At 48.0% G+C, this 71,833-nt stretch overlaps 1 protein-coding gene across 2 annotated transcripts; it reads left to right on the top strand.

Annotated features, from left to right (window-relative positions):
- The first annotated feature begins 20,539 nt into the window (after positions 1-20,539).
- On the top strand, positions 20,540-51,136 carry ING4 (inhibitor of growth family member 4). 2 transcript variants are annotated; one of them, XM_085619826.1, is made up of 9 exons: positions 20,638-20,675; positions 24,167-24,270; positions 35,709-35,780; positions 36,166-36,332; positions 36,463-36,577; positions 43,645-43,753; positions 48,478-48,622; positions 48,887-48,948; positions 49,633-51,136. In XM_085619826.1, exons 3-9 carry the CDS (start codon positions 35,753-35,755, stop codon positions 49,670-49,672), a joined length of 666 nt encoding a protein of 221 aa, XP_085475952.1. In that variant the 5' UTR covers positions 20,638-20,675; positions 24,167-24,270; positions 35,709-35,752; the 3' UTR covers positions 49,673-51,136. The 2 variants fall into 2 exon arrangements, with proteins under 2 accessions (XP_085475951.1, XP_085475952.1); XM_085619825.1 differs by lacking the exon at positions 24,167-24,270 and having other exon boundaries at positions 20,540-20,675.
- The last annotated feature ends 20,697 nt before the right edge of the window (positions 51,137-71,833 follow it).

Here is a 71,833-nt window from a genome sequence, read left to right as displayed (position 1 = left end):
TCACTGGCTAGTAACTGTGAACACTGTCCCCTCTGCTTACAGGTCTTCTACAACTCCGATCCACTCTGGGATCCACCGCATCTCTTCCGGACCGACCGCCTGCAGCATCTTTGTCCACAGGCTCCATTGAACAGATAGAAGAAACCCGACGCACTTCGACACCTACGCACCCGCTTCCTGTGGGTGAGGTAAAGCTGGCACTCCGGTGCCCAAGTGTAGAGTATCATCTCTAGTGTCTGTGTTTCCAATCTTGAGTTCATAGTCCATCCGGAAGATCCTTTTTGCAGTAACTTTGTACTTTTTACGCACCCATTGAAAACCTATGGGAGCACGCGTGTGACTATTTGCTCTGCACACGCAACCTCTGGACCTCCTGGTCACTAACTGAAGTTAGCTCCTTGTAGGCCCAGCGATTCTAGAGGCCCTAGGCCTTTTCCCTTTTCTGTTCGTGGTACTTATACCACTATTTTAGTATATGGTTTGAGCGGCCACCAGGGCCTATCCATATAAAGTGCAACTTCTGTGTATTCTACTGTAATCTTGTTTGACCATTTGTGCTCCTGTGCTCATAAAGAGACTAGGGGTTACTTTGAGAAATAAATACATATATATTTTGAATATATATCTGTGTGGTGTCCTTTCATTGGTATAAAAGGGGGTTGCATTTGGTAAAACAGCTTGCTTAACACGTTTCACGAGTTTAGCCTCAAAGACTGCTTAGCCTACGCTACCACTAGGGCAGCTAGTCCGAAAAGGTTGACTTACAACCACACCATAAGGGTTGCTTGGCATGGTACAAGGTGGTCACTTTAACTAGTGAACATCATATACCAGGCCAACTTCTCACAACAGCCAACTCGCCACATTCATCGAAGAGCACAACATCCTCGACTCCTCCCAATCCGGCTTCAGAAAAAACCACAGTACGGAAACCGCCCTCCTCGCTGCAGCAGATGACATCTGCACCTTACTGGACAAAGGAGAAACAGCAGCCCTCATCCTCCTCGACCTCTCAGCCGCGTTCGACACAGTCTCTCACCGCACCCTAATACGCAGACTCCACGACGCAGGGATCCAAGACAAGGCCTTCGACTGGATCCGCTCCTTCCTCTCCGGCAGAACGCAGCGGGTCAGACTCCCCCCTTTCCTCTCGGACACTACACTTACCACCTGCAGAGTCCCCCAGGGGTCCTCCCTCAGCCTTACGTTCTTCAGCGTCTACATGACTCCCCTCGCCCCCATCGTCAGAACCTACGTACTCAACATTGTGTCATACACAGACGACACCCAACTCATCCTCTCCCTATCCTACGAACTCAACACCGCCAGACACATCTTTCGAGTAATCAAATAAAATCAAAGGAGGGAGTGAAGAGGGAAAAAGGTAGAATCATCCTCCTCTTGATACTGCTATACAACAAATTGAGAGAAGGAGCTCTCAAGCCAGAAAGGACCCACACCTGCTGCAAGGCCGCCTGAGGCGCACCCACGGCCCCTTCAGCTGCCGGAACTGCAGCTTCTCCTGCCACGAAAGCACCAAAGCACCCACCACAATGAAAGCCAAGCTTAGATGCATCCTGATAAACACCTGCTCCGCACACAAACACGCCGTCGAACTCTGGGACCTACTCGACACCACATCACCGGACGTCGCCTTCCTGACCGAGACATGGATGAACGAAGCCTCCTCGCCAGACATCGCCTTAGCTATCCCAGACGGGTACAAGATCACCCGCAGAGACTGCACCAACAGGGCCGGAGGACGAATCGCCATCGTCCAGAAAAACACCATCAGGATCTCAACAAACCCCAACAACACCCTCAGCACCGCCGAACACATGCACTTCCAGATCCACACGGACCCAAAGACCACCCTAAGAGGCACCCTCGTCTACAGACCGCCAGGACCCCGGCCTCAATTCTGCGACTCCATCGCCGACCTCATCAGCACGCACGCACGCACTGACCTCCAACGACTACATCCTCCTCGGAGACCTGAACAATCACCTGGAGAACAACAACGACAGCAACTCCTTCACCCTGGTCGACAATCTCGCCAACTTCGGACTAAAACAGCTCGCCACGACGCCGACCCACATCGCCGGCCACACGCTAGATGCCATCTTCTCCTCCAGCCCCCACGTCACCTTCAGCCACGCCTCCGAACTCACTTGGACAGACCACCACCGCAACCTACAGACCCCCCACCGCTGCTGGGCCAAAGTCACTGAAGAACAACTACAGACAAGCCTCGCACTGAACCCTCCAACGAACCCCACCAACCCAGATGAAGGTGCACTCGCCCTCGAACGCTGGGTGAACGACTGCGCCAACACCGTCACCCCGCTGAAAAGCCCCACCAGCAGAGACACCAGCAGAAGAGTACGCTGGTTCACCCCGGAACTCCTCGACTCCAAACGCACCAGCCGGAAACAGGAAAATATATGGCACAGCGACAAGACGCCAGAAAGCCGCACTGCCCAAAAAGACGCCATCCGCAACCACCACCACCTCATCAGGACCGGCAAAAGAACCTCCTTCACAGACCGCCTTGACAACAATGCACACAACAGCAAGGAGCTCTTCACCATCGTGAAGGAACTCTCCAACCCCAGCTCCAACGCCAACGACATCCCACCATCGCAAACCCTGTGCGACTCCCTCGCCACCTTCTTCCACCGGAAAATAACCGACATCCATGACAGCTTCAGACCCCGGACGACCCCTGCCGACCACACCGCACCGAACCCACCGCACCCCACTGCCCACGACACCCTGTCAACTTGGGCCAACGTGAGCATCGAGGACACAATCAAGATCATGGGAACAATCCTCTCCGGTTCCCCAACCGGATAAAATCTGCAGGTTAGACCAGATAACAGGGAGACGCGGGGGGCTGGCTGTTATCTTCACAGAGAGGTGGGAACTGTCTAAGTGTTCTCGTAGCACGTGGGGCGGCTGTGAAGCTCTTGATTTCACTATTCGCTGCTCCGCCCACTTCTCTCTGGGCGGCTCTTTGATTTATCGCCCTCCGGGTGCGGCTCACACCTTCCTCCAGGCCTGTGTGGAGGCGGTCTCTTCGAGAGCCTTGCAGTTTTCTCATTATCTGCTTTTAGGTGACCTCAATATCCATCTTGACCTAAAAAACTCAAGGGACACATGTGAGTTCCTGGATATCTGCCAGTCCGCATTTCTCTCACAATGGGTCGATCAGCCGACCCACCTTGGTGGTCACACTCTCGATCCTATCTTTTCAAACTTCCCTCTCTCCATCAAAGCCCCGGTCCCAGTCCCTTGGTCGGATCACTACTTAATTGGTTTTTCTTGGGTTGTATCTTCTCCCAGCACTAGACCTGTCATCGGTCACAAACCGGCGTTTAAGAAGGTCGACCCTATCCTCTATGCGAGGACGCTGGAGGCTAATAGGCCAATCTTGCCACAAGACCTGGATCGGTGTCTAGCTGCCTTTTCCAACTGGCTCCATGACTCCCTGGCGTTAATCGCTACCCCGACCTCGGCTAGACAAACTAGGGACTCACCTTCCAAACCTTGGTTTACGGAAGACCTCTATCATCTCAAGCAGGGATGCAAGAAATTGGAGCGCTCTTAGCGTCCCAGCAACTACTGCCCGGTAGCTAAGGCTAAGCTCAGGCAGGGCCAGAAAAATTACTACAAAGCTATCTCCTCAGCAAAAAAGGCCTTCTTTTCCATCCGCATTGCCCAGGCCCAGAACAACTCTAAGGAGATTTTCTCAATCGTCCAGAGCTTTATGTCCCCTACTACCGGTGACAGTTGATTGGTGCGAGACGCTTTCCACATTTTTCCGGGATAAGATTTTAAAGATACAGGACAGCTTCTCTCGCCCGGCTGTGCCTGATGGGTCCATAGTCCTTCTGGACTCATCGACCACCGCTCCCGGTGCCCTGCCTTCTGTGCACTCCCTGTCTAAATTCTCTCCGGTAGACTTGTCCTGCACTGTAAGAATTCTGCAGGGCCTTAAGTCCGGTTCTCCAGACGATCCGTGCGTGGCAAGACTCTTGGCCACTGTGGCTGAGACGGTGAATGGGGAAGTCAACCACATCATTAACCTGTCTTTACAGATGGCCAGGGTCCCTTGTTGCTGGAAGCAGGCCAAAGTCCTCCCTTTGCTGAAGAAGTCTACTCTTGACCCCTCGACTCCGGGGAACTACAGGCCTATCTCTCTTCTTCCTAGCCTGTCGAAGATCTGTGAAAAAATTGGGAACAGACAGTTGTCGGAGTTTGTCGAGGGGGCGGGTCTTCTTCACCCAGCTCAATCTGGCTTCCGCCCTTCCTTTAGCATGGAAGGTGCTCTTGTGGAAGTCTCGGAGGCTATTCGGGAGTGTCTCGACGCCGGCGGGAAGGCAGCCCTTGTGCTGCTCGACCTGTCGGCGGCCTTTGACACTGTCCCCCACGCACTGCTGTTGCGTAGACTGTCGGAGATCGGGGTGTCCAACCTCGCTTGGGGTTGGATTAAATCTTTTTTGGATGGCCGGTTCCAGCAAGTCTGGATACCTCCGCTGTTTTCGTCACCTCTTCAAATGAGCACGGGGGTTCCTCAGGGTTGCTCCCTCAGCCCCCTTTTATTCAATATCTACCTCACTCCCTTGGTGGCTCTAGCGGAGGGGTCGGGGGCTAAGGTCATTGCCTACGCAGATGACACCCAACTTTTGTTTACTTGGGAGAAGCATGGGGCCTCGGTGGACCTTGTGCAGAGGTGTCTTTCCTCGGTCTTTAAATGGTTGGCAGCTGCCCATTTAAAGTGTAATGAGGATAAATCCGAGGTTCTAATGTTTGGCGACTTTCCCCTTGGATTTAGAGAGTCCATCTGGCCTCGGGATTTTCCTCCGCCTGCCTCCACGAGTCAGACCGTGAAGAACCTGGGGGTCTATTTTGACTGTAATCTATCTTTTGCTAGTCAGGTAAAGTGCCTTACTGGCTGTTGTTTCGGTCTCCTCAGAATTCTGAGAAGATTCTTTCCGCTTCTCCCTCAAGCGGCTAGGGAATCGGTTGTCCGGGCATTGATTCTATCTCGACTTGACTATGCCAATGCTCTTTATGCGGGGATCCCAGCTTACGCTCTTAACAAGCTTCAGGTGACCCAGAATGTGGTGGTCCGCTTGCTGGGTGGCCTATCTCCCAGGCAGAGCGTGCACGATTTTCGCCGCTCCCTCCATTGCTTACTGGTCAAGGCACGTGTGACATTTAAAGTTCTCACTATAGCCCATCGCGCTTTACATGGGCAAGGCCCTGGCTACTTACAGAAGTGCTTTTCGTTTTATGTGCCGGGGAGATCCTTACGCTCCTCATTTCTCAGGTTGATGAAGATTCCTGGATTTCAGCGTCACAGGCTAGGGGGCGCCTCCTTGACTGTGTCTGCTGGACGCGCTTGGAATGCGCTACCCCTGTCGCTTCGCACTGTGGATGACCTTGGCACTTTCAAGAAACTGCTAAAGACACATCTCTTTTCTTAGGTCTGGTTATAGTCTGTCTTCCCCTGGGCCGCGCCGGGACACTCCTCGGAGTAGCTGCGCGCGTAAGAAATGTAGATAACATAACATAACATAACAACCGACCCTCTCCCGCACCACATCTTCAACAAAGCCAGCAATTCCATCGCACCCCACCTGCACAAAATCATCAACCTCTCCTTCGAGACCGCCACCTTCCCTGAGAACTGGAAGCACGCAGAGATCAACGCCCTGCTGAAGAAACCCAAAGCGGACCCGAGCGACCTTTAGAACTTCCGCCCCATCTCCCTGCTTCCGTTCCCAGCAAAGGTCATCGAAAAGATAGTAAACACCCAGCTCACCCGGCACCTCGAAGACAACAACATCCTGGACCCGTCCCAGTCAGGATTCCACAGCAACCATAGCACCGAGACCACCCTCATCGCCGCCACAGACGACATCAGGATCCTGCTGGACAACGGCGAGATGGCGGCCCTCATCCTCCTGGACCTCTCCGCCACCTTCGACACCGTCTGCCACCGCACACTACGCACGTGCCTCCACGACGCAGGGTTCCGAGACAAGACCCTGGACTGGACCACCTCCTTCCTCTCCGGCAGAACTCAGAGAGTCCGCCTCCCCCCGTTCCGATCCGAGGCCTCCGAGATCATCTGCGGCGTCCCTCAAGGATCCTCCCTCAGCCCAACGCTGTTCAACGTCTACATGGCACCACTAGCACGCATCGCCCGACAACATGACCTCAACATAATCTCCTACGCCGACGACACTCAGCTGATCCTCTCCCTCACCAAGGACACCCTCACCGCCAAATCCAACCTCCACCAGGGAATGAAGGCCGTCGCCGACTGGATTGAGGACAGCCGCCTCAAACTGAACACAGACAAGACGGAAATCCTCATCCTCAGGTCCAACCCCTCCGCATGGGACGACTCTTGGTGGCCCTCGTCACTGGGGTCCCCCCCGGCCCCCACCGACCACGCACGCAACCTGGGAGTCATCCTCGACTCAAAACTCTCCATGACCAAACAAGTCAACGCAGTCTCCTCCACCTGTTTTAACACACTCCTCATGCTCCGCAAGATCTACAGATGGATCCCGACAAACACGAGGAAAACAGTCACCCAGGCCCTAGTCAGTAGCAGACTCGACTACGGAAACGCCCTCTACGCCGGAGCCTCGTCCAAGCTCATCAGCAGACTACAGAGGATCCAGAATGCCTCTGCATGCCTGATCCTCGACGTCCCGCGCCGCGACCACATCACCCCCCACCTAAGGAACCTGCACTAGCTCTCCGTCGACAAAAGAATCAAATTCAAGCTCCTGACCCACGCACACAAAGCTCTCCACAACACAGGCCCAGCCTATCTCAACAGTCGACTCTCCGTCTACGTACCCAACAGGAAACTCAGCTCCGCCGACCACGCCCTGGCCACGATCCCTCGCATCCGGAGAACTACTTCCGGAGGCAGATCCTTCTCTCATCGCGCGGCCAAGACCTGGAACACCCTCCCCCTCTACCTGCGACAGACCGAAGAGCTGCTGACCTTCAGGAGACAACTCAAGACCTGGCTCTTCGACCAATCGCAGCAGCACCCCTCCCCCCCCCCCAAAGCCTTGAAACACTCTCGGGTATGTAGTGCGCTTTACAAATTTTGTGATTGATTGATCCTTTTGCACCATTTTTCACGTATGACTAAATGCTTCAAATAAAAATAAAAATTGCAGCACACACATGGGTGCATATATATTCACATAATACATGGTAGAATCCCTATGTTGGATAACAACTTTCGAGTATGCATGGAAGCCGTCGCCAAATGGATGAAAAACAGCTGACTACAACTAAACACCAACAAAACGGAAGTACTCATCATGGGCCCAAACCCCGATGCCTGGAATGACACCTGGTGGCCCCCCGCCCTCGGAAGCCCACCCACCCCCAGGGACCACGCACGCAACCTGGGAATCATCCTGGACTCAGAGCTCAAAATGGAGCGCCAGATCAACTCCGCCTCGTCCTCCTGCTTCCACACCCTCCGCCTCCTATGTAAGACCTTCAAATGGATCCCCCTTGAACACAGAAAGACCGTCACTCATGCCCTGATCACCAGCAGGCTCAACTATGGCAACGTACTCTATGCCGAAATAAACAAAAACCTCACCCGCAAGCTACAGAACATCCAAAATGCTGCCGCAAGACTGGTCTTCAACCTGGCAAGACACTGCCACTTCTCCCAGCACCTGCTCACATTCCACTGGCTCCCCATCGAAGCTAGAGTCACCTTCAAGATGCTAACCCACGCTCACAACGCCCTCCACGACACCGGACCAGCATACCTGAACAGCCGACTCAAATTCCATGCACCCCAAAGGAACCTACGATCAGCCCAGCTCTCCTACATCGTGGTCCCCCGCACCAGAAAGACCAGATCGGGAGGCCACTCCTTCTCCTTCTGCGCGGCCAGAGCCTGGAACGAGCTTCTGCTCCACCTCAGACAGATATCGCTCCCCATCTTCGCAAGATACCTCAAAACCTGGCTCTTCGACAGACCCCCTCCTTGATAGACTGGAACCTGTGACACCCCCCAGCGCCTTGAGACCCTTACGGGTGAGTAGTCGTGCTTAACAAACACCTGATTGACCCAAGAGGGTATCCAGGTGCTGTGCTGTGGTGTCAGTCGAAGAGCCAGGTCTTGAGTCCCTTCCTGAAATAGGTCAACGAGGGTGAAGTATGGAGGTGGGGGGAAAGGGTGTTCCAGGACTTGGCGGCAAAGGGGGAGGAGCGTCATTCGGTGCTGCAGTGGCGGATGCATGGTACCAGGATGAGGTAAGCGGAGGTTCCTGGGAGGTAGGCAGAAGTTCAGGCGGTGGTTCATGTAGACGGGTCCTTGGTCATGGAGGGCTTAGTAGACATGGGTCACAAGCTTAAATTGGCATCTTTTCTGGTTAGGGAGCCAGTGGAGGCCTTTCAGGTGCTGGGTGATGTAGGTCCTCTTTAGTAGGTTCAGGACCAGTCTGGCTGTTGCGTTCTAGATCGTCTGGAGTCTCCTCATGAGTTCGCTGGTAGTGCCTGCATAGTGTGTGTTGCCGTAGTCTAGCCGGCTGGCGATGAGGGCTTGTGTCACAGTTTTCCTGGTTCTGATGGGGAACCACTTAAAGACTCTGCGGAGCATACGGAGAGTGTGGAAGCAGGCTAAAGAGGCGACGTTGACCTGATGTTTCATGGAGAGTTTGCTGTCCAGGATGATCCTACTCCTATTCCTTAGCATACACTCACACAGTGCACATTACCCCATGCTTCCTATTAACCACACACAGATTTGTAGATTTTGGGGATACCACATGTTGCAAAGCAGTCATCAAGACATCTTGACGGTGTTACCTTAGACCTGCCCGGCTGCGGTCCCAAGTACTCCATTGAGTTGACGACCTTCCGTCCGTCATATTTAGATGTGGCATCAACAAACTAGGTAACTGCAGAGTCGGCAGTCTTTTCTGCTGGCTACCAGTACTCCATCGCTATTATGCTGGGTTTTCTCAAGCGTATTTAGATATTACTGTGCTGGCAGTGTCCTGGTGGCGGAGTGAGGTCATGGTGTTGTGGAGACAGGTAAGTACTACTTTTCATTACCTCACTACACATATGTGTTGTGAAACTGTCAATATGTATATGGAGGTAATGTGTAATGCCCTTTTTTGACATACAGCATTACACACCAACAACATACACACAATGTTGAATGTACATCCACAGGCACCACAAGCACAACACCCACAACCACAACCGCCAAATAAATAAAACAAATGTAAGTGTCAATACAGTTGTGTACATTTTACCATAATAAGTTGTAAGATGAACACTCATGCATTACACTTTAAAATATTGCATGCAAAAGCAATGTAAACATACATGAGGCTAAAGCAAATATGACCATATGATCCATACTAAGACAAGTGACACAAAAGTCTCCCATAGATTCCGGCGACAACGGATTGGCTTAGCATTGTAGCCATGTAGTAGCAGCACAGGAAAGACGTGGATGACGGGGTTCAAGATGGAAACGGAAGTGAGAACACAGAAAAAGGCATGTTTTCACCTCTTTATCTTAGTTACCGCCAACTTGAAGTAGAAGGCTTACCTGCCAAGTTTTTCTAACAGAACGGCACCTGGTGATTCTGTCGGCAGGAATCCTGGCTGAACTCCCTCCCACAGCTATTTCTGCCTCTGCCACCGCGAGGCGGGAGGGATATGCTTGCAGAGTCAGCGGGACTCAGTCAGCCTTTCATTCATGGACCCGCCAACATCTAAATCAAGCGGGCAGACCACCAAGTAGGTGGGCGGGGAAACCGTCGAAAAAGCGAAAGTGGGACCAGGTCCGCCAACATCCAAATCAGGCCCAAAGTCATGAATTGTCAAAGATAAGTCTTCGATCAAAGGAAAATGAAAATATTTGTCAATGACTTCTATAACACTGCATGGATACTACAAACCATTTAGGGTTTCAGACAGGAGTTTTATCAGACGCCCCGACAAATGGGGCCCCCTCAGCAGTTACACTTTCCCTACGATAGTCAAATTTTATAGATGCGGAACAGGAAGATTTGGTGCAGAAGCGAGTGGTGGCCAATTACGACCCTCATCCCACAGGTTTCTCAAGCAACATCTTTTTAGTACAAAGAGAGGTGGTGGACACAATTTGGTTCTCAATCTGAGGGAGTTCATCAAACGAGCCTGGACCCCCTCCACCAGGAAGAGGTATTCTTCAGCATGGAGATACTGGATGGTTTGGTGCCTGGAATGGCAAGTGGATCCTGTGGTGGCAGACTTACCTCTCATAGAGGATTATATTAATAGGTGATTGCAATGCTGAGTTCCACAGGCAGAGGGGCTGGTGTGCTGGATCTCACGATAAAGTTGAGACACGCTTCAGCTGTCTTGGATGTCGAACTGTGACGATGTAGTGGCACTCGTGAAAAGTAAGCTGCTGGGTTTTGATCCTTCCCAGGTTTATGCACACTCTTATAGTCATACTCTTGCAGTCTTATCCCCACTTCTCGATGCGAAGTGGCATCTTAGACTTCGGGTTTCCAAAAATTGTGAGCCATGCCTGATGATCCGTGAGGACAGTGAACCGCTTTCTGTAGAGGAATACATAAAAATGTTTGCAGGCCCACATCACAGCCAGACTCTCCTTCTCTGCATGAGAGTAGGAATGTTCAGTTTCAGGCAGGTGTTGACTGGCATGGGCCACAATGTATCTCTGAGCATTTGGATGGCCATTGTGTTAGGTAAGGATTGCCCCTAGCCCTACCAGGCTTGCATCAACCGTTATTTTGGTATGTAATGTGGGGTTGAAGTAGGCCATTTAAGCTGCATCCAGAGACTGCTGAAATGGTACATTTCGCTTTGCCAAGTCTTTCAACGGGGCACTCACTGTGGCAAAGCTGCGAATGTATCTTTAGCAATAACTGGCCATGTCTGAAAAGGATCGCAACATGGTAACATCCTGGGTGGGGGGGAGGTAGGGGGAGTGGATGACAGTGTTTGCACCTTGTCTGGGTCTGGATTCATTCCTTCATCAGAGAATATGTGCCCAAAAAACTTGAGTTTGGTTTTGTGAAACTCACACTTTGCAGCACTCAGAGCGAGGCCTGCATCAGCAAATAACTGCCACACTTGGGTAAGGGCTTTGTTGTGTTCTTCCTGTGCCCTGCCAAAAACCAGTATGTCATCACTGTAATTGAAAGCATGTGTAACAGGTTGGATTACTCAGTGAATAACATCCTGAAATATCTCAGCAGCCGAAGATACTCCAAAACTCGGACTCTTATATCTAAACAAACCAACACGAGTCGAAAAGTTAGTAATGTACCTGCAGTTCTCCTTCAGTTTGAGTTGATGTTATCCTTTATTCAGGTCAGAAAGGGAAAACACTTTGGCTCCGTTCAATTGCATAATCATGCCCGCTATATGCGGACCAGGGTGTCTCACCCTCTCAATGGCTTTGTTTGCATGGTGCATAGCAACACAAATACGCACCGCTCTGATACTGTCCTTACTTGGTACTACTACTATTGATGAAACTCATGGAGTGGGGCCTGTGGAGCATTCAATGATGTCATGTTTTTTTTTTTAACTCTTTTTATTGTTAAACTTGCACACACTTGATTGTTACAGCAATTGACATTACCACATCACATCATCTCTTCTAGCACATCAACAATGCCCACTGACGAGTAGTACTTACATTGGAAGATTACAATGTATTATTCCCTCATGCTTGACCTCTGCCTAGGGGTTTTTCCATTCTCGAGTACTATTGGGGCACACATCTGTTTTTTTTGTGTGTTCCACTTGCTCCAGATGTTATATTTCTTGGGACACCCTCTTTTTTCATAGACTGTCCTTTCTGCAACCATTGCCCAGTCCATATCCCTCTCCCATCCAGCCATGGTGGGCGGGGCATCCACCTCCCATTTTCGCGCAATGTTTCGTTTGGCTATAACAAAGCCTAGCGTGATGAGAATATGTTCCTTACTATCGAGGTCTGTTGGTCCCCATATATTGAGCAGACATAGTTGTGGTGTTTGTTGGATTTGCTTGCCTGTCAATTTATGTAGTTGTGCCACTATTGCCCTCCAGTACATCTGGATGAGGGGACATTCCCACAGAATGTGGAAGAATGTACCATCTGCCTTACATTGTCGTCTACATGTAGAGTCATCTTTTTGTTTCATTTTTGTCATTGTGTTATAGGAGTATTAGGCTGTATGTAGGGCTCTGAGTTGTATTAGCTTTAGCCTGGAGTTTATGGGTACTTCTCTAGGTGAAGCGAGCGCTTCCTGACAGTCTTCATCTTCTAGTTCTCTTAAATTAACCTGCCATTACTCTCGTAATTTTGTAAGGGGGTCAGGCATGGTGTTTAGTAATTTTTGGTATGTCTTCGATATAGCTTTACCGTCAATTTGGTCGCATAGTAGTCTGTCCTCTAGCGGGGACGATTCTGGAAGGTCTGATCCAGAAGGGAGGGCAGACATTAGCGCATGTCTGATTTGCAGATACCAGTAAGTCTCAGATGCTACCATATCAAATTCTTCCCGTAACTCATTTAAGAGCTTGATCTTTCCTTTTGCCCATAAGTCACCTACTTTTGAGATGCTTATCATGTCCCATTTGTCGAACCCCGGCTGTTTAATCAGTTCTCTGAGTACTTCTGTGTCCCACAAAGGTGTAGACTGGGTTATTTTATTTTCCCATCCCAACTGTTTTGTTACCCTGTGCCAGAGATGGACTGTTTGTTGAGTTGGCCCAGTTAGTACCTGGTGTTTGGGGTTCATATATAGTGCCTGCCTGTAACTTCTGGGACCCATCAGGAATGTGTCTATTTGGTAAGATGGATCCAAGTGTGGGCCGTATATCCATTGATTAATTACCGCTAGTTGAGTGCTCAATAATATAGTCGTATGTCCGGGAGCTCTATACCGCTCCTGTACCACCCCTTCACCAATTTACGTGTGCCCATCCTCTGGGTATTTCCTTCCCATAGCAGTGCATTTGTTTCATTCTCAATCTGGGAGAAGTGTGTGTTTGGTATAGGGAATGGTGTATTTTGTAGGGCATACAGAAACCTTGGCAGAGCCATCATTCTAAAAAGGGCAGCGCGACCCATAACTGGTAATGTTCTCCAGTGTTTATTGGGCCGAGGAGGTTGTGTGTGTGGAATAGTGAAGGATCTCTTGTGACATAGATCACCAAATAGTGGAATCCTTCCTCAGTCACCGTCACTGCGCAACCTGTTGGGTTATTTTGGGATGGGACGTTGAAGCATGAATAATACTGATTTGGACAAGTCAATGGTGTAACCAGAGTACTTTCGGAAATTTGTAAAGAATTGTATGATCATGCTTATGGATGAGTGAGGAGATGCCATGTATAGGAGGATATCATCTGCCTATAGGGAGAGTCCGTCCTCCCATCCCACTGTCCACTGCAGACCTCGGATTATTGGATCTCCTCTAATCCAAGTTGCAAGGGGCTCTAGCATTAGGGCAAAAATCAAGGGCGAGAGTGGGCACCCTTGTTGTGTACCTCTTTTGAGGGGGAAGGGGCGTGAGGCGCGTCCATTCACCACCACGTGTGCCAAGGGTTGTGCGTATAATAGCTTAACCCAGGTTATATATTTGGGGTCAAAGCCTAGTCGCTCTAGTACTGTGAATAAATATGGCCATTTGAAGGTTTTGAATGCCATTTGGGCATCAAGTGATAGTATTGCTGCTGCTACTTTAATGGTATCATTTCTACCCAGCACTCCGTGTAGACGTCGTAAGTTTAATGTTGTGTTTCTTCCTAGCATGAAGCCGGATTGATCCAGGTGCACAAAGCTCGTGATAAGCGGCATTAGTCTGTTAGCCAACAATTTGGCCACTATTTTTACTTCTGCCTTGAGGAGTGATATGGGGTGGTATGAGCTACAAAGTTACGCTGGCTTACCCTGTTTGTGGATAACTACAATAGAAGCAAGTCTCTAGTCTTGGGGTAGGTAACGCCGTTGTATGCCCTCTTTATATATTTCTCTTAGGTACTGTGCGATTTTTGTAGCCACAAGTTTACATAATTCAATCGGGAGACCGTTAGTCCCCATTGCTTTCCCGGATTGTATTCTATTGATTGCCCTAGTGATTTCCTCGTCCAGGATGTCACTGTCCAGTAAAGTAGTGTCGTCCGCTGTCAGAGAGGGGAGACGCATTTCTGCGAGTAGTTCCCTCGAATCGTCCGGTGTGGCTGTGGTGGTGGGCTTGTATAGATGCCTAAAGTGTGCTGCGAATGTCTCTACTATTCCCTGGGGATCCCTTATTATTGCACCGTTCTCGGATTTCAGATATGCCACCCACCTATTAGCTTGTTTACACCTGTCTAACCATGCCAGTAATTTCCTGGCTTTATCTCTGGTTTCATATATTTTGTGGAGCACTGTCAGACGCTAACTTTTTGCTTCTTCGGTTACTTTATTTTCATATTCTTGTCTTTTGATAGCCAGAGCATGAATGGCCTCTACGCTTTCTGATTTGACAATTTGTGATTCTCTCTCTAGAATCTCGGTTTCTAAGTCCGTAAGTTCCTTCTTTCTGTCTTTTTTATACCCAACCATCAGGGAGAGGGCCTGTCCCTTAATTACTGTTTTGAATGCTTCCCAGAGTATCTGTGGGGAGGAGAAGGAGTCTTTATTTTATTTAAAGTCATTTTCTGTGGCTTGAATTTATTCATCTCGTATTTGTGGGAGTCTTAAGTACCCAGGGTTTAGGGTGATTGTGTTCTGAGCTAGCTTTGCTCGCTGAGTATAGGTGAGCCAAACTGGTAAATAATCTGATATTCCCCTTGCCAGATATCGGATTGCTCTAAAATAGGGCAGTTGGTGTGCCAACGTTAGTATATAGTCGATACAACACTGGCTGTTATGTGCCCCTGAGTGGAAGGCGAATTGTTAGGTCTGTGGGTTGTTCGCTCTCCAGACGTCTACAAGACCCAATGCTTCTAAATAGTTTGATAGTGTAGAGTTCTTACTGGGTGTCAGTTTAGGGTGTTTTCGGTCTTTTGTCCACAGAGCATCATGTTTAGATCTCCTCCAAGTATCAAATCTCCCTCTAGTAGTTTGGTGAGTAATGCACTCAGGTCAGGTAGGGTTACCCTCTGCAACGCCTGTGGTATGTAGACTGATAGTATATTTAGGGGTTTGCCCTCCCACATCCCTGTGGTGGTTGCGAATCTCCCCAGCCAGTCTGGTCATGTACGATCTACCATATATGGACATCGGTTGTGCAGGAGTATTTCTGCCCCTCTGGAGCCTGTTGTGAAGTCTGAATTAGCAACCAATTTGTATCCCCCTCTGTTCAGTGCTTTACATGTGTTACCCACCAGATGGGTTTCTTGTAGTAATACCATGCCTGATACGTGTCTTATGTATTGAAAGGCTATTCCTCTTTTCAGCCCGTCCCCCAGCCAGTTAATGTTTCCGACGAGAAGCCTGAGACAGGATTCCATCTTACCCGGGGTGATGGTTGTCACAATAGTGGGTATATCTAATCTCATATCTTCCAGTATCATGAGGTGTGTCGCGGAGTTTGTGGTATTGCAGCATGTGTGCCGTCCCCGGTGGTAACCGGTTCTCTTGGGTGTCTTTACATTGAAGCTGTGTGGTGTGTGCTACTCTTATTACACTATACATTACATTACAGCTACCCCAACTTGCTGTGTTAAAACAATGTTCCCAACTGCTGTCCATATGAAATGTTCCATCCCCCCTCCCCGCCTCCCTGCATAACGGCCCTAGAACTGCCTGCCTCCCCAACATTGCAGAGTGCCTGTCATCCCTCCCCATTAAACTAAGGGAACCGGAAACCAGTGACCTCCCCCCCTTGATTCTCCTGGTTATCAGTTGCGTGTTGCCAGCATTACAGTTCCCATATATAGTTTCATTACCTACTTTTCTTCTTAGTTTCAGGAGAGGAGCCAGCATATGTGCATTTGTCCCTGCGGTATCAATGTAGGCCCTCTTACAGACTAATCAGTCCCTATATGAACCCGGACGTTTCACTGCAAGATCCACAGCGTGTTATTTTGGTTATGAGTGACATTGAAGTAAGCCATGGGATAATAGATCACTCATCTTTGTCTGATCCCTCATTTGTTTTCTTGGTTTTTTCCCGCGTTGCATCTGCTTTTCCCATCCGTGTATCGCCTCTTACTGTCTTGTCTTCAGAGGAACTCGCTTTGCCTACTGTGCATCATCCATCTAGCCAATCCCAAGTCTCTTCAGGAGTGGAGAAGAACCAGATTTTACCGTGTGCTTTCACCTTCAGTTTAGCGGGGAACTGCATTGCATACTTTATTTCTTTATGTCTGAGCGCCTTCTTTAGTTCGAGGAAGCTGCGCCTTTGCCGTAGAACATTAATTGTGAGATCTGGGAAGAATGAGATGGTATGGGCCGTTTGTAGTATGACTTTGCGGTCTTGGAAATTAAAGACTCTGGCTAAAATCGGTCTTGGCGGGGCCCCTGGTCTGGGCCTCCCCCCTAGGACTCTATGTGCCCTCTCAATGGAGAAGTAAGTCGACAATCCTCTGGGTTGTAAATGTTGTTGGATTAATTCCTCCACAAAGAGATCCATTGCTGGCCCCTCTGCCCATTCTGGAATCCCAAAAATTCTTATATTGTTCCTCCTGGAGTGGCCTTCGTAATCATCCAGTTTAGCTTCAAGTGTATTAGTTGTGTTTTGCAAGCATTGGACTTGTTGTTGAAGGATCTTGGTGTCTACTTTTAGCAAGTTTGTTGTGTCTTCGACTTCCTGAACTCGGTCCCCCAATTTGCACAAATCTGCTCTTATTAATAAAACTTCTGTAGATACCATATCTATTTGTGCTTCTAGTGAGGTCTGTACTTTGCTGATCGCCGCGATGACATAATTTAGTGTTGGCTCCTCTTTTTCTACTCTGCGTTTGGGTTCATTACTCACGTCCTCTGGTCCTTTTTGTATGGCGTATTTATGTAGTTTTATTTGGTGTGTTCCGCGCCCTCCTTTGTTGCCCGACATGGTTGGTTTGAATGATGGTTGCTTACAGAGTATATCCGCTGTCTTCAACCACCTGGGTACTCCCGGACACTTGCTTGGCGAGAGTTCACCACAGCCTGTCGATTTTGCCTGAGGATAATTGAAGACTAAATTATCTATGCGCTGCCACTCTTGTCACTGTTTTGTGTGGGCGGGACTCTGTGTTTACGGGTCTGTGTATTCGTATCTTTCTGGGCTGGGATTTGTAGAGTGGCGCAGTTTTGTTGTCTTCCATGGGCTTAGTTTCAACAGCGATAAACTCCAGCCTCTCCACACGGAGATGAGGGAGCGACACTTATTGTTGGCAGTATATTTCACCTTTCTTCGTCCTCTTGATTTACCACGTTTGTTCCCTCTTTTATGCCATATTTTGCAGACACTGTGTCATAAGGTTTTTCTTTGGGATGTTCTGTCTTTACAGTGTCTCTCGTCCTTATTTCAGCCACCCAGCGCTCAGGGTATTTTCTGCTCACCACCGGTCCCGCCCTGCAAGCTGCCGCACTTGCTGGCTTCTCTACTTCCGTTCTCCTGGGCATTCAGTTCCTGCTATGAGTTATTCTCACCAAGGCGGGCCTCTCACTCGGCCCCGACAGAGTCTCTCAGGGCCCGGCTACTGCCTCCTGTGCTCCCGCAGCAAGGTTCCACCCCCTCGGTGTCACGGATCTCCTCCGCACACCATGCAGGTGTTTCTGTCTCTGCACAGGCAGAGTGGCGCTGCAGCTTTCAGCGATGTCGCGCCCCACCCCCTTTACTCGCGGTCTATTCGGGGCTGCTCACCACTGCGGCTCCCGTTTTTGATTATTAAGCGGTGGGTACTTTTGAATGCTTATCTTTACGTTTGATTGCATCGCACGGTTTGGTGCTAAGATGTTTATCCCGACATACAAATTTGATATAACTTTCATTGGCATCCCCCTAGTTGTTAAATTCGTAGGCATCTGGTCTTGGATTACTCTTGTTCACATAATTATTTTTTTAATAATTTTTTGAGTTCTCTTTTTTGTTATTATCATTCTCTTTTTTTCCTTTTTCCTTGGGTACCTAAGTTATTAGCTTATATATACCAATCCAAATTATTTATGAGGATCTGTTGGCTTTGATCACACTCTCTTAATCTCAATGTTAAAAATATTAAAAATTAATAAAAAGAACACTCTGTGAGAATTTTGTATATAGGTTTGGAAGATCATTAAGTGCACTAATGTCGGTCTGTCTTTGATGTTTAGTAATTATGGCTTGTCATTGTATAAATGTTTTTTTAAATGAAGAAACTTAGCTGGAATGAATAGCATCTTTTTATATATAATTGTATCTAAATGTCTGCGTAGTATGTAATATGTTATATATATATGTTTAGGTGTATGTATTTATTTGTATATTTATGTGTTTGCATTTAACACCCCTGAAGAAGTCCGCTTCAAGGACGAAACGCGTCGGCTGTGCTGTTGAAAACAATAATGTTTATGATCTTGTTTTTTTTTAAAAAGAATTACTGATCTTTGGAATAAAAAAGGAATTTTTGGAAGAACACTGATGTCGGAAATAGATTTTATAATTGTTCTTCCTTATATTTTTTGATATGTGGTGCATCTGTGCTTCCGTTTAAAATGTCTTTTTGTGTTGCATTGATGCTGTGAACGACCCTGGACTTTTCAAAGGCTCAGAAGCGGCTCAGGTACCTGACTGTGTGAGGCGAGGCACAGGAGAAAGGCTGTTAAACTTTTCCACTGGCATGATATTCATCGAAGCACCACTGTCTATGATGAAAGTTATTATGTGATCGTTCACTTTCAAGGTGATTTTGGGACAATGTCCAAATAAAGTTTGTTGCTTTGTTTGGTGAGCTTTCTTTGAACTGTGACTTTCTTTACAAGCAGCTATCCCCACATGGGGAGAGGATGTGGCCTAACGGCTAGGGCAGTCATTCTCAAATCTGAGGAACCGGGTTCGAGTCTCGGCCATGACGCTCAACATCCTGTGATTCTGGGCAAATTACTTAGGGCAAGATGTACGACCGTTTTTTGCGGTCGCAAACAGGAAATCGTCACGTTTGCGACTGTAAAATAGGTCTGCCCTATTTCCACACCCTATTTTGCGAGTCAGTAACCTATTACCAGCTCGCAAAATAGGGTTTGCAACTCGCTATTAGTAAGGGGCGTGGTAAGGTCCCGTCCTAATGGCGACTTGCCCTTAAATGTAAGATTGTTTTGCGGCCGCAAAACACTTACAGTTTACCTCCCATTTCAAAAGGGTGGTAAGCCACTCGCAAATGGGAAGGGGTGCCCAGGGGACCCTTACCCCTTTGTGACTGGCAGTGAAAATATATTTTAAGAGCAGGCATTGGTCACATGGACCAGTAACGTTTCATTTTTCTTTTTTTAAATGCATCCCATTTTCCTTAAAGGAAAACGGGCTGCATGTAAAAAAAATGGCTTATTTTAAAATGCAAAAGACACACAGATGATGGATGGCATACAGAGGAAATCAAACATTCACCCCGGTCAATAGATCTGGGTAAAATCCATTGTTCTATTGCTCACCATGCCACCCCTGTTTAGACCCAGCCGTATACAAATCAGTCCTGACCCTGTGCCTCATGATGCCTCAATTATTTCCCTCACCAACAAGATGTTGGTGAGGGAAATAATTGTCGCGACAGTGCAGGTTGTGGAGACGTGCCAATTGGTGTGGATGTAAGAGCTGAGGTAGTTGTTCCTTCTAATGTGGGTGATGGTATCATGCCTACCCGCAGTAGCAGGGTTTTATCTGCTCATGTAAGATTCAAAGATTATGTAAATTATTGATGTTTTAGTTTTCTGTTTAGTTTTTTTTTGTTGGTGCTTGTTTTGGGAAATGGGGGATGGTGTAGTGTGTTAGTGTTATTATTTTTTATTTTATGTAATTTTCATGTAATGGACTTTGAAATAAGGAACATCGCAATGTGGGAAGCAGATTGTAAGCTTAGGCATGCCGCCTTTGATGCCAAGCAGGGAAGCTGATTTAGCTCTTTTATTGGATTAAAAGTATTTTTTAAGGAAGCTTAATCAGCATTCGTGTACTTATTTAAATTGCTGCTGCCTTTACCCGCAACAAGGGGGTTTCCCTCACCTTACTTGGCTTCCGATAATGAAATTGTGGCAGATACAGTGCACTGATATATAAAATCCCAAAGAGGATGATCATTCGAGCCGCCAATGCCTATGATTTGTTCCGCCGTTAATTAAGCATGTATTTAAACCAGCATTCGTATTTCATCGAACATGAATAGTAATCTAGATCAATACTTAAACAATAAATAGGAAAACGGGTGTACACATTTGACTTGATTAGCCCCTACACACACAGCTCCAAAATGACGCTACCTGGCCACGCCCATCCTGAAAGGATGCTCATTATTCATATGCAGGAACGAAGAAAAAATCTTTGCCCTAAAAAAAGATGGCGGCAAGCTTGCGCTCTGAGGTGCGGAAGTAACGTCACCTGCGGAGAAGATAGCGAACGGAAGAGGGGCGGGAGCCGGAAAGGGCTGTTTGTTTTCTATCAAGATGGCGGCTGGGATGTATCTGGAGCATTATCTGGACAGTAAGAGGATCAAACAAATTATAAGAAGTACCGATTTCAACGAGGGGGAATGGTGGGGGGTGGACAGTGACGAGAAAGGATGCACGAGAGAGGCGGGACGGTGTACATTGGAAGGGGAGGGGCCAATTGATGCAGAAGTGGGCGGGGGGAGTAAAATGCGAGCATTTGGTGGTAAATATGGTGATGTGCGTGGATGGAGCGGACAGTGAAAAGGAGTAATTCGACGAGAGCGTATGGACAGCGAAGGGTGCCTTGCACTTTCCCTATGTTATTAGAGCTTTTTTCAAGTCGTTCGCTTTAACACTATTGTATTCCAATTAATTTAAAGCGAGCCAAGACTACAACTCCTGCAATGCAGTAAGCCAGTGAAAGCTTATGTCTCAAACATATGACTTGGCTCTAGTGGTATCGCTAGGCACAGACGGAGGGCAGAGCAAGCGTCCACTATCAACGATGCTGTCAGGGTCACAGGTTCGGGTCCTTACTGAAAAGCCGTCGAGCATATAACTATTTGGTGTGACTGTATTCTTATCTGTACGCTACAGAATGGTGGCTAAGTAGTGGAGGGTGAGCAGATTTCCAATACCAAAAAGTGGGACATTCCTTTAACTGAGGCTGCAACTTTTACACACAGCATTATATGTAATAGAATCGCTTTCTTACAAGGACTGCTAACCAACCCTACACTGGAACCCATGAGCGCTTGGCTCTGTGTTCTGCCGACGGTCTCTGAATACGGGACACCTGCTCACCCTATGACAGGAGGGTTTCAGGCAAGAACTGAGAGAGTTTCTAAATGGTCAGAGGCTAGCTTCTTAAATAGTCCGAGGCGATACCTCTCAAAATAAATATAAGGCAAGTGAATATACAGTCAAATTGGGGGCACAGAAGAACACAACAGATTGTCCTTATTGTACCAAAACTATGTTTAATCAATAAACGACGATATAGAATTATATTCAAACTACAAGAATAAAAGAAACATTGATCAGACATGCTCTCACTCATATGTACATACATACTCATCATTCTCAAAAACAATATAATATGAAAATACAAAAGCTATATTTGATGATACAAAATTGGACACAATACAAGATTATTAATTCTGTCAATTAATATGCATATTGTAACCATAAGGCATAATTCTGGAGGACTATGATCAATCAAATCAATCAGGGGTTGGTAAAGCGCGCTACTCACCCGTGAGGGTCTCAAGGCGCTGGGGGAGAGAACGGTAGGGCTGCTCCTGTCACTCGAAAAGCCAGATCTTGAGAGCCCGTCTGAAGGTGTTCAGGGTTGGCGAGCGTCTTATTTCTACTGGGAGAGTGTTCCAAGCTGTGGCTGCGGTGTACGAGAAAGGTCTCCCTCCAGCTCTACTCCGGTGGATGCGTGGGACCTATGCTAGCGCGAGGTCGGCTGAACGGAGGTTCCGCTTGGGTGCGTGGAAGCTCATTCGGTTGTTGAGGTATTTGGGTCCGATGTTGTTGAGGGATTTGTAGGCGTGCATGAGTAGTTTGTAGGTGACCCTCTTCTCGACGGGGAGCCAGTGGAGTTCTCGCAGGTGTGGAGTCAGTTGTTCGTGGCGCGGTGTCTCTAGGATGAGCCTGGCGGCCGCGTTTTGGATCGTTTGGAGTTTGCGTAGTAGGGATTTGTTGATTCCGGCGTAGAGGGCTTTGCCGTAGTCGAGCCTGCTGGTGATGAGTGCGTGGGTAACGGTCTTTCTGCAGTCTGGGGGAATCCACTTGAAGGTCTCACGCAGGATCCGGAGGCAGTTGAAACTGGTGGAGGAGATAGCGTTGATTTGGCGGGTCATGGAGAGGGAGGAGTCAAGGATTATGCCGAGGTTCCGAGCGTGGTCCGTCGGGGTGGTTGGGGGTCCCAGGGCGGGAGGCCACCAGGAGTCGCTCCAGGCGGAGGGGTGGGGTCCGAAGATGAGAACCTCGGTCTTTTCGGAGTTGAGTATGATACTGCTGTCCTTCATCCAGGTGGCCACGTTTTTCATTCCTTCCTGGAAGCTGAGTCTAGTGTCTTCTGGGTTGCTGGTGAGGGAGAGGATGAGCTGGGTGTCAGCGTAGGACACGATGCTGAGCCAGTGCTGCCTGACGATTGCGGCGATGGGGGCTATGTAGATGTTGAAGCAAGTCGGGCTCAGAGAAGATCCTTGGGGAACTCCGCAGATGATGTCGGTGGGTTTGGAGAGGAAGGGGGGAGCCTGACCCTCTGTGTTCTATCAGAGAGGAAGGATCGGACCCAGTTGAGGGCGTCTCCCTGAATGCCAGCGTTGTGGAGCCTGGTGGTTAGTGTGCGGTGTGAGACGGTGTCGAAAGCTGCGGAGAGGTCCAGGAGGATGAGGGCTGCGGTGTGGCCCTGGTCGAGCAACATACGGATGTCGTCAGTGGCGGTGATCAGGGCTGTCTCGGTGCTGCGGAAACTGGATTGGGAGGGGTCAAGGATGTAGTTATCTCCGATGAAGGCTGTCAGCTGGGCGTTCACGAGCCTTTCTTTGACTTTGTTCTAACATCGTCGTTTATTAATTAAACATTTTTCTAATTTTGGTATAATAAGAACAATCAGTTGTGTTGTGTTCTTCTGTGCTCCCAATTTGACTTTATATTCACTTGCCTTAGATTTATTTTGAAACTTTATTATTATCCCTTATTTTTGTCAGCCATTTTGTTGCAGGGGACCCCTCTAAAAAAAACAAAACCGGAGATACCTTGCCACCTCAAGCAATTAGCCCATGTGAAACTGGCGTTGGTGGTCGAGAAACACTGTGTCGTGCTGCCAGTTTGGCAGGAAACTGAGCCCGGGAGTAGAGGGTAAGCTGAGCAGAAGCAGGTAGGGACTGATTAGGTCTTTGCAAGCTACATGAAATCTGCACGGTTATCATAAGGCTTTTAACTGCAAATTTGAGGGGTGGGTCAATAGATATTGTAATTGTATTTATATAGCCCTTACTACTCCTGATGAGTCGCTTTTAGGCAAGTAGCACGTGACCCGAGAACCCAAAAAGGATTAGTGGTGGATTAGTATAGAGAGATATGAGTTGTTAATTTGAATGGTGGACATGTGAGTCTGTTAGTTTGATTGAATATCATAATGGAGGGATATAGGATGCAAGAGTTGAGTCTAGAAAGTGTTATTTGGGAGATGGAGATCATAGTAGTAAAATGAGGTTTGGGATGATTAAGAGGAGGAAAGAGTCTAGAAAGGGATTAGGGAGATCGTAGTTGTAAAATGAGGTTTGGGATGGTCAAAAAGGGGATTCACGAGGGAATAATCTAGAAAGGGAACCCCCCCCCCTCTAATCCCAGGTGGTTTAACCATGATTATTGTGATGCCAATTGTAAATTACACAGGGCACTTACAAGCTAGTCCCAGGGAACCGGTCATAGTTGCATTATGTCGCAAGGAGTACAAAGAAGCTATTGCTAAAAGGAAGTGGGAGCTACTGCAAAATTGGTGGGACTCACTTGCTTTCTTTGCAGCCACGAAGAACAGTAAATCATTCTGGAGTGAGGTGTTCGCAACAAGGAGAGGGAGCCATATTGCAACACTTATAACGTGCCACATTGCCAGGACCACTTGGGAGGTACACTCTTCAAAATGTATGCTGCTATTGATGATCCGATCACTCCGGATCTGAAGTGTACCCCTGGGGAGTTTTCTGTCTCCTTAAAGGAGGTGAACGAAGCCATCAGTCAAAGTTTAGATGGAAAAGCACCCAGACCAGATGGCTTTCCATTTGATCTTTTTAGGCATATTCCAGAGTTTTGGACACCTCTGCTGGTGAATGTCTTTAATGGTGTGACCCACTCTCCATTCCCTGGTACATGGTCAACCTCCATTATTGTGTTGATTTTTACAATGGGATGTCGTACACAGCTTAATTGTTATAGACCAATCTCTGTAATCGACACTACAGTTAAGATCCCTGGGAGGGTTCTATAAAGTCAAATGAGTGAGAGGGCAGAGGTGGAGTCTGTTTAATATCCATGCCAATATCTTTTTAGGAGCCAAGTTGGAACCATTGAACAATGCTTAAACTTGTCTTTGATCATTGGGAACATGCAGTTGCACAACAGTCACCTATACAGCTAGCTTTTATGGACCTGACCCCAGTGTTCCATTGTGTAACCCGCTCAAAGCTTTGGTCCATTCTTTTCACACACGGGTTGGATGAAACATTGGTGCATTTCCTCGCTTACTTGCATACAGACATGAAGGCTGTGATCAGAATTACTGCAAAGGGTGAGGTCTCTTTCAATAGATGTCTCCCGGGGAATGAGACAGTGGTGCATGTTAGCACCTCTTTTTTTTATTTTATATATTAATAATTTCCACCTGTTATTAAAGAACATGACTGGATGTCCCAATAATCAATGGCTCTGCATTAGCGTAACTTTTGTAAGCTTATTTTAATGGTGCGTACACTTGGAGCCTTACAACGGTTATTCCATGGATTTGTCGACTTTATGGCTGCCTTGGATCTGCAAACGAATTCTAAAAAAAATCTTTTATTATGGCCTGTGGCCCTAAGAAATACCGTCTGTCCTCCCTCTCTGTATGTAATAATATTTTGACACATACTAGCACTTTTTCTCATTTATGTCTTACATTTGCTGCTACCGATTCGTGGGCCCTACAAATGGCACACCGCAGGCGAAAACTATCAAAATCTACTGCTACTTTATTTAGCCTACCACAACCCAGGGGTGGAGGTGCCTTCTTCCCAGTATTACAAATTTATAAAGCCCTTTTTTAGTAAAATGTTGCATTAATAACTTGAGAAATGCCCTGAACATGTTTTCTCAATTGGCGGATGAGGATGAGAGTATTCGCTTGGGCACTTTTTTAAAAACAGCTGTAAGAGCCCGTGATACCATGAATACTACATAGGCTTGCTGCAAGGATTACATTTATTCTTTGCACTTCTTGCACTTTTGTCAGGGGACAGTGATTTTAGTTCTCTGCATGTTTTTATTCATATACTGTGTTTTAAACTATTTTTATGTATTTCATTCCACTGTATTGTACTTTCATGGAAACAATTTGTATTCAAATAAAGTTTTTGAATTTTGAATCTGTTGAGGGTTATTTGAGAGATCATGGTAATACAATGAGGTTTGGAGTGAGCTGAAGACGTAAGAGTCCTTTGGATGCACGAATAGCAGTGGTCTTCAAACTTTTTAGTCTGCAGACGTGAGACCGAGAAAATAACTTGCTTGGAGCAGGAACTATCATTGGGTATTCTGCAACGGCGAGAGGCAGTGATTCATGCAGCCTTAAGACATGAAAGTGCGATCTTCAGAGACAGCAGGGCGTTTTGAGTGTTCCTGACCTAAACAGGGTAACACAAACAAAATAAGAGACCTCCAGATCATTGAGAAGGAATTATTCTCTGCTGTGAATGCATGTCTCATAGGTTTTAATGCTTTAGGTACACATATATCAGAACATTCAAATGAAAACATTGGTGTTGTAGTACATCCACATGTGCACTTATGTAGCTGTTTAACCTTCATTAGAAAACTTTCTATTTTTTAAACTCCTCAACCTGTTAATCTGATCTACTAGCCTAGTAGTCCTGATTAACAGATTTGAGAAGTAACCAAAAAACATATTTTCTATATTGTATCTATTTGAGCCTTATTTATAAACCTAATGTACAGACATAACCACACATATACAAACATACGTTTTATCCACACCAGAGCTCTCCCACCTCCTTTTTCTACCATCCCGCAGTCACCTTGTGTCAGCATGGAGTCATTGACATTAAGGCTCGTGCTACAACTGAGTATGGAGATGGGTGTGAGTAGGGCACAATGCCATGTCGAAGTTTTTGGACACATTGTTAATTATGGTAGAATATAACTATGATTGACAGTAGTTTAGTGTGATGCAAGAGATTAGCCAGATGATGAAAGTACCCTCAATTTGGAAGCATACTCTAATGGCATTGAGGGAAGTTAAGAGTTCCCTCGCTCATCCATCCTACAACCACTGTAGGAAAGTGGCTCTGTATATACTGTTCCTAAATAGGTACAGTGTGTACAGAGTCCACAGAGGTTTGGCAGAGGTTAAAGTTAGACATAACCTTACTTTCTAAAGTGGTATCTTGGTCGAGCAGTAAGACAGTATCAGAGGACAGTGTGAAGCATTTGTTGCGCACACTCAGTCAGCAAATGGTCTCACACACTCAAGAACTGAACTCTAGGCCAATGGTTTGTATATAAAAATATGTTTGTTTTATTTTTGAACCAACAATAGGTATCAAAATATACTTTCCCAGAATGAGATGCTTTAGTTAAATACTTTGCAAGAGGCAATTGACTTGAAATGCAATAGTTACAGTTTGTTGCAATAGGCAACACAATTTCAAACACAATAATACATTGAGCTCAATGGGAATTTTAATTTATATGCAACTGATTACTTTCAGGATTACTTTTCTAAATCCAGGATTGGATCCTAGATTCAGTCCTGGGACAGTTCTTGGAAACAAGTGAGTAAATACGTTTTAGTTACTGTTGTGATTTTTAAGCAATATTTTGCTATTTTAAAAGTTGACACAGAAACTTTTTCTGATCAAATTGCCAATGTTATCCTATGGAAGGAAATTCACTTAGCAGGTAAGTGGGGTTATGGTTACTTTTTCTAGGTCAGTGTTGGATCCTGGATCCAGCACTAGTGTACCCCCTGTAAGCAGTTGAGAAACTGCGCTCAAGTTATACAGGCGATTTTTAAGGAATATTTATAAGATTGCAAAATCGACACTTAGAAGAAATTTCACAAAAAAACAGTCAATGGTTTCCTATGGAAGAAAATTGGAGTTACGGATAAAGTATGTTCTCGTTACTTTTGTAATCCAGTGCTGGGCTCCTAGGCTCAGTACTAGGACATCTATCTAAAACAGGTAAGTAATTACGTTTTCACAGTTGGTTTGTAGTTAGCAAAAATCGACACTTAGAAGAAATTTCACAGAAAAACAGTCAATGGTTTCCTATGGGAGAAAATTGAGTTAGTGGTAAGTACGGTCGTAAGTACTTTTCAGGGTCAGTGCTGGGCACCAAGATCCAGCACTGGGATCTCTCCTAATAGCAGGTGAGTATTTCCGTTTTCGTTACTCGGTTGATTTTAGGTGAATATTTTAAAGTTTAGAAACTCCACACTTAGAAGAAATTTCATGAGGAACCAGTCGATGTTACCCTATGGAAGAAAAGTGAGTTATCGGCCTTTGGGTGAGTACTCGACTGGCAGAGTTAAGGTTCTGGGCATAGACTCCCAGGGTCAGGTAGGTACAGTTGTTGCACCCTCAGCTGCACAGGGGCAGCCGGGTGCAGAGTGAGTTAGGCCCAATGTTATCCTATGAGAGGCAGGGGGCCCTTGGTTGGTGGCTGCTGACTAGCTGGCCACGCGGCTGTGGGAGCTGGGCTCCTGGTCACTTGCTCAGGGCAAATGGGGAAGTAGGTAGGAGTAGAAGTTGCACTGCCAGGGCCACTCGGGCAGCTGGGTGCAGGGTGCCTTTGAGCCTTCGGGTGCTTAATGGATTGCAATGGAAAAGCTCAAGGACGAACAAAGGCTGCAAGCTCTGGTATGAAGATTCTTCAGGTGTGCCCACCACTTCGAGAGGTAAGTTGGGTAGTTGAAGGATAGGTAGGTACCCAGGAGTCGGGCACAGGGGGCTGCAGGGTGCCGGGGTGCCTTTTGGTGTTGGGAAATCTTACCCTCTGTTGATCGCGGTAGGGGGGGTCCCTGGTTCTGAGGCTGCAAGCGTCGTCAGGAGCGTTGAGGTGGGTCCTTGGGTGCCGGATTCGGGGTCACAGTCGCCGGGGGGACGTCCTCGGGGTCTTTGTCCACTCCAGCACAGCCCAGGCTTGGTGGGTGCAGAGTGTGCAGGGTTCGCGGTTCCTGGCTGGTGCCAGGGGTCGGATACTTGCTTTGAGCAGAGCCACTGCTCATGGGAGTCCCAGGTGCTCAGTCACAAGGTAGCCAGGTCCTCCGGGGTTTGTGAGGTTGCTGGCCACAGGAGGTGCCGGGATTTAGCAGGAGCAGGTTTGAGGGTCGACAGGCCGGTAGGGCTGGGGCCAAAGCAGTTAGTGTCTTCCTCTTCTTAGCAGCTGCCCGGCAGGTCTCCTTTCTTATTGATCTTCTTTGCTGTTTTAGAATCTGGAATCTAAGAAAGGAAGGTTCAGAGTACCCCTAAATACTAAATTTAGGGGCATTACAGGTAGGTAATGGGCAGGGACCACTGGGTCCCTGTCCTGGGGTGGGTACATCCCATATCCTGCCACTCTCCTGTGGGAGGGGGGCAGTGGCCTAGTCCTGATTGGGTAGGGCTCCCCATCTTCAAGATGGCGACGGCCCGGAGATGTGCTTCACCTCGCCTCCCCCACCTGAGGGGTGGGGTTGGCAGGGCTGGCACATCCCCTGTCCTTACTTGGAGTTTCCGGCCAGTCTTCCCGCCAGAGTGGGGGTTTAGTACCGGTAGGGGCCAGTTGCTGAGTACAGCAAGTGGCCTGGAGAAGCTCACAAAGGCGGCATGCCTTTGAAGCTTCCCCTGCCCATCCTGGGGGAGGAGACCTAGCACCTCGCCCAGGATGTGCATTGATGCAGGCCCAGGAGAGCGGATGGCTCTCTGCCCAGGGGTCCAGCAACATGTCTGCTGGGTGGCAGCCTAGGCAGCCCCTCAGACAAGACGTGGATTGTAGGTTAGGTTCAGGGGGCATCTCTAAGATGCCCTCTGTCGTGCATTGTACATTAAATCCCACACTGGCATCAGTGCGGGTTTAATGTGCTGAGAAGTTTGATACCAAACCTCTCAGTCTTCAGTGTTGTGACAGGATGTGTGCCATGTCGACTCTTTGTTTTGTCTTGTACCCAGACACTCAGCCTGCAGGGGCAGTGTGTTTGTGTTAGGGTACAGGGCCTCTAAGGGTGGCACAAGGAGTGCTGCAGCCCTTAGAGGCCTTCCATGGTCACAATGCCCTGGGTACCTAGGGTACTATTTACTAGGGGCTGACATGTGGCCAGGGTTTGCCAATTTGGGTTTTAGGTTTTAGGGAAGGAACATAGGCCCTGGGCACCTGATTGGCAGGAGTCCAGGGCACACTCAGTCAAAGTACGTTCAGCAATTCAGCAAAAAGTGGGGGCATGCCATGCAAAAAAGATGGCACTTTCTCACAACCACCAACAGCCACCTTGTCACCCATCTATCCAACAGTTGATCATCTTGATCATTCATCACTTTATAACCCTTTCACTCTCACATTTACCTTTTCATTCTTCTATGGGTCCTTCCTTTTACCCTTCAACCCAGCAGTATTTGAACGCTCTTCCTCCCATGCTCCACCTTACTTCCTTTCACATTTCGCTCATTGTGTCCTTAATTTACTCGCCTTTCTTTTCCCCACATTACCCATGTTTTTTCCCTTCCTTAAGTTTATTACATTTCTCTGTCTTGCTCACTCTTTCTGTCTCCTCCTATATTTTTAGATTGCGCCTAAACTGAACTCCGGTGGGCAGAATGCTAGGGCCTCTGCCTCTCGCCTCCGGCAAGCAAAACCTTGGGGGGAGTTTACATTTATTGACCTCCCGGCTATGCTGGGGAATTCTTGTCCTCCCTAGACAATTGTTTATCCAAATATCTCTTAAAATACTCTATTTTCTCTATTGTGGGTGATCTGAATCTTCATTTGGATCAATCGATGATCAACATGTGCGTCTTCGCCCCAACATGTCTTCTTTAAATTTGAAGCAGTTTGTCAGTCAACTCACTTATCTAGCTGGTTAATTTCTGGACCTGATCTTGTCTAATTGTCATGTCAAAGTATCAGATGTCAAGTGTAATACTTGGACGGACCACGCAATGGTACATTTCTGCTGAATACTTGAGCAGGGTCCTAAAGGTAGAAGACCCACCCCATCCTTACCTCATCATAGTTTGCCAATAACACTACTGAGGACATTACTTTCATTCTTAACAATGTTTTAAGACAGTGTTTGGCCTTTTAAAACGCCCCACTTCTCCTTGGCTTAATGAGGAGCTTAAGAAAAGGTGGCAACAATGTAAAATACTTGAAAGGTCTTGTAGAAAGTTCTGTCTACCGTCCGAAAACTAATTCTATAACAGTAGCTAAACATCTATCATCAAGAAATGAGGAGGGCCCAAGCTCATTTCTTTGTCAGTGAAATTGCTATATATAGGAAAAATCCCAGAGAGGTCTTTAAGATAGCTAAGAAATTCTCAAACACTAGCGCCTTAGCACACCCCTTGAGGCCTCTCCTAAATTATGTATGCAACTTTCAGATTTTTCTGGTTAACAAAATTAAGGGCATTGTGGATGCCTTAAATACCTCAGGATTTGGCCATACCTCCGATATCAATTGGCTGGGGAATCAGCATTTGATAGCCTCAATCACTCAACTCTGCTCCTTTACTGAATACGCCAGCATCTCCTTGGAGGACTCTGAGAAAGCTCTTAAATCCTGTAAATCTGGTTCTCTCAATGATGCTTGCCCCCCTCATATCATGACAGTTTATCATGTGGCTTTTAATCCTACTCTTAACTCCTTCTTAAATGACGACCTAGGCCGATCCATGGTTCCCAGCTGTTGGAAAAAAGTTAAGCTTAGTCCACTGCTGAAAAAACATTCTGTCAACAAGTCTATCTTGGCCAATTACAGGCCTATTTCATTATTGCTGTCTTTCTCTGAAATTCTGGAGAAACTGATTAATCCCCAATTTTCCAAGTAGTTTAACTCTAATCAATTGCTGTCCCATCTCAATCGGGTATTCGCCTGGGACGCAGGACAGAATCTACGCTGGTAGATGTTTCCGACACCAAGCTTGTGGTGGACAAAGGGAAGCAAGTGGCCGTCCTGCTTTTAGATCAATCAGCGGCATTCAATATAGTTTTCCACCCTATCCTCCATCAATGACTGAGTAATATTGGGATAGGTGGGACAGCCTTGTCCTGGTTTGGGTCTTTTCTATCTCGCAGAAGTCAGTCAGTATGGATGCCACCTTTAACGTCGAACCCCAAACTTTTAAGATTCGGCGTTTCTCGGGGCTCTACCCTGAGTCCAATGCTATTTAATGTCTACATGACTCCTGGCAGTCCTGGTGGAATCTTTTGGCATGCAGGTGGTGTTCTTATGCGGACGACACACAGTTTCTGCTTACATCGGACAGTAATATTCCCAATGCCCAGAACAGATTCTTAGCATGTTTGTCAGCGGTATTCCAGTGGATGTGCTGGAGCAATCTTCAATTCAACACCAGCAAAACCGAAACATTGTGTTTTTTGGACCACTCCTCCTTTTCTGGGATGTGACTTCTGGTACAGTTCTTCTCCCTCTCCTCCTACCCCTGCCACAGTCATACGCAACCTTGGGGTAAAGTTCAGCAATACGTTGCCCTTCAGCTCCCAGATGGATAGTTTGGTAGGAGTGTGCTTTGGCCTTCTTAGATCCTTAAAAAGTGTCTATTTCTGCTCCCTTCACATTTCCAGAAGATGGTAATTCATACTCTCATAACTTCACAGCTGGACTACACCAATGCTCTGTATTGTGGTCTCCCAGCGTTCCAACTTAAGAAACTCCAGTTGGTGCAGAACACTGCAGCCTGACTTCTTTTAGGGCTCTGGAAGAACAATCACATTCGAGTGCCCCTCAAGGAATTGCACTGGTTGTCAATGAGAGAGTTAATTTCAGGGTGCTTGTGATGGCCCATAAAGCCATGTATAAGTCAGGTCTCTGCTACCTGGCTATCAGACTCACCCACTACCTTCCGGTGAGATCTCTACATTCCTCTGATGCTCAGTTGACAGTTATGCCAAACACCAAAAGGAAAAAATAAGGCGGCTCCTCTTTCTCTGCTCTGGCTGCTTCTAGCTGGAATGCTCTTCTCCTTGATCTGAGGGCCACTAAAGATGAAGGTTCCTTCAAATGGAGCCTTAAAACCTGGCTGTTGAATATGGCTTTCCAAATAATTTCTTCTGACTAGTGGTTAACGAACTTTAGTGCCAGGACACTCATCTGAGTAGCATTGTGCTGTACAAACTCTTAATAATAATAGAGAGGTTACAACATGGCAGAATGATGACAGTAAATCCCTACGTGACCTCTCGACAGTCGACAGAGAATGGTTTGCAGCAAAGAGCAGTGTAGGCATAGGATGCAAGGTGGTAGGAAGCAAACAAGGAGGGGCAGGTTGTGGAAGCATAGGAAACAAGCCGTGGCTACCACAAACATGGTGGTTAGTAAGGAGCAGGCAAAATCTAAGCAAGTGATGAGGCATGTCAAGGGAAAGACAGATAAGAGACATATGGAATTTAAAGAGAATAAAAACCCTACTGCTGCCTTAAGAAGGTACCTGTGGTGTGCAGGATTAGGCAGAGGCAGCCTATGTAGTCGCAGCAGCGGTCGCGTGTAACATATGAAGAGTGGTTGGGCACAGAAGTAGTATAACCTGCAGCCTCCTATTCAAGAATGGGCAGAAACGAGTTCTTTAGAGGTACAGCGATACAGGGGGGGGGGGGAAAGCCAACATCTGACGACCCATTTTGACATTTGTGCAAGAACAATAAGCATTGACAAGGCTAATAGGTCTCCCCTTTAGGCTGTGCTAATGCAGACTTAATGGCTTTCCCAATGCTAATCCTGGGCACTAAAAAAAAGTTGATGTATATGCATGCATGCAACATCACACTAATATGACCCCAGCGTGATGACATACACATGCTTATTCATCATGACATGTACGTCAATTATTGGAAGCGGTAAATTAAAAACAAAATTGTATGGAAGAGCACATTTCCAAAAGGAGTGTCTGGTAGCAAATTGCAGCTGCCTGGTGGCCATGCTAAAAAGTTAAAACAAAAAAAAAAACAGGAGGCAGGGAGAACAAGGGTCAAGGAAAGAAGCAGGTTTTGTAGTTCCAGCAGGGAGGATAGAGGTGGTGAGGTTATGAAAAAAACAAGCAGGATAAACGGGTGTGGGAAACAACATGGCGAGAGTGGGGATTAGGATGTGAAGGAGGATGCAGGACACACAGGAGAGAGCAAAAAAAAATGCACTCCCATTGATTGCTAAAAGGCAAAAGAAATAGTAATTCCCTCAGTTTAAGAAGAGGAAAATTACAAGTCACCTGTTCAAAAAAATGGTAAAAGAATGTATGCTTCAGGGTCGGGCAACCACAAGTAAAGAAAGACAAGCAATTGAATAAGATAATAAGAAAGCAAATTAAATTGACAAGAACACCATCCAATGATGAGCAGTGGGTCACTCTGATCCCACTGTGTGTATTGGTATTATCCATAATAGTACTTTCAACAACAGTCAGCAAAAGCTGTTTTTCAGTAGGACCTAAAAATAATGGCTGTAGCCAGTGCTTAATTTGAGCCAGTGGTTGTAGGTGGGGCCCATCGGCTCTCTTCTTCAGGGACCAGGATTTATTTTTAATCATCAGGCATTGACCCAGAACAACAGAGAAATGAAGCAAAAGGGAAAAGGAGGAGGTACAGAGAGATAGTAAGACAGTGACAAAGACTCAGGATGAAAACGAACCTGCAGGAATGTCATAAACAGCAAGAGGGTGTTGGTGGAATCAAGAATATACAACCTTGGTAGTTTACAAGCACAGCATTCATTGGTGGGGCCAGCAGGAAGGAGTAGGCCCTGGCAATTATTCTTCTACAAATTAAACTCTTATCTACAACACATTGATCGCCAGACCACTCAACGAGGAGTGGTAGCAGGGTTAGCTGGGTAGGCCTCGTGCCTAACAGCTTGTGCTGGGCATTAGTAGCTTCCGTGGGACCTAAAAATAATACCTGTAGCACATCCATCATCAAGCCACTCAAAGAGGAGGGTGATCATGGTTACTTGGGTTGTCCTCATTGTTAACATTAGAGTGTGCTGTGCTGTTAAAGCTTTCCTGGGCTTTCGAGTAAGATAAAAGAAATGAAGTTGAGAGAGGTAATGTTATGTTTACTGTTTAGAACTTAACCACTTTTTAAACTGCAGAAACTCACTGAGTTTGAAGGGCAGTGGGATTTGGAAGCAAAAAAGAGGGAAGAATGAACATCTTTTGTTATATTGGTTGTTTGTGTCGCAGATGGGGAGGAAAAGAGTGAACATGGTCATCACAGTGAAGAACAGGACATGAAAGAGTGGATGGAAGGAAAAGACACGTGGTTTCTGGAGCACATATGCATTTCTCAGAAATGCTCAGTGCTTTTAATGATCTAAAATATAGTCACTTGCAGGCCCATGCATTAAGTTTTATAGAAATTTAGCTATCTGTTGATTGACTGACTGCCACCAAAGACATAAATGACACTGCTTTGGAAATAGTGTGTATCTCTTTCGAATCATAGGGTGGGTAGATGTTTTCACTCTGTTGGGAATGGAGCTTAGAAAAAGCAGAATACACATCTGTCCTATGGCTATATATTGTCCCCCGACAGTTGGAACTAGCCAAAAGGCTACACTCACAGGGGTGTTAGTGACAACGGCAACCTTAAGGCGAATACAGTGCAGATCTAGGTAGTGCCACAAAGAGACCAAGAATGCAGGATTACTGTAGAAGGCGCCAACTGTTCCGCCAGTTCACAAACTGCATCTTTGGTAAATTGAAGTTGAATAAATGAAAAAATAATTTTCTTCATGATACTGTTCCATGAAAAGGTCACAAATGCCAGAGTATCAGCTGAAATTGTTATCTGGAGGACAGATAAATAGTTCTTATCTGCATTTACAAGCAGCAATGGAGGGGTTGAATATATATCGGCCTGGGTGAGGGTGTCCTGGGCTCTGGCATTGCTTTATTACTCGAATGGTGAGAGAGGTACAGGAGTGGTAACATTGGAGTTGATACTTTTACCTTACACTGGTAGAGGGGTTTGTTCTCCCATTAGGTGAGGTCACGGAGATAATATAGGGGTTTGGTTAGTGAGTTAAATAGAGAGGACATCTCTTCCTGCTTTGTATAAGCAATTTCTCTTCTCTCTTCCACATCCAAAGGTATTGAGAATCTTCCCTTTGAACTGCAGCGGAATTTCCAGCTTATGAGAGATTTAGACCAACGAACAGAAGGTAAGTGTGGTGTCTACTCCAAACATATGTATGTATATATATATATATATATATATATATATATATATATTATACAAAAACCACCTCCTTCCGTCGAAGTAGATGAGGAGACACAGCGGGGCTTGTGAAGACCATTTATTTAAACAGGCATGACGCGTTTCGGTATTAAACCTTTCTCAAATGCCTTTTGTTTTAAAAGTGCCTCTGGTGCTAGCAGTTCCTGAGTGAGTCTGTTTATATAGCCCCAATATATATATATATAATATCACACAGCATGGGGGGGCGTTCCTTCTACTGCCCTTGAGATTTGTGATAGACCTGATCTGCATGAGTAAACCCTTTGAGCAATTGGATGCTAAGGCATGCCCATCTTTGTATCAAACAGACCTCAAGGCTGAGATCGACAAGCTCGCCACGGGATACATCGCCAATGCCCGGACTTTAAGTTCAGAAGAGAAGATGGGCCTATTGAAACAGATTCAGGAGTCCTATGGCAAATGCAAGGAGTTTGGAGATGACAAGGTGCAGCTGGCAATGCAAACATACGAGATGGTGAGTGTTTGCAGAACGCCAGAACTGGATTTTTGGGCATTCACAGCTTTCATTCTCTTACCCTTATTCTTTGGGCTGAGCATTTCCTTCAGCTGACCGCATCAGCTCATCCTTTTTTGCTTTTCTGCAGGTGGATAAACACATCAGACGCTTGGACACAGATCTAGCGCGCTTTGAGGCAGACCTGAAAGAGAAGCAAATCGACTCTAGCGACTACGACAGTTCCTCCAGCAAAGGAAAGAAAAGTGAGTACTACCTTGGTTCTTACACAGAAGGAGGGGATGGCCGCTTAGACTACAGGAGAGCAGAGGTTAGTACATTTCACACCCTCCACGATTTGTGAATATGCCCATGCAGTGCAATGAATGCTACCCCGTCCGTGTGGATTCAAAGATTCAATCAATCAGGGGTTTGTATAGCACGGGTACTCCCCTCCCTTAAGGGTCTCAAGGCACTGAGGAAGGGAGGTGGGGGCTGTTGATCCATCTTGGTGATGGGGTTCAGTCGAAGAGCCAGTTCTTGAGATCCTTCTTGAATTGGGTCAGCGACAGGGATTGCCTGAGGTGGAGATGCAGGGTATTCCAGGTCTTGGCGGCGAGGTAGGAAAAGGATCTTTCTCTGGTTTGTTTTGTGGGTCCATTGGACGGTGGCCAGGTTCAGTTGGGCGGAGTGGAGGTGTCAGGTGGGTACGTGAAATGAGAGGCAGTGGTTCAGATATGCTGGTCCTGCATCGTAGAGGACTTTGTAGGCATGTGTGAGGAGCTTGAAAGTGATTCGTTTGTTGACTGGGAGCCAGTGTAGTTCTCAAAGGTGTTTGGTGACATGGATGCGGTGTGGTGGGTGTTGAGGACCAGTCTGGCTGCGACATTTTGAACGTTCTGTAGTTTCCTGAGGAATTTCTGGGTGATACCAGTGTAGAGTGCGTTGCTGTAGTCGAGTCTGCTGCTGATGAGTGCGTGGCTGACCGTCTTCCTGGATTCCTTGGGGATCCATCCAAATGTGTTTCGAAGCAGGCGTAGCATGTGGAAGCATGATGAGGAGACATTGTTGATCTGACGGTTCATTGTGAGCGAGGAGTGCAGTATGATGCCGAGGTTTCGTGCATGGTTTATGGAGGTGGATGGGTTCGCAATGCGACGGGCCACCAGGAGTCATCCCAAGCTGAGGGGCTGTGTCCCACGATGAGGACTTTGGTCTTGTCCGAGTTGAGCTTGAGGCAACTGTCTGGCCTTCATCCCGCTGTGGAAGTTGGTCCTGGTGGCTGTGGGTTCGTTGGTGAGGGAAAGGATCAGCTGGTTGTTTATGGTGTAGGAGACTATGTTGAGTCTGTGGTTCCTGACGATGGCTGCGAGTGGGGCCATGTAAACATTATAGAGGGTGGGGCTCAGGGAGGAGCCCTGGGTGTGCGAAAGTGCCATCTTTCTTGCATGGTGTGCCCCCACGTTTTGCTAAATTGCTGAATGTACTTTTACTGAGTGTACCCTGGACTCCTGCCAACCAGGTGCCCAGGGCCTATGTTCCTTCCTTAAACCACACAAACTCCAAATTGGCAAACCCTGGCCACATGTCAGCCCCTAGTAAATGGTACCCTAGGTACCCAGGGCCTTGTGACCAGGGAAGGCCTCTGAGGGCTGCAGCACTCATTTGTGCCACCCTTAGAGGCCCTGTACCCTTACACACACACACTGCCTTTGCAGGCTGGGTGTCTGGGTGCAGGACAAAATGAAGAGTCGACATGACACACATCTCTGTGTGCCATGCCCATCACCTACACTGCCATGGCATATATCAGCCACCCCTCTGGCTGGGTGCCTTATGCCCATGGTGTGGGCACAGGAGCAGGAGCCCTGTGCCCCTACAGTACCCAGGTCCATTCCTGGGCACTGTAAGTGCAGTGCTGCCATTTAAGAGTACATGGTGCTGAGAGCTCGTCAAACACGAGCTCCACAGCACCATAATGGCAACCCTAAAGACTGGGAAGTTTGGTATCAAACTTCTCAGCACGTTAAACCCACCCTGATGCCAGTGTGGGATTTAATGTACCAAGCACCCCAGAGGGCATCTTAGAGATGCCCCCTTACAACTAACCTACAATCCACGTCTGCTCTGAGGCTGCCACACAGCAGACACGTTGCTGGACCCCTGGGTGGGAGAGCCCCTGCTCAATGCACAATGCACATCCTGGGTGAGGTGATAAATCTCCTCCCCCAGGATGAGCAAAGGGAAGCTTCAAAGGCATGCCGCCTCTTGGAGTTTCCCCAGGCCACTGCAACCCCCCACTCTGGCGGGAAGCTTGGCCGGAAACCCCATACAAGGACAGGGGATGTGCCAGCCTGCCCACCCCACCCCTCAGGTGGGGGAGGCGAGGTGAAGCACATCTCCGGGCTCTCGCCATCTTGAAGATGGGAGGCCCTACCCTATCAGGATTAGGCTACTGCCCCCCTCCCACAGGAGAGATGCAGGATAGGGAGTGTACCCACCCCAGGACCAGGACCCATTGGTCCCTGGCCTTCACCTACCTGTAACGCCACTAAATCTAGTATTTAGGGGCACCCTGAACCTTCCTTCCCCAGATTCCAGATTCAAAAGACTACAAGAAGAGCAAGAAGAACAAAGACCTGCCCTGCAGCTGCTAAAAAGGGAAGAAGACACCAACTGCTTTGGCCCCAGCCCTACCGGCCTGTCGACTCCCGAACCTGCACCAGCGCGGCATCTCTCGTGGCCAGCAACCTCACCAACCCCGGAGGACCTGGCTACCTTTTGGCTCTAAGCCCCTGGGACTCCCATGAGTAGAGGCTCTACTCAGAAAACCTATTTCTAACCCCTGGCAGCAGCCCGGAACCGCGAACCCAGCACACTCTGCACCAGCCAAGCCTGGCCAGTGCCGGAGTGGACAAAGACCCTGAGGACGACCCCACGGCGACTGTGACCCCGAGTCCGGCACACAAGGACCCCCCTCGACATTCCGGAAGAAGCCTGCAGCCTCGGAACAAGGTGCCCCCCCAACCGCGATCATCAGAGAGTAAGATTTCCCGACACCAAAAGGCACCCCTGCACGCGGCGCCCTGCGGCCCCCTGTGCCCAATCCCGGGGTACCCACCTAACCTACAACTACCCAACTTACCTCTCGAAGTGGTGGTGGCACCTGAAGCATCCTCGTCCCCTTTTTTCCTAACCGGAACATTCCCATTGATTTCCATTGAGCGCCCGACGGCTCAAAAGCACCCTGCACCCAGCCGCCCGAGTGGCCCTGGCAGTGCAATCTCTACACTAGCCTACTTCCCCACTTGCCCTGAGTGAGTGACCAGGAGCCCAGCTCCCACAGCCGCGTGGCCTCCTAGTCAGCAGCCACCAAACCAGGCCCCCCTATTCCTCATAGGCTAACATTGGGCCGAACTCTCTCTGCACCCGGCTGCCCTAGAGCCGCTGAGGGTGAACTAACTGTGCCTATCTGACCTTGGGGGACCCCTGAGTCTATGCCCAGAACCTCACCTTTGCCAGTCGAAATTACCTGAAAACCGCTAACTCTATTTTCTACATAGGGTATTATTGACTGACTTTTTCTTGAAATTTCGTCTAAGTGTGGACTTTTCAAATCTTCAAATATTCACTAAAAATCAGCCGAGCGACAAAAACGCAAAAACTCACCTGTTCTCAGGTGGGCTCACAGTGCTGGATCTTGGTGCCCAGCACTGGCTAGGAAGAATACTCGCATCTATACTTACCAGTAACCCCATTTTCTCCCATAGGAAACCATTGACTGCTTTTCTGTGAAATTTCTTCTAAGTGTTGATTTCTGCAATTTCTAAATATTCCTCAAAAATCGTATAACATCTGAAAACGTAATTACTTACCTGTTTTGGATAAATGTCCCAGTACTGAACCCAGACACCCAGTACTGGGTTACAAAAGTAACGATAACCTACTGTACCTGTAACCTATATTTCCTTCCATAGGGAATCATTGATTGCTCTGAAATATTTTCTAAGTGCTCACTTTTGAAATAGCTAAATATTAGTTAAAAATCAGTACAGTACCAAAATCGACTTTCAACAGCTGATTCTGAGAACTGACCCAGGACTGGATCTAGGATCCAAGCCTGGAATTACAAAAGTAATCTGAAAGTAATCTGTTGCATATAATTTGAATTTATCATTGAGCTCAATGTATTGTGTGAAGAAATAGAGTTGCCTACTGCAACTATTTGTAACTGTTTACTAAAAAGTCTATTGCATATACAAAAGTATTTTTATGAAACCTCTCTTGTCGAGAAAGTATATTTTAATTCCAAGTGTTGGTTCTAAAATAAAACAAGCATATATTTTTTTTATATATACAAACCATTGGCCTAGAGTTCAGTTATTGAGTGTGTGGAACTATTTGCTGACTGAGTGTGTACAACAAATGCTTTACACGTCCTCTGATACTGCCTTACTGCTCGACCAGGCTACCACTTTGGAGAGTAAGGTTATATCTAACTTTAACCTCTGTTAAACTGTGGACTCTGTACACCCTGTACCTATTAAGGAACAGTATATACAGAGCCACTTTCTCACACTGGGGCAATCTGTAACTATTCTCTGTGGGTTCTGGGAGGAACGGAGGTAGTCTGACTCGCTATGTTCAACCGGTGATGGAGTGGATCCAGTCCAGGGCCTTGTCGCGGATGCTGACGTTGTGGAGTCTCGTGATAAGGGTGCAGTGGGAGACGGTGTCAAAGGTGGCAGAGAGGTCCAGAACAATGAGTGCTGCGGTGTCGCCCCAGTCAAGTAGGGAACGGATGTCATCAGTGGTGACAAGGAGTGCTGTGGTTGCTTCGGAAGCCGGATTGGGGGATGTCCAGGACATGGTTTGCTTCGATGAACTCCGAGAGTTGGGCATTGATGGCCATCTCGATTACCTTGGCTGGAAAGCTGAGCAGGGAGATGGGTTTGAAGTTCTTGAGGTCTTCTGGGTCCGCGTGTTTCCAGTCGTCGGGGAAGGTGGCGGGTTCACTGGTGCAGTTGATGTTGCAGCGAAGCTCGGGTGCGATGGAGGTGGCTGTTCTAAGAAATATGTAGGGCAGGCATGGATCAGACGGGGCTCAAGAGTGGATGCTCTAAATGGTCTTGAGTGTGTCTTCTTTTGATGAGGGGTGTCCAGTTGAGCAGGATCTGTTGGGGTGTGGCATGGTTGGGTGTGGTGGTGTAGAGCGTGGTGGGAGGGTCTTTGGTCTCGAAGCTGTCATTGCTCTGCTTAATTTTGTGGTGGAAGAAGGTGCCGAATTTGTTGCAGAAGTCTTGGAAGGGTGGGAAGTCTGTTTTCTTGCTGTTGGGCTTGGCATACTCCTTGACACTGTCGAAGAGGTCCTTGCAGTTGTGTGCGTTAGCGTTGATTCTGTCTTGGAGGCCGTTTTATTCGGGGCTTTGAGGAGGAGGTGGTGTACGGTAACAGCAGCTTTGTAGGTTGTGTGGTTTTCTGGTGTTTTGTTGTTTGTTCATCTCTTCTCGAGTCGTCTACAGGTATGCCTGAACTGGGGGAGGGCAGGAGTGAACCAGCTGGCTTTCTTGGAGTGTTGCTTGCCGGGTGCCTTCTTGTGGGGTGCCAGAGTGTTGGAGCAGTTGGACATCCATCGGTGAAGGATGCGTGTTGAGTAGGCGGTGTGGTAGTGTGGGAGGCAGTGAGATGTTCTTCGGTGACCTTGTTCCAGCTCTGGGGGGGCAGGGGGGTGGTGAGGATGGTGGGTTTGGTGAAGGCGAAGTGCACTCAGTGAGAGCAGGTCTAGAGGAGTTTGGGGGTAGTAGATCTAGAGGAGTTCGGTGGTGTGGCTGTAGGTGATGTTTTCGCTGGCAGGGAAGACTGGGTCGAGTGTGTGTCCTGCTGCGTGTGTTGGAGAGGTGATTAACTGTTTGAATCCTACGTTGGCGAGATTCTCCAGAACGGATGCGGTGTTCTGGTCATTGGGGTTGACCAGGTCAAAGTTGAGATCGCCAAGTAGGATGTAATCTGTGGATGCGAGACCCTGGGGTGCGATGAAGTAGACGATGGCGTCAGGGAAGGGCGAGCGGAGGCAAGGAGGTCGGTAGACGAGGGTGCCAGAGAGGGTGGTGTCGAGGTTGGTCTGGATCTAGAAGTGGAGGTGTTCCATGGTTGTCGTTGGGTTGTCTGAGTGGGTGGTCAGGCATATGGTGTTTTTGTGGAAGATGGTGATGCCTCCTCCTGGTCGGTCGGTGCGGTCCTTGCTTATGATGTTGTAGCCTTCGGGGATGGCGGTGGCGATGTCTGGGCCTGGGCTAGGGTTTGTCCAGGTTTCTGTGAGGAAGGCTATGTCGAGAAGGTCCCAGGTGGACTGGAGTGCAGCTGTGAGTGAGGGTGCAGCTGCAGTTTCGGCAGGAGAAAGGTTCTTGGGTGTCCTTCAGTGAGGCAAGGTGGCTGGCGGCGTGGTGTCCGAGAGCAAGGAGGATGCTGGCGTTTATCAGTGGAAGGTCCGAGGACCATGGTCTGGTGTGCTGGGCGCGGTCCAGGCGCAGCTAGATTGTGTTTCTTTAGCCTTGTGCCCCCTGATGGGGGGAGAGAAAAGGACCGCACATGCACTTGATGCCTCTGCGGTCCACTTGGATAGGTCTATGGCCAGAGGGTAATGAAGGCAGAAACCTGCTTTGCTTAACATTTTTCATGCCTGATCTCCTGATTCTACCAAGACTTGCTCTGTGTTCCTCAATAAGGAATGTACACTCTTAAGGAGTAATGCTGACGAAGGCACTTAAAGCCTCTAAGCTCTCCAATCTATGCAGTGCAGTCACACAAGTTGATGCAGCCTGCACTACTGTTTCGACAATGGGATACAGTTGTTAGACTTCAGGCAGGCAGATACCTGCACCTCCCATACACCCTGCACGGTCCTTATACTTTGACTTTTACATGTCTGTGACACTTAGTCTTGAGGTGTGCACTACCTGCTCCAAGAAAGCTCCCTTCTCAACACAACAGAAATTCACCCCTATATCAGATACAGGCCCCTTGCACCACAAAATAGCCCATTGGCGGTGGGATTACCTCCACTCGGCTGAATTCGCCTTCTCCTAGGGATGCATGAGATGATCAGGTGTCGCTTTAGTCATCGGGACTGTAGTGCGTTTTTTCTCCCCCTCAAACAGTGTGAATCATCCATCTCATGGGAATTGCTGGCAAATGATGCAAAGCGTTTAGGAAGCCATATCCCTTCGTGTTCACATTTGGTAATACCACGGTGGCATAAAGGAGGTAATGATTCTCCTTCATGTCCTTCACTCCCCCACTGCTGAATTGTTTTTCGTTGTTTTACCTCTCTCAGAAGGCCGGGCACAGAAAGAGAAAAAGGCAGCTAAGGCAAGGTCGAAGGTGAAGAACTCTGATGAGGAAACGGTCAAAGGCAGCCAGAAGAAATTGAAGCTCACACACACGTAAGTTTTAATCAAGTGACGTGTGTTAAGTGTATGCATAAGGTGTCTATTCTGAAATATAACTTGCTTCCAAGTGGTATGTCTCGGGCTGATGATAGTGTATATTGACTGGAGATCCCTGCTTCTTTCTTCACTTGCAACAGTCTCTAATAGACTTAGCAACACATTTTCCTCTTTATTTCTCACTTTGCCACCATGCTGGAGGGCAAGAGGCTAACTACTTGGGTATAGGATCTGTTCAGACAGATGAAAGCTGTTACAGTGAACCTCTAAGTTTCCCAGGTGACCAAAGTGGGTTGAAGTAGGGAAAACACAATTTATGTAGCCAATTCCACTGGTAGACCCAAAGACTTCAGTCTCGACTCATGGTCTCCTGCATCAGTGTCAGGATTAGGAGGATGCTGGTTTTGAGACAGAACGTTATTATCTCATATTCTCTTCTTGGGACCAGAGAAAATTCCCCTTAGGAGTGCCCTACGTGGGTGTCTGTTTTATGAATGTGGCCGTTAATGAGATTACTAGATTATTGTTAGTTTCACACAACATACAGGAGTTGTTCATGATACACCCCATGGAAGACAGCAATCTAAGTAGACCTTAGGCTGAAGTGGGAATAGTGAGTCTTCAAGATGCAGGAGGTGGGAAATTCGTATTTTTTTTCTAAAAGACACTCCAGCTAATCTGAACTTATGTTGTGATGGTGCATTTTCAAATAAAGATCGACCGGAGGAGAAATAATTGAATTTTGAGAAGCTGCATTGGACTGAACAGGTGCATAGGTGATACTGGGCTTGTGATTGAAGGGAACATATTGTGGGTGTAGAGTCAGATGGTCTTTGCATCCAGTGTGACTATGGAAACCTTGATTAGGGTCTATGGAATTATTTGTGTAGCAGCCGCGTACTAAGAACTGACTATTCACTGGTTTGTTACTCATGTGAGATGTTTCCACTTACTGTGCAGAACATTGATCTGTTATCTCTCTCAGGAACATTGCTATTCCAGTTTAGTAGTATCATTTGAGGCAATGTCAGTTTAATAAAATTGTTTTCAGTGCAGTTTGATTCTGAGGGATTAGATTAGCATCACTGCTCATGGGTCTTTGGGGGTCCACCAAGAAGCAGTGAAGGGGCAATAAGTAACTCCTAACACATCTCTTAAGAGGGTCTATTGGGTTGACCTAGTAGTAGTGAGGGGATCAAAACCTAGAAAGTCCCAGTTATCTCAGTCAAGAGTTTATGGTGTCCACCCAGGAAGAGTGAATGAAGTAGCCCAAAGGAACCTCTGAACACGTTCTTGTCCTTATCCTTCAATTTTTCATTCTCAAATCCTAGTAAACTGCGGTCCTTTTGTGAAATGTACAATGAAATTTAATGAATGTGATTGAGGCATCACTGATCCATATCAGTGCTGGCGTGGTAGGCACAAATCACAACCATGCTCCAATCCTTAGGTCAATATCAGTTCAGCATATCAATATTTGACTCCTCTTTCTTACCCCTTCATTAATTTCTGCCATTTATAGAACTGGGACAAATTCCCTGTCCCCTGGCCCAAACAGCTTTGAGTCCTGCACAGAGGATTAACCTTCAATTATTTTGTGGTGATGTACCTTCAGTCCCTCAAACCTTTCTCTAAAGATCTAACATGCCCACCCTCCCCCAAAATGTACCTTTCACTTTAAAGGCAAAATCACAACTCAAAAGGCTGTAAGCAATCTGGATTCAGAGCAACCCACACAACAAAATCTGCTCTTCTGAGCTTGACCGTCCTAGTGCAAACAGATCCTTCGATTGCCATCAGTACGCTTATCTGTATGCTATCTGGCAGAGCTATGGATGATTCAATACGGCTAGTTTTATCTCCTTGAAGTCTTAAGATCAGCCACATCAGATGGCTTCCTTCTAATAGTGTCTATCATATTGTAGTCTTGCTGTACAGTAACAACATAGACGCAGATGATGCCAGTCACTTCTTGAATAATGGCTTTGGCATGGCCTTCCAGAGAATCTGTGTGAAGAAGAGCACTATTTAGAATTTTAAAAATAATTTCTTATTTAAAAATGTTTGTGGGGCACAGTCCCCAGGCTGCTGCAAAACCTGCAGTTAATTAATGAAGACCAACCGAGACCTGTCTGAAGCACCATATGTTGGAAACAGCCCACTCCCACTCCGCAGGGTGGTGGTGGACTCCCCGAACACACTGTGGTAGCTTGGCTCGAGTGGTCAGGAAACAGGCCCCGTGCTAAGCATACAATATACCCATACAATAACCATGCGTGCATCCGTTCCAAAAACGACTCTACACCGTAAAAATTATGAAAATATCTTTCTTTATCTTTTTCTCTTAGTTGCTGATTGGGAAAATAAATAAGTCAATCACAATATACAAATTTTAAATAGTGCAGGTCAAATAAATACTGTCTGGAGATTCAATAAATAGGGGTGATCATAAATATAAAGGACATAAATAACAGTGCAGGTAATACAGGCAATTAAATATTCTGAGGCAATAAATACTGTCACCAATAAATATTGTACACCAACAAGTCCTGTGGACCAATAAATATAGTGAAGCAATAAATAGGTTAACCACAATAAATACAGGGCCCCCCAATAAATAATTAAGAGTATACAGCAACACTCATGTAATCAAATCACTTTTCAATTCCTAAGGGCTGATTTGGCCCAGGCACAGCTTGTAGGGTTGTGGAAGGCTTGAGGGGTTCTACTCCCTGGCTGGGACAAGGCTGAGGCCTAAACTGAGGTAGATCAAGGGGGGAATACCAGTGCCCTGGCTTTCTCTCTCCACACAACCTCTCTAGGTTAGTCCCAATTCACCCCTGGCACAGTCAGGTTGGTTCCAGCACCTCCCTAGCCCCTTAGAGCAGTCTTTCAGGTCTCCACAGGGCCTTAGGCGCCCTCTACTCCACTTACTGCCCTTTTTCTGATGTTCCGACGCCGCTGGAGTCGTGTCGATGCCGTGAGGCGGTTCCGGTTCGGTCTCGGCGGCCTCGGCACAATGTCAGTTCTAGACGACGCCGGTAGGCGGTTCCGGTCCGATGTCGGCGGCCTCGGTTCGATCTCGACCTCCGATTCGACGGCGTCGGGCAGTCTCTACTCGATGTCGACTTCGGGCGGCTCCGGTCCGATGGCGCTCTCGGCTTCGATGACGTCGGCCGGCCTGGCCTCGATGTCGACTTCCGGCGACTCCGGGGTGCGATCCTCACCCCCGACCTCCGGTGCTCCTCCTCTCAGGTTCCGGGCGACTCCGGAGTGCGATCCTCACTCCCGACCTCCGGTACACTTCACCTCGGTCTCCGACGACTCCGGAGGGCGGACTTCACTCCTCCGATGACGCCGCTCACTCGACCTCGGTTAACTTCCTCCTCGACCTTTGGTATTCCTCACGACCTCCGTCGGCGCACTCTCACGACCTCAGGCGGCTCCGGGTACGACGTCTGCTTCTTCAGTCAGCGCCGCTTCTCCACCTCGGGCTCCAGGTCTTAGGCTACTCGACGCCGGACTCCAGGGAAACCAGTTTCCAGGTCAGGATCTTGCTGCTTTCTGCTTCTAAGGCCTGTTCCTGCTGTCCAGGTCCTTAGGATGAGTTTTTCTGGCTTCTTCCCACACAGGGCTACAGGCTGGGATCCATCAGTAGGGACTAGTATCAAGGGTGGGTTTATGGACCCCACTCCAGGCACAAGTTTCCACCCCTGCTGCTTCACTCCTTCCTCCTTCACTGTTGTGCTGCTCTCTCTTCACCAGTCAGGTGCCAACTGCCAGCTCCAACTGCCAACACTCTGTCTTAACCTCCCAACATTCTAAACCGCCTCCAACGGTCACAGGGTTCTGGAATGTTCTGGAAGGTGCTAGTAGGTTCCAGTGGATGCTGGTGATGTCACAGGTGGCCACCATTTTGTGCTTCAGGCCCTCAGACAGAAGTTTCAGGGGTAGGTAAAATGGCTCCCTGAATCTGCAGCAACACTAAAAAGTCTGGTGGTTCCCAAAAAGGAAAAATTCAAACAGGGTTTGAGGCAAAAGTGGGACAAAATAAATAATGATGAGGAGGGACCACCCAAAGGGCTGACAGGTCTAACACCATACATGTGCCAGAAAATAGGAATCCTGATGACTTAAAAGACACAATGATGGAAATGCTGCTCAGGTGTCAATTTCAGGAGCGTCTATGATTTTGGCTAGTGTCCTACTACACAAAGTACATATTGTCTTAAGTGACTGAGTTTGTTGTCTTATCATAATCTCATGCTTCATACCGAGGGCCAGTAGGAATTTTCCATCATTCAGGTGCCTCTGACTTTTTTTGTATTGAAAGCTTGGCCCCAGACTGTAGCATTTGATGTTCCTTGCTTTCTGATTTGATTGCTTGGCAGATGGGCTTCTTTTTTTTCGCACCTCTTGGACTTTGAATATGGAAACTAGACACCCTTTAAGGCCAGCAAGTAAACTGGGTGTGTGAGTGCAGTGTAGGAAGATGTTTGCCAGAGGTTAAAAGGCATATGGTGAGAGAGTTAAGGTGAAATCCTGACGGACCTGGTTGGAAAAATAAAATGAAAGTCCTTCACAAGGGAATCAAGCGCAGTATAGTAGTAGTCTTAAGTAGTATTTATTAGTAATGTATGCCCCAGGAAACATGCCGCAGACCTTGGCTGTGCTCAGCAATCTGACAAACTTTTCCCGTGACTTTTGTCTTTGGTTTTTAGGACTGAGTATTCAGCGCCATCTGTGAACTTTGGAAATGTACATCCTTCCGATGTTCTGGATATGCCAGTGGATCCAAACGAGCCCACATACTGCTTGTGCCACCAGGTGTCCTATGGAGAAATGATCGGCTGTGACAATCCAGACGTAAGTAGCACCCCTTCCACTTTTTCGCCTTCTTTTTTTCACTGCCTTATGTGAACTTCACTTTCGAGCAAACATCTTTCCATTTATCCTATTTCCCTCATCCATAATATTGCAACTCTTCACTTTTTCCTTCTTCCTTAACCGCCATATCCTTCCACCCTCCATGGTGCCCATATTCTGTCTCACTTTACTCCATCCTTGTTCTCATTCATTCAGTTTGTTTTCCCGCAATGGGATATAATTTGTATTTTATTTTCCCTCCAGTGTTCCATTGAGTGGTTTCACTTCGCCTGTGTGGGGCTAACTACTAAACCCAGAGGAAAATGGTGAGTTTCTAGGCTTTGAGAAGGGAAGTTTTAAAATCTAGTGAAATCTCACTCATACAACTTTGTGTGTATGTGTGCTATTTCTTTAATAGTATTGGGCAGTGGGTCTTAACCTGTGGTCTGGGGTCTGCAACTGATCAGAAAATTAAATAAAACTGACAGATTAATAAAGTGTATATAAATAAAGAAGCAAAATGTACAATTAAAAACGTAGTATCCTCAGAATGGCTTATGAAAGCAAATGCATCAAATAGTACAAAGTATGGATGATTAGTGGCCTCAATTGAATTTAGAAAAGCTCCAAACTTTCCTTTAAAATGAAAGTTTAGATATTTGTTTTGGAATTAAATGAAATATTCTGTCATTTTTAAAAATACTTCTTTGATGAATACTTGTTTCTGTATTGTTTTGAGGTTCAAATTATCGAATGCCTAGGCCGGGGTCCTCAGCTTCCAGTAATTACTCAGTGGGAGTCCCCATATTCCAATAATGATTCATTGGAGGTCCCCTGGTTCCAGTAATTTAGTGGCGGGTACACAGAAGTCAAAAGGTTAAAAACCACTGGTATAGGGTGTTAAGTGTGTGTAGTACCTCTTTCTGAAATAGTAGAAAGTCATATGTCCGGTCAGAGCTGTGCGCAGTGGTTGTTCCGATTCTCTTTGGTGAAATATTCTTCTTTTTCAGGTTCTGTCCTCGGTGTTCTCAGGAGCGGAAAAAGAAATAAAACATTTTGAAGTAGCTGCTGCCGGTTGAACAAAACTCACCTATCACCGTCCCCTCTGCCTCCCTACTCTCCTTGGCCTGTGACCATCTCTGTTAGGCCCATCCTCTTTGGGGAGCATCTGCTGCTGTTGGGAGAGGAGAATTGTGAGGTAGAGGTAGATGGGGCTGCCTGGAGCGGCCCTGCGGTTCCCATAGCGTGTGTGAGCGAGAGAATGTGTTAAGAGTGAATGAGGAAAGCCCAGAGAATGTGGTGTCCGCACTGACTCCAGGTGCGTGTATGGCCAAAGTGATTGTTTTGTCTATGGTGCTAGGAAGTATTTCACCCTGGTGATGAGAGCCTACCATAACTCTCCTATGGGCTGCAAATGCACACAATGAGATGGGACAGAGGAACCTGGGTAGCTGTGCCTGGTTCATCTCTCTTAATGCCAGTGGGTAAGAAGGACGAGGTGCTCTTGCTAAAAAGAATATCTTGCAGTAACCTAGTATCGGGAATACAGACAGCGAGGGGGGTGGTTCCAGGTGCTCAGGGGCCAACAGGAAGAGGCTCCTAGTTAGGCAGGGGATCTACAATGCGTCAAGTAGGAAAGATGGGACATTGTTGGCCCGCTCTGAATCATTATCTTCAGGAGTTCAGACAGGATTAGGACCCAGCAATCAGTTTTCTATGGTAGATGTTGTAAACAGGGGTTTTCGTTAAAATATACTAAGACCTTCCACCACGAATGGTCTGTTACTGTGTGCAGTCCTTTGTAGACTAGTTGAATGTGCAGTGTGTCCTAGTGCGCAAAAAGACATGGTCTCTGTTTGCTTGCTAACCTCTTTTCAAGAGACACCTCTGCAGATAAATGCTGCTGCTTTGTATTTGTGCCTCATCCTGAGACAGTGTTGCCTGCTGTGGGCTTCTGCCTGGAGACTAACTCTTCCATTAAGAGCTTGCACTGCTTTTTGACACAATTTTGCTTCCGTTAGAGACAGCCTGTCTGGGTGCTACTGCTCTTCCAAGAGATAGCTTGTCCACTGCTCCCTTAAGCTTCCTGCAACACTAAAATGCCCTCCCTTCGATAGTCTAATCCCTTGTAGACATTATGACTTTTGCAAGAGACTGGTCCTGTGTTCCCTTCCCCAGTTATCCCTTGGAGATGGGCTATTTATCGTCGGGCATGCCTGCTTTCTCCACAGAGGGTTGCTGCTGTGCAGATGCCCACATCCTTGCACGAGGTACTATTGGTCCCTTTGTAGAGGCGCCAGTCTTTGTTTCTCTGGTGTTTATTAGTTATTTCCTTGTACGCACATTTACTTCCTCGTTCCCAAGTCCTTCCATGAGAGGAAGGTGTATCAGGGTTTCTGTTACATTCCTGACATCTGTTCAATTTTGTGTTTAAAGGGTCAGATATTTCAATAAACATGGTTATTAAAAACAAAATGCCAAAAAATGAAATAAAAAGGAACGCTGTTTAATGATTTTGTGCCTGGTTCCTCTTCATTGTGTATAAACCTGGTTTGGTATCCTTCTAAGACGTGGTAGGGAGTGGGGAGGTTGCAGTGTGTGTGTTTAGATTATGCATGCAGCCACAGGGAATGCCTAGGTAAGTTGAGAAAAGTATTATTATATTTGGATTTTAAAGGTAACAGAATGTCAATGTGGAGAAAGGTATTTTCGGTGATACCCTAAGGCTGTGGTGCAAATTAATAGTTTTCTTAGATTCTTTTCCTAGATACAGATTGAGAAAAATGTAAGAACAAAGACACAGCTGCCCGAGAGAAACTGTGCCGTTCAACACCCAAGCACATAAAATCAAACTGACAAAAATAAAGGTGAAGGAGTAACAAACTGAAAATGAACCTGCAACCACATGCCCCCTGCCCCCCCACACAAACATCAGTCAACCATAACAGGGTATCTGGCCAAGGCACAGGGCTTTGAAGGAAATACAGCATTTTGTACCTGAAGTGACCCATATGGACTTAGCCAAGGGACTAAAAAAAGAATAATACATTATGGATCTAGTCACAGTGCAGCTCTCGGACTACTGAATTCAACAGCTCTCAATGGCTTTCCTTTCTGGATCCCAACTCCCACAGAACGCCCTTTGAGAGAACAATAGCTCTCCCAAGAGCTGTAGTGAACTGTGCTGCTCAACTTGATGCATATTGTAGTGTCCATTTTTTGACGATGTTAAAGTACTTGTGCTGAGATTATAACAGACTAGCCCTGGCGAAGGGGTTAGGTCTCCTCTTTTGGTTTTGCCATTGCTTTTTGTAGGTGCTTGTAAACTTGGGCAAAAAGAAAAAAAAAGTTTTGCAGAAGCTAAGCAGCATCACAAAAAATAAATGAAAAAGGCACCGGGGCGATAATATGCATGCACATGCGTCATGGTGCTATCGCAGCCCCAGCGTAATGACATACTCATGTGAAACAAATGTCCTCCAAGCACTAAAAGGAACTCCAAGTCTTAGATCAGCCATCAGATTGTTTATCCATGGGATTTCTTCAGGTTTCTATCCAATGTGTGTTTTGCCGGTGGATATATTCTCCATTGATTTCTTCCGGGCTAGAATAAGAATAAGTTACACTACTATAATTGTATACAAGCCTCCACCAAAGTAACACCAACCTGGGGAGAAATGAGAGAAATAATCGTATGACTAAAATCAACATATACCTTCATGATGTTAACATTTTGCCAAAGGCAATCATTTGTCGAAAGACACAAATAAAGATTAAAAGATCAAATCAAATGACACAAGAGGCAGTATACTTCCTTGTACCAACCAATAGCTATGAGTCAAAGTAGGACTCCCACAGATAACAAGTAAAGTATTGTAAAGAGTTTAAAAGAAAGCAGTGCAACCTATCTATTAAAAGTGATGTAACTGACAGTATCAGAACTTCAATCTGAAGAATCTTTTTTTATAACCAATTTTCAATATTATTATTTTTAAATTGACAAAAATACGAACATGCACACCCCTTCCCGATTCCCTCCCCAGGTCCCCAATTTGGATATGTCAGTAAAATGATTGCATCCTCACCCAGTAAAGACAGTTTTGCTTAGTCTGGAGTAGGTCCACCATCTGACCCATACCTTGGCATGCTTATGCAGGCAACCCCTGGCCTGGTAACTCTAGTTTGGAACACCAATCTATTACCAGGTGCCAGTTCAACACTTTGGGGTGGGCACATGGTGCTCCATTAACGTGCTATGTCTCGCTTGGTGAGCAGTGTACCCATGCTCACCAACACGCTCTCCCCTCCGGAGTCCTCCAAAATTCCCAGCATTGCCAATTTAGGGTAAAGTTCCACAGGCCTCTTCAGTACTACTAACAACGCCTGCCCCCAAGGCCGAGCAGTACTGTGCAATAATGGGGCACAACCATACCACGTGGTAAAAGTCTGCTCTTGGAGTGGCACAACGATTACACAGTGAGGAAGGTCTCTTATTCGCCCTCCAGAGACGCATCGGAGTGAGGTAGATGGCATGCAAATAATGGCGTTGGATAAGCTGCAGGTTTGTGGAGATTGCAAACACCCCGGGGGCCATATGCGCATCCCTCCAGTCTGCATCATCTAAGGGGGCTTCCCACTTTTGTTTGAGTAGTTCAAATTTGTTGTGGAGTTAAAGACCAATGTCTGATATATTTGAGAAATCTGGTCTTTGCCCGGGGGCCCTGAAGCAGTTTGGCCTCGCGCAGGTTATATTCGAGAGGATCACAAAGTTCTTCCCAATAGGAGTTGAGCTTGTATTGCAGCTGTAAGTACTTGTGAAACTGTGTAGTGGAAAGTGAGACCTGTGCCTGCAAGTCTTGGAATGTTATAGTGGATCTACCCTTCCACACATTGCCCAGGTAAGTAATACCATTCTTGAAAGCCCTCAAGGTGTGACACCTGGACAAGTCATCGCCCCCTCCATAGTGCTGTCTGTTGTCATTCTCTATTCCCACCCCAGTCGTTTCAGCGTCATGTGGAGAACACCACCCTGGTAGGCTTGGGAAGGAAACAAGGGAAAGGCCCCCCATAAAGCATGTGATGGAAGTTATCAAGACACAGCAGGGTCAGTTCTAGTTGATCAGGCAAGTCCCCCAGCCTTGGTTCATCCAGTAATTAATAACTAGCAATTATGATGCCCAATAGTACAGCCGAATATCAGCGATGCCTGTGCCCCAATCATAGGTCAACTGGCAACATTTGCCCCAAGCAATACAGCGGTGGCGGCCAGCCAGAGGAAGGATCTGATAGTGGCTTCAAGTATGTGGAAGTACGCTGCTGGAATCTGGTGTGGAAAATTCTGCAGGGCGTATAAAAATCGTGGCAAAGCTATCATTTTAAATATGGCCACTCTCCCAAGGCCCAGAAGGAGAAGGCGTTCCCAGGACCTAAAATCTTTTCTCATTTTAGTTAAGAGTGGAGGGAGGTTAAGAGACCAAGTCAGGGTGGGTTTCACTTAGACATGCATGCCAAGATAATGGAAACTAAAATGTTTGATTGGGATCTGTGTCTGCCAGTCCATGGTTTTCACAACCCTCGTGAGCGGGATTGAGTAATTCTACCCAGTTGGTTTGTAGACCCAATGCTTCCATGTAGCAAAGTGGGTTTCAGTTCCAGTAACCCCCCACTTTTTGCCAAATTTCTGATGCACTTTGACTCGATATGCCCTGGGTCCCTGCCAATTAGGTTCCAAGGGCCTGTGTTCTTTCCCAAAACTGTACCTTTATACCCCCAATCAGCACCTCTCTGGCCACCTGCAAGTCCCTTGTAAAAGGTACCTTGGGTACCACGGGCACCAGGAAAGGACTCTAAAGGCTGCAGCACATATTGTGCCACCCTTAGAGGTCCTGTACCTTAACGAACACTGCCATGCAGGCTGCGTGTTTTGGTGCAGAGAAAAGTGAAGAGTCGACATGGCACACATACCTGTGTGCCATTCGTGCAACCCACTGCCTATGGTCTAGGTAAGACACCCCTCTAGCTGGGTGCACTATAGCACTGGTGAGGGTACGGTTGCATGAGCACTGTACTCCTACAGTGTGTAGGTCCATTCTTAGACATTGTAAGTGCAGTGAAATCATAAAGAGTATATAGTCTGGGAGTTTGTCATTACGAACTCCACAGCACCATAATGGCTTTACTGGATTCTGGGAAGTTTGGTAGCAAACTTCTGAGCATAATAACCCACACTGATACCAGTGTGGGATTTACTATACCATGCACTCAGAGGGAATCTTAGAGATGCCCCCTGAAAAACAACCAGCCTCTGGTGGGTTCCCTGATTGGTAAACACCAGCCTACCACCACAAGACATGTTCCTTTCCCTGGGCCCATAAACAAAGCCTTTCCGGGCGGAGGTGGTCACATCTCCCCAGGTCTCGAAGAGCCATCTGTGGCAGGGGAGCTTCAAAGGCCTTGCCGCCTTCGTAACATGACCCCCAACCTCTCCTGCTATCAGGACCAGGCTCCCTTCCTGTCTCACCCACTTTTCGGCAGGAAGACAGGCAGTAAATATTGGAGCAGCCCAGAAGGTGTGCCCACCTCTGCCAACCCCACTCCTCAGGTGGGGAGGTGAGGTGAAGCCCACTCTTCAGTGCCCACCATCTTGCAGACAGGCTGTAGTCACCCTAATGTCAGTAACCCATTAGCTACTGACCTCGGGACCCCTAAAACGCCCCCTAAATACAGTATTTAGGAGGCAGCCTTGAATCAAGAAGAAAGATTTGCGCAACCTATGAAGAAGGAATGACGAAAAAAGACACCGAGGAAAAGAGACTGTAGAGAAGAACTGACTTGGCACCAGCCCTACTGGCCCGTCTGCAGTTTCCAGAGATCCTGTGCCAAAAATTGCCTTGTCCTGCAGCCAGCGAACTCCAGAACCCCTGGGAGGACTGAGTGCCTTCAACAAAGACCGGATCTCCTGTGAACAGCAGCTCTGTTGAAAAGAATCACCAAAGAAAGACTCAGAGCCTGCTGAGGACAAAGAACCCCGATGCCTGGAACCACTACTGCACCCAACACCTACGGCCAGAGTCCAAGTGGCCCACCGGTCCCAGCGAGGTCCCCCAGCGCTCCAGAGTCAGCGTCCACTGTGGGTTGATCCCTTCAGGACTCCACGACGTTGCCTGCAGCATCTGCACGGTGACACCCCCCAACCGCGAGGTGCATGGTAAGATGAAATCTGACCTCAAAAGGCGCCCCTGCATCCGGCCGCCCTGCGACCTGGAGAAGAGGACCTGAGCTGCACCTACGTCCCGAGCCCTCCAACTTACCTGCCCAGCTGTTGGTTCCTCCTGGAAGACTTCCTGGACCGAGCCTGCAGCCAAAATACCAAACCGGCAACTCTCATTTAAAACAGGGCACTCAATACCAAATCAGCCCGCTGCACCCTGCCGCCCCTGTGCCGCCGTGGGTGCACCTTGCGTGCTAACTCTGATCCCCCTTTTCCCTGAGCTAAACCCCAGGAGCTTTGCTCCCACATCCAAGTGGCGTGTCCGTGAGCAGCCACTAACCGGAGGTTCCCTATCCCCCATTGCATAACATTGGGCCTCAGCACTCTGCACCCTGCCGCCCTAGTGCCGCTGAGGGTGCTCTTTAAGTGCATCCTTGACTCTGGGAAACTGTTAGACCTGTCAGCCCTTTGGGTGGTCCCTCCTCATCATTATTTATTTTGTCTCACTTTTGCCTCAAACCCTGTTATAATTTTTCCTTTTTGGGAACCACCAGACTTTTTAGTGTTGATGCAGGGTCAGGGAGCCATTTTCCCTACCCCTGGAACTTCTGTCTGAGGGCCTGAGGCACAAAATGGTGGCCACCCATTGTCACCTGTGACATAACCAGAACCCACTGGAGGTTTCTAGAACCTTCTGTAACATTCTAGAATCCTGTGATAGTGAGAGGCAGTTTAGAATGTTGGGAGGCCATCTCAGAGTGGCAGTTGGCAACTGACTGGAGAAGAGAGAGGACAGATATAGAAGGAGGTCGGAGTAAGGCAGCAAGGGTGGAAACCAGTGCTTGGAGTGGGGTCCAGAAACCCACCCTTGATGCTAGTCCCTACTGACCAAGCCCAGCCTAAAGCCCTGCGTGGGACCAAGACCAGAAGAACCATCTTAAGGAACTGAACATTTGAAACCGGCCTTAAAGAGGAAGAACAGCAAGTTCCTGACCTGTTCAGTGGTGTCCTCCTGGAGTCCTGACGTCGAGAAGCCTGGAGACCTGGGGCCTGAGGTAGAGAAGCGGCGCTGACAGAAAGCAGACGTCGTACCCGGAGCCGCCAGAGGTCGAGTGAGGGCGCCGACGGAGGTCGTGGAGAGGCACCGGAGGTCGAGTAGGGAGTCACCCGAGGTCGAGGTGAGGGCGCCGACGGAGGTCGTGGAGAGGCGCCGGAGGTCGAGTGGAGATTCACCCGAGGTCGAGGTGAGGCGTCGACGGGGGAGTGAAGTCCGCCCACCGGAGTCGCCGGAAACTGAGGTGAAGCGCGCCGGAGGTCGGGAGTGGAGATCGCAATCCGGAGACACCCGGAAGCGGGGAGGCCGTGTCCCTGCGACGCCGGAAGGCGACATCGAGTCGAGACCGCCCAGCGACATCGAGTCGAGACCGCCCAGCGACATCGAGTCGAGGCCGCCTCACGGCGTCGACACGGTGCCGAGCGGAGCCGATCATCGTGAAAAGGGCAGTAAGTGGTAGAGGGGGCGTCTGAGGCCCCGTGGAGCCCTAAAAGACCATTCTAGGGGCTAGAGGGGTGTTAGAACCAGCCTGGGAGTGCCAGGGGTGAACTAAGACTGGTGCAGTGACATCTGTGTGGGGCTGTGTAGTTTGGAGGGCCAGATCTTTAGGTTACCCTTGTTCTGCCTCAGCTTAGGCCCCAGCCTTGACCAATCTAGGTGGGTCACCCCCATGCCATCCAAATGACCATAAGCTGTATATGGGCAAAGTAAGACCAAGTTACCTCATGAAAATGATCTGATCTGTAATTGTCATTGATTGCTTTTCCTTATTTATTGAAGGTGCTTTATTTATTGTCTTCCACTAATTTATTCCTGCACTGTATTTATTGTCTGACTGTATTTATTTGCCGTCTGTATTTATTGCACAACTATTTATTCTTTGCTTAATGAGGACCTGAACCTATTTATTGAAATTCCAAAGTAGCATTGTTTATTTGACCTGCTCTTTTAAAGGAAAATCCTATTGTATTGTATTTATGTTATGAAACCTGCAACTAAGAGAAAATAAGATAAAGACATATATATTTTCATCTTGTCTTCCATAATTTTTACGGTGTAGTGTCGTTTTTGGAACGGATGAACGCATGGTTATTGTGAGGGTGTGACGTACGCTTAACACGGTGCCTGACCCCCAACCGCTCGAGCCAAGCTACCACTGTGCTGGGAACCTGGTGACTGCTAACCCGGTTGCCCGGTTTCCAACATAAAATTGGTGTTCAGCGGTGGGATAGAGCTGTGCTTGCGTCTACTCGACAATAACTGGGTAGTCCATAGGCCTACACCGTGAGTTTTCTCCAAGCGGACTTCCTGATTTTGAGTTTTGTTTTTTCCAAATTTACTTCTGGTGGTGGGAGGAGGTATTACAAAAGGTACCCCCCTGCATAGCTTCTGTAAGCAACTGACTTCTACCCTGAGTGGGCAAAATGGAGTTTGTATTGGAGGATGTGGAAACTTACACTGTGGCCCAACTCAGAGAGTTTTGTCAGCGAGAGGGGGTGTTTTGTCCCCAAGGTGCAAAGAAGGGTGAGCTCCAGACCAGCTTGAGGGCTTGGTGGGAGGCACGACGAGAAAGTAAGGTTGAGAAGGAGGATAGGGATGGAGAGCCTGACAGCGAGGGGGCTGGTTTGTACCAACCTGAGGTGGGGAACCTAGTAGAGGGGCCCAGAACACTTTCAAGGAAAGGCAGCAGTGTCTCTAGTGGCGGCTTATCAGAAGCAGTATTAACTGACCGGAGTGAGAAAAGACAGCTCACATGGGAGTTGGCGAAGCTGGAGAAAGAAAAGGAGGAACGGAGGATGGCTCACGAGTTGAGGCTCAGGGAGATAGATCTCCAGATCCTACGGGTCGGGGCACACACTGTTCCTAATGGTGGCAGCGAAGAGAGAGAAATCACCAGGGAACCCAAACCCTATCTGCCAAAAGACATAGTAGCCAGCTATAGTGCGGGAGATGATATCGCCAAGTGGCTAGCGGCCTATGAGGTCTCTTTAAGAGTCCATGGGGTTCCAGAGAAATATTGGGGAGGGGGATTGTACAAATACATGCCTCCAGCTGGCAGGGATACATTATTGGCCCTAGAGCAGGATGAGCAGACCCACTACCCCACCATGAAAGTGGCGCTCGTGAGGAAGTTTGGACTAACACCCGAGAAGTATAGACAGAAGTTCCGGGGTAGCCACAAACTGGGCACACAGAATTGGGTGGATTTCCTGGACTATGCAAAGAAGGCATTAGAGGGTTGAATACAGGGCAGTGAGGTGAGGGACTACGAGGGGTTGTTTGATTTGATGTTGAAGGAACACCTGCTCGAAAAATGTTTCCCTGAACTGCGTCAACACCTGGTGGATAGCAAGCTGACCAATCCCCGGAAGCTTGCTGAGGAGGCGGACATTTGGGCTAGTACCCGGGTGTCCACAAGGGGGACTGGAGGGGACTCTCAAAAGACCGGACAGGGCGCCCCCCAGAAGAAAGAGGGAGGGGAAAAGAAAACGGAGTTCTTTAAAGGCCCCCAAAATAGTTTCCAAGGGAAGGGAACGGGATTCACCCCTAGGGCTAACCCACCCAGAAACCCTAATCCTGGCCAGAGTCAGCAGCCAAGGGTTGTCCATTGCTTCGAGTGCGGTGGTGTCGGACACTATAAGGGAGATGTGAAGTGCCCGAAAAGACCACCCCCTCCCATCAGAGGAAAGGCCCCCGGAGTAGCTAGTGTAGTGCTCGGGGAGGAGATGCCTTTAGATAAGGGAAGGGAGTGGGCGGGTGTCACTTTAGTGTCCCTGGGAGAATGGGAGATGGTTCCTAAGATCCAGGTGCCCGCAAATACCACAAAGTATGGGCAGTGGGTCACCATCAACGGCCAAAGAGGGGAGGCTCTGAGAGACACAGGAGCCAGTATGACTATGGTACGTAGCCAACTGGTGTCTCCGGAGCAGGTGATTCCCGATGTACTCCACCCTGCCGCGATGGCTGACGGCAGAATGGGCCACTATCCGGTGGCCGAGGTTCCATTTGAATGGGAAGGGGTTGCAGGTTTGCTTCGAGTTGCTGTAAGCCCTGCCGTGCCAGTCGATTGTCTGCTGGGGAATGACATGGAGTATAATGCTTGGAAGGAGGTGGAATACCGGACTCATGCTGAGATGCTGGGTACACCTGACTGGGCCTGTGTCAGCACAGGGTCTGCGACTACCCGGAGGGGGAGTTCGTTTAGGCGGGAGCCTGGAACAAAGGCACCGCCGGCTGCCGACCAAGGGAAGAACCGAGGGCAGGAGGAGCCTGCCTCGGCATCCGCGCCCCGTGTGACGGATAGGCCACCGGAGGTGGTGGACCAGGAGTCCGCGGAGGGGGATGTTACCGAACTGGAGAACCTACCCATCCCGGCCGAGTGGCACGTGGAGGGAGGGCCGACCAGGGAGGAATTCTGCAAGGGCCAGAAGGAGTGTCCTACCCTCGAGGGACTGAGGCGACAGGCCGAAGCCCAGGCAGCAGGGAACGTTGAGGGGAACTACCACATTTACTGGGAGGATGGCCTCCTCTACAGTGAACCCAAGGCACCCATGCACGGATCGTCACGGGCCTTGGTTGTCCCTCAACGTTACCGAGCCTTTCTCTTGGAATTGGCTCATGAGATCCCCTTGGCAGGACACCTGGGGCAAGACAAGACCTTTGCCCGGCTTGTTCCACACTTTTATTGGCCTCAAATGAAAGTGTCGTCTGACACCTACTGCCGGACGTGTGTGTCTTGTCAAGCCAGTGGGAAAACAGGGGTGAAGCTGAAAGCTCCCCTGGAACCACTTCCTGTCGTTCGCACCCCCTTTGAAAGGGTGGGCATCGACATTGTGGGTCCGTTAGATCCGCCTACTACAGCTGGTCACAGGTTTATCCTGGTTTTGGTGGATCATGCCACACGGTACCCAGAGGCTATACCTCTGAGGACCATTACTGCACCTGTTGTGGCTAGGGCCCTGATGGGAATCTTTACCCGAGTGGGTTTTCCCAAGGAAGTTGTGTCCGACAGGGGGACCAACTTCATGTCAGCATATATGCGGGCGATGTGGAAGGAGTGTGGAGTGACCTACTGGTTCACCACTCTTTACCACCCCCAGACCAATGGTCTGGTGGAGAGGTTCAATAAAACCATGAAAGGCATGATCAGAAGTCTGCCTGAAAGCCTGCGGAGGAAATGGGACGTCCTCCTACCCTGTCTATTGTTTTCTTACAGGGAAGTGCCACAAAAGGGAGTGGGCTTCAGCCCCTTCGAGCTTTTGTATGGGCACCCTGTGCGTGGACCTCTCAGCCTGGTGAGAGACGGATGGGAAAGAACTCCCAGAAAGCTTCCCCAGGATGTGGTGAGCTACATGCTGGCCTTCCGGAGCCAAATGGCTAAGTTGTGGAAGCAAGCTTCTGACAACCTGGAAGCCAGCCAAGCAGTAATGAAGGCGTGGTATGACCACAATGCTCACCCGGTGGAATTGGAGCCTGGCCAGAAGGTGTGGGTGATCGAACCAGGAGAGCTTAGCGCCCTCCAGGATCGCTGGTCAGGACCCTTTGAGGTGTTGGAGAAGAAGGTTAAGGCTACCTACTTGGTGGATCTGAAGACCCCTCGCCAGCCCCTACGGGTGCTGCATGCCAACCGCCTCAAACCCCACCATGAGAGGCCCGAAGTCATATTGCTGATGGTGACTGACGGAGCAGAGGACGTGGAAAGCGAGCCTCTCCCCGACTTATTTGCGTCTCAAGAGAAGGATGGGTTGGTGGAGGGAGTGATTCTCTCCCCGTCCCTAACTCCTGAACAGCAGGAGGACTGCCGCCAGGTCCTGGGGCAGTACTCTTCGTTGTTCTCCCTTGTTCCGGGTAGGACTCACCTGTGCGTCCATGACGTGGACACAGGAGACAGCCCACCTGTGAAGTCAAAGATCTACCGGATGACAGACAAGGTGAAGGCCAGCATTCACAGTGAAGTCACTAAGATGCTGGAGCTAGGAGTGATTGAACCTTCTAGCAGCCCCTGGTCCAGTCCGGTGGTATTAGTACCAAAAGCTGTACCACCGGGTGCCCAACCGGAACTGAGGTTCTGTGTGGACTACCGGGGACTGAATTCAGTAACCAAGACTGATGCTCATCCGATCCCGAGGGCAGATGAACTGATTGACCGGCTGGGAGCTGCCCAATATCTGAGTACCTTTGACCTTACTTCCGGGTACTGGCAGATCTCTCTGACTGATGGAGCTAAGGAAAGGTCAGCCTTCTCCACGCCCAAGGGCCACTACCAGTTCTGCGTGATGCCCTTTGGGCTCAAGAACGCACCTGCCACGTTTCAGCGTCTGGTGAACCAGATCCTCACTGGAATGGAGAGTTTCTCTGCTGCTTATCTGGACGACATTGCCGTCTTCAGTAACAGCTGGGAGGATCACTTGCGTCACCTGCAAACTGTTCTCCAGGCCCTGAAGCACGCTGGTTTAACGATCAAGGCCAGTAAATGCCAGATCGGGCAGGGGTCAGTAGTGTACCTTGGACACTTGGTGGGTAGGGGAGCGGTGCAACCCCTCCAGGCGAAAATCGTGGCTATCATGGCCTGGGAACCCCCCAAGACTCAGACTGAGGTCCGAGCTTTTCTGGGCCTCACCGGATATTACCGCCGCTTCGTGAAGGGGTATGGGACCATTGTGGTCCCCCTCACGGAGCTTACGTCCAAGAAGCAACCTCGACGGGTAGTCTGGACGGAGGCTTGTCAGCAGGCCTTTGTGAAACTGAAGCAAGCCATGTGCGAGGCCCCGGTCTTAAGGGCCCCAGACTTTTCCAAGGAGTTCATTGTCCAGACGGATGCATCGGAACATGGCATTGGGGCAGTGTTATCTCAACTCAATGAAGAGGGTCTGGATCAACCTGTGGTCTTCCTATCCCGGAGACTACTTCCCAGGGAACAGAAGTGGAGTGCAATAGAGCGTGAAGCCTTTGCAGTGGTATGGGCTCTGAAGAAGTTGCGGCCATACCTGTTTGGCTCGCACTTCCTAGTTCAGACCGACCACAGACCCCTTCGGTGGCTGATGCAGATGAAGGGGGAGAATCCCAAGTTGCTAAGGTGGTCTATCTCCCTACAGGGAATGGACTTTCAGGTGGAACATCGGCCTGGAGTGGACCACGCCAATGCAGACAGTCTCTCAAGGTATTTCCGCCTTAGTGATGAGAACTCCCAAGGGGTTGGGTAGCTCTCCCCACTTTCAGCTGGGGGGGGCCGCGTGTTAGACCTGTCAGCCCTTTGGGTGGTCCCTCCTCATCATTATTTATTTTGTCCCACTTTTGCCTCAAACCCTGTTATAATTTTTCCTTTTTGGGAACCACCAGACTTTTTAGTGTTGATGCTGGGTCAGGGAGCCATTTTCCCTACCCCTGGAACTTCTGTCTGAGGGCCTGAGACACAAAATGGTGGCCACCCATTGTCACCTGTGACATAACCAGAACCCACTGGAGGTTTCTAGAACCTTCTGTAACATTCTAGAATCCTGTGATAGTGAGAGGCAGTTTAGAATGTTGGGAGGCCATCTCAGAGTGGCAGTTGGCAACTGACTGGAGAAGAGAGAGGACAGATATAGAAGGAGGTCGGAGTAAGCCAGCAGGGGTGGAAACCAGTGCTTGGAGTGGGGTCCAGAAACCCACCCTTGATGCTAGTCCCTACTGACCAAGCCCAGCCTAAAGCCCTGTGTGGGACCAAGACCAGAAGAACCATCTTAAGGAACTGAACATTTGAAACAGGCCTTAAAGAGGAAGAACAGCAAGTTCAGTGGTGTTCAGTGGTGTCCTCCTGGAGTCCTGACGTCGAGAAGCCTGGAGACCTGGGGCCTGAGGTAGAGAAGCGGCGCTGACAGAAAGCAGACGTCGTACCCGGAGCCGCCAGAGGTCGAGTGAGGGCGCCGACGGAGGTCGTGGAGAGGCACCGGAGGTCGAGTAGGGAGTCACCCGAGGTCGAGGTGAGGGCGCCGACGGAGGTCGTGGAGAGGCGCCGGAGGTCGAGTGGAGATTCACCCGAGGTCGAGGTGAGGGCGCCGACGGAGGTCGTGGAGAGGCGCCGGAGGTTGAGTGGAGATTCACCCGAGGTCGAGGTGAGGCGTCGACGGGGGAGTGAAGTCCGCCCACCGGAGTCGCCAGAAACTGAGGTGAAGCGCGCCGGAGGTCGGGAGTGGAGATCGCACTCCGGAGACACCCGGAAGCGGGGAGGCCGTGTCCCTGCGACGCCGGAAGGCGACATCGAGTCGAGACCGCCCAGCGACATCGAGTCGAGGCCGCCTCACGGTGTCGACACGGTGCCGAGCGGAGCCGATCATCGTGAAAAGGGCAGTAAGTGGTAGAGGGGGCGTCTGAGGCCCCGTGGAGCCCTAAAAGACCATTCTAGGGGCTAGAGGGGTGTTAGAACCAGCCTGGGAGTGCCAGGGGTGAACTAAGACTGGTGCAGTGACATCTGTGTGGGGCTGTGTAGTTTGGAGGGCCAGATCTTTAGGTTACCCTTGTTCTGCCTCAGCTTAGGCCCCAGCCTTGACCAATCTAGGTGGGTCACCCCCATGCCATCCAAATGACCATAAGCTGTAGATGGGCAAAGTAAGACCAAGTTACCTCATGAAAATGATCTGATCTGTAATTGTCATTGATTGCTTTTCCTTATTTATTGAAGGTGCTTTATTTATTGTCTTCCACTAATTTATTCCTGCACTGTATTTATTGTCTGACTGTATTTATTTGCCGTCTGTATTTATTGCACAACTATTTATTCTTTGCTTAATGAGGACCTGAACCTATTTATTGAAATTCCAAAGTAGCATTGTTTATTTGACCTGCTCTTTTAAAGGAAAATCCTATTGTATTGTATTTATGTTATGAAACCTGCAACTAAGAGAAAATAAGATAAAGACATATATATTTTCATCTTGTCTTCCATAATTTTTACGGTGTAGTGTCGTTTTTGGAACGGATGAACGCATGGTTATTGTGAGGGTGTGACGTACGCTTAACACGGTGCCTGACCCCCAACCGCTCGAGCCAAGCTACCACTGTGCTGGGAACCTGGTGACTGCTAACCCGGTTGCCCGGTTTCCAACAGGAACCCTTGTGCTAACCCCAGAAACTCAACCCTGAAGACCGTTTACCTGCAAAACGATAACCCCAATTTGTTTCCATAGGATTGCATTGACTATTTATCTCTGAAAAATGTCTAAGTTTTGAGGGTGTTTTGTATGGAAACCTGAGAAACTGTGTTTTGAGAAAAACTGTTTTACTTACCATTTATCCAGGAAATGTCCCAGTCTGATATCTAGGCATATCACTCTAAGTGGAAAAAGTCATCGAAATGGTAATTACGAAATATTTGCACAGTAAATTCAACTGTTTCTGAACATTTGACCTACCTGTAACAAATTCAACTGCATTCTTAAAAAGTACTATTTCACTTACCTGTACCAAGTCCTGCTTGGTTCTAAAAACAAAACTAAGAAATATTTTTATACAAAACAATTGGTCGGAGTTCAGTCTTTAAGTGTGTGAAATCATTTCTTGCCTGAGTGTGTACAATACATGCTTAACACTACACTCTGATAAACCCTTACTGCTCGCCCACACTACCTCAAATAGAGAGTAAGGTATTATCTACTTTTACCTCTGTATACCCACAGAGGGACAAGATGCTCATCACTCGCTGCCCGGAGTCCTGTGTGATTGTCAAGTAAAGAAGGACGTCTGTGTATATCGGTATTCTATTCACCTTCCCCTATCTACCCATTATCTGTGCCTCTCTTGGATTATGCTTAGTGCTAAAGCAGAAGATGAGGGAACTGACTTCCCGTGGCACATACCGATATCCCTCACCTTCCCGTTCTCTATTTTCAGCAGAATACAGGAAGTCAGTCAACAGAGACCATGACATTCCCTACGTCACTCTTCTCTGAGAACAAGGAAACCGAAGTTACACACACTGGACATGCTTCCTTTAAAAGTAATTCGGGCGATAGACCCCATGGGGCCTAAGAAAAGCAGCTCGAGATTTCTCAAGCTTACAGAGGAGGAAGTGAGGAGTGTTATCGAAGAAGATGCAGAAGTGGAGAAAAAGGATTGGATTCAAAGGACGACGGTGTCATGAAGAGAATCCAGAAGCTGTCGGCAGACCAGGAGTACCCCGGGGCACAGGAGCCAGTTGTAGTGAAGAGCTTGGAGCCCCCAGTCGACCCCACCAGGAAGCCTAGAGACCGTCAACAAGACGAAGCACCCCGCTATGCTCCAGGAGGAGCGTGGCCAACCCACGCACGCACACACCTGCGGCGATATGGGAGGGAAAAGACTGAGACGGGAGGCGGGTGGTGAATCCGAACGTAAAATCCAGGGAAACACTGTATTTACTGTTGTATCTCTTGCACTGTACAAAACTATTATCACTAACCCTGAAATGCAGGGAAAACCTGCCATTCTTTTCTTTTAGTCCCCCCAGATCTCCAAAGGTTTTGAGGAGCGGAGTGACTCCAATACAAACCAACTGAATTACTTTGTGATAATTCTCTCTATCCTTAGTGAAGTAACTATAAATAGTGGCATTTCTATGCCTGGTTTGAGTATGTGGTGATGGGTACACCGGTAGACCCTAAATAAAAGGAAATACCCCACACAAGCACATTCCCCGTCTGTGTAAGGAACCTGTAAATAAACAATCGAACATATCTAAGGACTCGATACTTACCAGTGGTATATCTGCCTCTCTTGAGGAGCACATCCACTTCCGGTGGTTCTGGCTTTCCTGCACCTAAGGAAGAAGAGAAGGGGAAAAGATAACTATACCAAGTGTGAAAAGCAAGGGGTACAAGGGGACCCTTGTCTAGTACCCCTGCAAATGGGGAAGGGATCGGACAGAGTTCCATTGACTCGCACCTGCGCAAAATGGGAAGAGTATAATAGTTGGACATAACATATGAATCTCGGCTGAAGCTTACACGTTGTAATACTTGGACCGGAAATACCCAGTCGACCAAGTCGAAGGCCTTCTCAAAATCAATAAGGAGGGCATGTGATTCTTGGATCTCAGTGTACTGGGGGTAGTGCCATATGAAGTTGCGTGAAACAATGCCTCAGGTTGCAGCGCGGCATTAAGCTTCATTGATCGGGGTGGATAAGGTGAGGGATAGTGCGTGGGCAAGCAATTTTGTAAAAAAAAATGTTTGGTATTAATGAGCAAGACTGGTCTATAAGAGGTACAACATTCTGAGGGGTAATCAGGTATGTGCAAAACTATTATGGTGGCCAGTTACCAGTTCCTAGTGGAACCCTCCCCTGTCTACCGCCTCCAAATAGAGGTCCAACAATCGAGGTACTAATATCTTAATATTTACAATAGAATACCACTGGAAAGCCATCTGGGCTCGGGGTCTTGCCAGTGTCCATCACAGTTAGGGCCTCTCCCACATCCATGTATGCATGTTGGAGCGGATAAATCTGTGGCAGGGGGATGTCCGCAAGGAGGCAGGGGAGCGTACAGGGCTCAGTAGTTTGTGAATGCTTTGTCAATAGCCACACTGTGTGATGTATCTCGCCCCTCTTGTCTACAATTGAAAGAACTATCCTTGTTTTGCAGTTTTATATAGCATAAAATCGACCCAAAGGTATCGGAGCACTTTACATGAGCACCAGTTGCATTACATTTTTTTACAGGCACAGGGAGAGTTAGTGATTTGCCCAGAATTGCAGGATGCTTGAGCCTCCCGTCAAGACTCGAACCTGGTTCCCCAGCTTCAAGGTTTGGCCGGTACGCCACATCCTCTCCCCACAAAGAGGGCATTACCCTAGTGGCCAGCCCCAAAATTATTTTACTGAATTTGTCTCCAAATTCAAAGGCTCGATGGAGGGAGGCCCTCCGACATTGGCGGGCCTCCTCCAAAAATCAGCTGCCTGAGACAGGACCTGTGCAAAAAGAACAATTGATGGACAAAATGTAGAACAATGTCATACATTCACTCCAGTACAGAGATCCGGGCCTAAATCCATCATTTTTTTGCTCAGCATGTCATTCCAGTTTGGACCCAGCCATATGCAAATCAGTTTTGACCCTGCGCCCAATGGGAACATTCCAGCACGCACTGCCAGGCCAGGTCCTCCCTGGACTGGAAACAAGCATCCTAGGACCGGTTTCGGAGTTTCACCCCTCTTCAGCCAGGATAGCTTGATTCCAGTAGCATGGAGAGCACGGGACCAACGTCTGGGCATACCCGTCCCACTCGGGGTGACAAATGCAAAAAGAACAATTGATGGACAGAATGCAGAACAATGTCATACATTCTCCCCAGTACAGAGATCTGGGCCTAAATCCATCGTTTTTTTGCTCACCATGCCATTTCAGTTTGGATCCAGCCATATGCAATTCAGTCTTGACCCTGCGCCCAATGGGAACAGTCCAGCCCGAACTGCCAGGCTGGGTCTAAACTGGGGTGGTATGGTGAGCAAAAGAACAATGGAGTTAACCCAGCTCTCTTGACTGGGGGTGAATGTATGATATATTAGGTCAAGCCTAATCAGCACGCAAGCACTGCTTAGGATCTGTCCTTTTGCAATCGGTCTGTACTGTTTGGAAAACTTGTGCATGTACTGCACTGTTTCCAATGAGTACTCGTGCATGTAAGGCATCCACCTTGCGGGAGCGAGCAGCTTCGCCATCTGTTTCCAATTATTGCGCCGCACTTGTTAATTGGAAACAGATGGCGCTGCAAGGTAGATGCCGTACATGCACCAGTGCTTTCACTTTCATGCCGGTTCTTTGCTTCATCCTGCTAATGGCTCCTCCCTTCTGTCGCCTCCCTGTTCTCAATCCTGCGCTCTTTCTGCTCAGTACCTTTCCTTCCCTCTATCTCCTGCTCTCTCCCTTCCTGCCTCTGCCCCTCTCTCTTCTTTCCTGCAACCTTGCCTGGCTGTCTCCTCTCCCTCCGCACTGGGAGAAGGGTAGTCTATTGCTTCATCCTGCTAATGGCTCCTCCCTTCTGTCGCCTCCCTGTTCTCACTCCTGCGCTCTTTCTGCTCAGTACCTTTCCTTCCCTCCATCTCCTGCTCTCTCCCTTCCTGCCTCTGCCCCTCTCTCTTCTTTCCTGCAACCTTGCCCTGGCTGTTTCCTCTCCCTCCGCACTGGGAGAAGGGTAGTCTACAAGCAAGCACGTGTAAGTGGTTTTATGTCACAAGCAGGCACTACACACAACGATTAAATGCAGAATTAAATATAGTTTATCTGTAGCGCTTCAAGGAATGAAGCTCCCAATAGCGATCTATTGCCCTGCAGCGCTTTAAAGTGGAGCAGTCTATTCAAACATCCCGCCACCCCACCAGCAGTCTATTCAAACATCCCGCCACCCCACCAGCAGTCTATTCAAACATCCCACCACCATGCTCCTTTTCCCTCACCCCCTTACACTTCCCTTTAGTGCTCTTGTCTTTTCCTTTCTGCTCCTGTCCCTTTGTAGTGCTTTGAAACCCCCTAGTGTGTCACAAGCGCTAGACTAGCATCTTCCTCCTACATAAATGTTCCCCTTAACATCTTTCTTTCGTTTCCAGCGTCCCCGCCTTCCCTTGCAAACGCAAACACTATATTATCTCACGTCATGACCTATCGTGACATCCATTGAGATGTGTTGCCCACCTTTCTTCGCTACTTCTCACCTACTTTGCAGGGTGACGCAGTGCCCGGCCTTGGTGGCCGCAGCTTCTGAGGCGTCAGCAGTTGACCAACAGTCTCTTTTCCTCCCTCTGTGGGGTCCAAAAGTTGTCTCACAAGGCTGGTTGTCCAGCCCTCTGATAATCCCTAGGCAGATACATAAATTATCACCACAGTTGTTATGGACGGAGTGCGTAACTGGGCGGGGCTACACACATGGCAGGGTTCTGTGACCAGAGGTCCTCCCGTCCCTAGACGCCAGGGGCTCGCGGCCTGCACTTTGAGACATTTGCCGGACACACTCCGGTTTCTAAACTTTGTCCTCTGTCTCTACATCTTGTGGCACGCGCCTAACGCAGAGAGGAGTCTATCGATTTCTGGAGATGGACTCGATTTTATGTATCCATGGAACTGTTGCAATATACATATGGGTCGACCAGATGCCTTCATCGCATTTGAGATATGTGCGAGCTTTCATGGCTGATCTAGACGGGACCAGCACCTTCAGACCCCCTATGGTTTTGGGGTGCATGTGCAACCAGTCAAGATTTTAGGGTGAGCACCTAACTTTAGATCATGACAGACACTGTCTCCAGTCCGGAACATTTCACCTACGAATCACCGATTAGGGATATGATGAGTTCAATAGCAGCAAAACTAGACTACAACTCCCAGAATGCGTTTGTCGATCGTGCAAAAGTCCAGAACTGAAATTCAGAATATCCAGGAGAGCGTGAGACCGCGTACCAGCTATCAAAACAAGAGTTTGCAATTCAATAGGTCTCACATTACTGAAAGTTTGAGCTATTGGCGTTGCTAATAATAATGCAACGTCAATAGCTCAAACTTTCAGTAATGCCAGAGCTATTGCATTTGCAAATCAATCGCAGTACTCGCGCTTTCGCTTTAGGCATTTTAAGCTAAATTCGCGGGTGCTGCGATTGCTTCAAAAGTAAAGAATTCGACATAAACATTTTTTTCTATTTCTTTACATTTGAAGAAATTGCCGATTTCGGCAACTAACAAAAGAAAGGCGCGCCGCCTTTATTCCAACTGAGGTGTGCCACGCTTGTTAAATACATTTTAAAAAGTGTTGGGGGAGAGCGTGTCCAGGCAGGAGAAAGAGGTTTAAGAAAAATGCCTATCAATGCGGGGACAACATTTTTATGATGTACTAAGGTGAAACGATTTCGCGTGTTAAAGAAATTGACTTTTTTGTATTTCAAAGACACGTTCTCATATTTTGATACAATGGTCCTTGCATGATTTATATGGCAAATATTTTCAAGGCTTCGGTCGTGCACAGCTTCTAAGAGCCAAGCCCGACCCTTGGCTCGGCTCTAGCTCGCTCTCCCTGTTCATTTGCTGACTTGTCCACCCTTAAATATGAACATATTCTACCATATGAACACAAATTAGAGCTACGACTCCCCCTAAGCTTTCAGCGATTTCTTGATTCTCCTGCAAAATCCACCTTCATGAGCGATGTCTGCATTTTCTGTTCAGGAGCAGCTAAAAATTGATGTCTTATAGTTTATTTTTTCAGTGATGCACGGCTACTGGCTCTTCACACAAGGCACTTCATAACATGCCTGCGCGTGCCCTTGACGCATTGCATCCGTCTTTGATAATATATACACCCTGCCCTAGTTACTAACGCAGTATCTTCGAATCACGAGATTGTCTTGATGCATGTGTGATCTGCTGCAGGCTGGAACCATTACTTTTGGCAATCATGTTTACAAAACTTGCCACCCTCCCCTTCATTGGTTCCTAAACCCACCACCCTCCCATCGCTGCTTTCGGTTCCCCTAATCACCCCAACGTTGCTTTCAGTTCACCCCCACCCTCCCATCATTGCTTTTAATTTTCAAATCCGCCCAAGAAAAATGCAGCAGAGGCAAGCATGCATTCCTGAATTACACTGCATGACCCAGTGTGTAGTAATTGAATAGCTATCCCTAGCGGCACATGACCCAGCATAATAAACACTTATAAGATACCAAAGGCGAGACCTATTGGCTATGCCAATGCTTGTTCAGCATTCCATCCATCATTTGTTTACGTAGCACTTTTCACCCTAAGTGGGATGGGTATGCCCAGACGTGGGTCCCTTGCTCACTGTGCCATTGGATTCAAGCAAGCCTGGCTGATGAAGGGTAATACTCAGAAACCGGTCCCAGGATGCTTGTTTCTGGTCCCGGGAGGACCTGGCTTGGCAGTTCGGTCTGGACTGTTCCTATGAGGCACAGGGTCAAGAGACTGATTTGCATATGGCTGGGTCTAAAC

This window comes from Triturus cristatus, chromosome 7 (assembly GCF_964204655.1).
Source record: "Triturus cristatus chromosome 7, aTriCri1.1, whole genome shotgun sequence".
Classification (NCBI taxonomy): domain Eukaryota; kingdom Metazoa; phylum Chordata; class Amphibia; order Caudata; family Salamandridae; genus Triturus; species Triturus cristatus.
The sequence above is the reverse complement of the archived record's forward strand: the minus strand, read 5'-3'. Positions and strand labels throughout refer to the sequence as shown.

Bases quoted from the DNA above. Each gene is read 5' to 3' on its own strand.
- ING4 (XM_085619825.1), top strand. From the start codon at position 20,639: ATGGCGGCTGGGATGTATCTGGAGCATTATCTGGACA. The intron at 20,676-35,708 runs GTAAGAGGATCA...CCACATCCAAAG, and splicing joins TCTGGAGCATTATCTGGACA to GTATTGAGAATCTTCCCTTT. The intron at 36,333-36,462 runs GTGAGTGTTTGC...GCTTTTCTGCAG, and splicing joins CAATGCAAACATACGAGATG to GTGGATAAACACATCAGACG.